This window comes from Pleurodeles waltl, chromosome 4_2 (assembly GCF_031143425.1).
Source record: "Pleurodeles waltl isolate 20211129_DDA chromosome 4_2, aPleWal1.hap1.20221129, whole genome shotgun sequence".
Taxonomy (NCBI): Eukaryota; Metazoa; Chordata; class Amphibia; order Caudata; family Salamandridae; genus Pleurodeles; species Pleurodeles waltl.
In genome coordinates this window covers 761,156,861-761,228,949 of record NC_090443.1, presented here as the reverse complement: position 1 = coordinate 761,228,949, position 72,089 = coordinate 761,156,861, and positions in this window count along the sequence as shown.

Below are 72,089 nucleotides of genomic sequence, written 5' to 3'. Positions count from 1 at the left end.
CACACCCCAAAGCGCAATTACCACATAAATAGAAAGATAGTATTAAACCAAATAGAGAAACAACACAAAAGACTCTTAGTGATACTATGCCAGTGTACATTCAATACCATTATGCAACCATTTCAGTACTAATCAAAAATTACAAGCTGCACATTGTTATTGCAGATGTTCCGGGTCTGAACGCAGAAGAAGGTGGAAATGTGGGAGATAGCGAAACTCAGCCACAGTACGACTGAAACACCAGTGAGTCCTTCATACATGCACCAACAAGACGTATGGCAAGAGTGCTATCTCTCCCTGAGTATAACCTGGGCTCTGATGAAATGCTGGATGAAGTACCCACACCACCCCTAGAGGCTAGAAGTACTGAAAGACAGCAGTCCCTGCCCCAGCATCAGTCCACTTCCCTCAGGAGGCGTTGCGAAGAAGTCAGACAGTGCACAGAGGAAGTGAGGGCCCATCACTGTTTGACGGCCTTGAGACTTCCATGCTGAAAGTGCAGCGCCTGCAATGTAAACACATGAGGTCAATGCACAGGTTGTTTGTGTCAATCACTCATAACATGGGTGCAATGCACAGGCAGTTTGAGTCTCACAATGACAACATGGGATCAATCCACAAGCAGGTGGATGCACTCAGTGAAAACATGGGATCAATGCACAAACAGTTTGAGTCTGTCAATGAAAACATGGGATCAATGCGCAAGCAGTTTGAGTCTCTTAATGAAAACATGTGCAAGCTGCATGAGGGACACCAGAAAACGCAAAGGAGATGACAAACGCCATTAGGGAACTCTGCACTGTAATGCAGCAGGAACATGTCAGCCACCGTAGGTGCCATCACCAATTGATGGGCAGGTTGGATGGATTCTGCAGATCTGTCAATCGGCTCACTACCACAACTGCCTTGATATCACGACATGCTGTGGGCATACAGGTGGAGATGGCACATTGCAGTCGGGACGTTGCACAAGGATTGTGAATTTTGCTCAGCATGGCATTGAGAAATGCATTGAAAAATCATGAGAGAGCACTCTGTGAGACCCCTCCAACTGCTGCTATGACCCCTTGATAGCTCCCTGAGGCTAATAGGTGCAGGGAGCATAATATCTGCACATGGGTGGGTATGCTATTGGTCCTATGTGTGTTGCACTGCAGTATGGGTTGTAGATCAGCTATCAGGTCAAGTATCATGGCTGAGCTTAACCTGTACTTATCATATATCTCCTCCTCTGTCTGGTCAAAAAGGGTAATGCGCGCTCTAAAAATGCATTCCTTGTCTTCTCCTCCCTCTCATCAAACCTGTCAGGATCCTCATCCTCCTCACCATCACATAAAGTGCAGCCATTGTGGAAAAGAGGCTGAGTCATTCTGGGCCTCTTTATATAAGTTGCACCTGTTTACCAACTGATTTCACTTTGTGGTAAATTAGATGTGCAAAAGGCCATTCTGCGAATATTCGCTATTTGTAAATTGTTGATGCAGTGCAAGACAGAATTTGCAAATCTTATTCTGCGAATCGCAAATAGCGACATGAATTTGCGGGTCGCATTCTGTGATTCACAAATCCAGGTCGCAATTTGCTATTCGCAGAATGCGATTCGCAAATTCACGTCGCTATTTGCGATACGCAGAATGCGACCCGCAAATTCATGTCGCAGTTGCAAGGAATTGCTGTTTTAGCGATTCCTTATGTTTGTACTGCGAATGACTTTCATACATCATGAAAGGCGATTTTGCATTTGCAAACGGTGAAATTAACCGATTTGCAATGTTTGCGAATGCAAAAACCTTTGATACATCTGGCCCTAAATATCTACATCTATATATATATATATATATATATATATATATACACCAAACAAGGCGGTCCACTGCGCAGGACACCCTTTCGCTCTTGCATGCCGGTGCTCCCACGAGGTTGGACCACCTAATTCATTTAGTATACCAAAAATCGGGACACATTCCAGAGACAGATTAGAGAATGTGTATTGCTTCATAAACAGTTGCGTAAAAATCAATAGTGTCTCACCCACATGATGAAAGATAACCTCCTTCTATTGCTATACAGAGGTGATTCCTCTAACTTCTTTAGCTGCAGGGGGGAGTGCAGGCCATTAAGACGACAGTAGCCCCTTCAGTTTAACTATTTTTGGATATGTTGCATATAGGTTCCATATGACCTCCTGGCAAGTACTGGAGGTGATATCTGAAATTATAGCTGGAGCAGGCATAAACCCAGGCTCGGTGAGTCACCTGTGGGTGGATATGACCCCTGGGGGCTTGAGGCTGCCTCACATTAAATCTTTCCTGCTCTTCCAATTGGAGGCACACCTGGGCCCTACCTGGGGCACCCGTTGTGGGCCTGTCGGAAACAATGGGCCTGATCACAACTTTGGAAGAGGGTGTTAATCCATCCCAAATGTGATGGATATACCACCCGCCGTAATACAAGTCCATTATATGCTATGGAACTCGTAATGCGGTAGGCAGGATATCCGTCACATTTGGGATGGATTAACACCCTCCTCCAAAGTTGTAATCAGGCCCAATGTCTTCTGAAAGGATGTGCACAGGTTTGTGGGTGCACCCCTGCTATTAAACCAAAAGGTACTGCTTTGGCTCAACACAACTTTGGCATCTACAGCTCTTTGTACCGGTGGTGGGCCATTCTCTTGGAAGTCTTGGCACAAGAAGGGGCTGCAGTGAATAGACCAAACGTATGATGTCAGTCTACTGAAGTAATTCTGAGTATTATGAATGGAGTTTGAGTTTCAATTCATAGATTACTGCCGCCACTGCCATATGACCCTCTGCCTTCAAGCAGCACTCAGACCTCAACTAGTGGAACTTTCCACATCTCTCATTCTCCAAAACTTGCTCACATTGGACCAATATCAATGCATGGTCTCTAGCCTTTATAAGGTGGGCATCTCCTTGACTGTACATGGCAGAACCCTAAGAGAATCCCAACCCCAAATTCTGACTGGTAACGGTCGCCCTTCAAGTTCAAGCAGGCCACACTTCTTCTGCATGACCACTGCTGTTTCATATACTGTTGACATGTTTGATCCTTGCTGTGCCAAAACAGCATCTTCTTGTTCACCCCCACCCCCAGTCGGCTATTCTACACAACATTTCCAACCTTCCTGTCTTGACAAATCATGAATACCGGTGGAATGCAACCTCTCTTGCTATGGTGATGCTTTGCATCCTCTGCCATTTGAGGCAGCCCACTGTCCCTACCTCCAATGAAGGGGTGATTGAACTTCTTACAGTGAATGGCCAAAAATGCATACAGACTTTAAGGGATTCAGATTTACTTTTCTGACCCCAAACTGAACCACATTGGGGAAAGTGCTGGACTTTGGGAGTAGGTGTCAGATTTACTGTTCCAGCTCTAACGTAAGCACATTAGGGAAAGTGTTGGACTTTTGGTGGTTCAATTAAATTTTCCAACTCCTAACTTAAACACATTGGGGAAAGTGTTGGACTGTGTAGAGGGGGATAATATCCTCACTCTTAACTTACCCACATTGAGGGGGTTCAGGTTTACTATTCCAGCTGCTAAATTAACCTCATCAATCAAATTGTCAGATTTTGGGGGAGGGGACAGAGGAACACATTTACTATACACATTAGAGATAATGCTGTAATTTTTCAATTTAAATTTAACTAATACCACAAACTTATAATAGACAATATACTAAAAACCCAACAAAAATAAGCAAAATGATATAGTAAACTAAAACATTAAGCATACCACCAACAAATGTAAAAAATAAGAAACATTTAATCACTATGTATTTTTTTTAAATTGTAATAAAAAATATGAAACAGTGAACCACTTTTTAAAATATTAAATAAATGACATAAATATAAAACATTGAATTTAAAAATGCATATGTTGAAAAAACACCTTAGTTTAAAATTAACAAATTAGCGGAATTTGATTATATTATATATTAGAAATCTATTCAAATAACCAGGAGCCAAAGATTTTATCATGTTTATATGGTAAAAAAGATTTAAATCTGTGAATAATAGAACTTTGAGCATGCTTTATTTAGGTATTACATTACACAGTGACCATCAATTCATTGCATAAGTAAACAGATAGGGCCTGATTTTGAATTTAGTGGACGGAAAACTCAGTCCGCCAAACTAAGGACGGGGTGGCTGCCACCCACACAGTGACTTCCCCGCCAGAGTTGTTATGATCTTCCCACTAGGCCTAGCAGGAAATATGCTACAGCATTGTCTCCAGCTTTTAATAGAGCCGGCGACAATGCTGTAACCTGCAGGGTGCACCAGCACACTTGCAATGTTCACTATCTTCAAAGCAGACAGTGAACATTGCAAAGGTGCTGGCATGGGGGGGGTCCCTGCACTGCCCATGCCAAGTGTCCATGCCAAGTGCCACGGAAGTGCAGACGCCACCCTGGGGCCCCCTGTGCCCATTCTCCACCAATGTTTTCATGGCAGAGCCATGTCATGAAAAGGGTGTCGAAGAACGAGGTCGCAATCCGCAGGGCAGCGCTCCAGGCAGATTAGGACCGCCACCTACCACAAGACCTGGTGGAGCTGGCAGTCCCCTGGTGGTCTGACTGCCAGGGTTGTACTATTGCATTGGCCGTGGTGTAGTGACCCCCAGGTTCGTAATGAGGTCCATAGTATAATAACCAATTTCTCATCCCTGAATCAATACCAGTGAAACCCAACCCACACAACCCTGAAAATAGTTACCTCACAAAGCAAAGGTTTTTCAAAAAAACAAAAATACTGTCCATTTTGTCAATATCGGCTGTTAAGGGGAGGAAAAAAACACCAAAAACATCCCCTGAGCAGAGATTCACAATCTCAGGATTCAACCAATCCCCATACTCATATTGCTCCTTGTTAGAAATGGGGTTTTTGATTGGCAGTCAGGTTACCCTCTGTCCAAGCAAGAACCCTCACTCTAGTCAGGGTAAGTCACACACAATCCAAATTATCCTGTGCCCACCCTCTGGTAGCTTGGCACGAGCAGTCAGGCTTAACTTAGAAGGCAATGTGTAAAGTATTTGTGCAATAAATCATACAATAACACAATATAGCACCACAAAAGTACACCACACAGTGTTTAGAAAAATATATAATATTTATCTGGATATTTGCAGGTCGAATAAAGATGCAATATGAAATTGTAGAGATATCACTGAAAAGTGATATAAAGGCGGTCATTCTGACCCTGGCGGTCAAAGACCGCCAGGGCGGAGGACCGCGGGAGCACCGCCGACAGGCCGGCGGTGCTCCAATGGGGATTCCGACCGCGGCGGTAAAGCCGCGGTCGGACCGGCAACACTGGCGGTCTCCCGCCAGTGTCCCGCCGCCCCATTGAATCCTCCAAGGCGGCGCAGCTTGCTGCGCCGCCGAGGGGATTCCGACCCCCCCTACCGCGGACCGCCGGGAACCGGATGGCGGTAGGGGGGGTCGCGGGGCCCCTGGGGGCCCCTGCAGTGCCCATGCCACTGGCATGGGCACTGCAGGGGCCCCCGTAAGAGGGCCCCTACAAGTATTTCACTGTCTGCTGCGCAGACAGTGAAATACGCGACGGGTGCAACTGCACCCGTCGCACAGCTTTCACTCCGCCGGCTCGATTCCGAGCCGGCTTCATCGTGGAAGCCTCTTTCCCACTGGGCTGGCGGGCGGCCTGAAGGCGGCCGCCCGCCAGCCCAGCGGGAATGTCAGAATTACCGCCGCGGTCTTTCGACCGCGGAACGGTAACCTGACGGCGGGACTTTGGCGGGCGGCCTCCGCCGCCCGCCAAGGTCAGAATGAGGGCCAAAGTGTCTTAAGTCTTTAAAAAGCAAACAAAGTCTCTTTCAAGCACAAAGTACCTGGTTTAAAGTGGAAAATCTCTGCAAAGGGCTGCAGAAGAAGAGATACGTGGAAAAATGGTGTGTCCGTCGATTTCTTCCCTGCACACATGGACTTGCGTCGTTATTTTTCACGCGGGGAAGTCGTGCGTCGTTTTTCCGGCGCGCGGACAACATCCTTATGTGGTTCGCGGGATTACCAGATGTCCAGGGGTGTGTGTGTGGAATCCTAGGTTTGTTTTCCAGCTGCGCGTCGTTCCGGTGGGCTGTGCGTGGAACCTTCTCCCTCATGGCAGGCCTCGCGTTGATTTCCTTTCTGAAGTCGGGCGGCATTGTCCAGGCGAGGCCGTGCGTCGGAGTTCCGGTCGCACCGCATGCGTCACGTCAAGCGGCGTCTTTCCGGATCGGCGTACAGTGAATTTTTCACCGCGGAGCAAGCTGTGCGTCAAATTTTTGGGCGCACAAGGCGTCCAAATGAAAAAGAGAAGTCTTTTTGGTCCTGAGACTTCAGGGAACAGGAGGCAAGCTCTATCCAAGCCCTTGGAGAGCACTTCAGCAGCAAGGCAAGAGTTCAGCAAGGCAGCAGGGCAACAGCAAGGCAGCAGTCCTTTGTAGAAAGCAGACAGGTGAGTCCTTTAGGCTGCCAAGCAGTTCTTCTTGGCAGGATGCAGGTTCTGGTTCAGGTTTCTTCTCCAGCAAGTGTCTGATGAGGTAGGGCAGAGGCCCTGTTTTATACTAAATTGTGCCTTTGAAGTGGGGGTGACTTCAAAGAGTGGCTAAGAAATGCACCAGGTCCCCTTTCAGTTCAATCCTGTCTGCCAGGGTCCCAGTAGGGGGTGTGGCAGTCCTTTGTGTAAGGGCAGGCCCTCCACCCTCCCAGCCCAGTAAGACCCATTCAAAATGCAGATGTATGTAAGTGAGGCTGAGTACCCTGTGTTTGGGGTGTGTCTGAGTGAATGCACAAGGAGCTGTCAACTAAACCTAGCCAGACGTGGATTGTAAGGCACAGAAAGATTTAAGTGCAAAGAAATGCTCACTTTCTAAAAGTGGCATTTCTAGAATGGTAATATTAAATCCGACTTCACCAGTCAGCAGGAATTTGTATTACCATTCTGGCCATACTAAATATGACCTTCCTGCTCCTTTCAGATCAGAGCTGCCACTTCAACAATGTATGACGGCCGCCCCAATGTTAGCCTATGAAGGGAGCAGGCCTCACAGTAGTGTAAAAACGAATTTAGGAGTTTTACACTACCAGGGGTGACTTATATGTAGAAAAAGGGGAGTTTTAGGCTTGGCAAGTACTTTTAAATGCCAAGTCGAAGTGGCAGTGAAACTGCACACACAGGCCTTGCAATGGCAGGCCTGAGACAAGGTTAAGTGGCTACTGAAGTGGGTGGCACATCCATGCTGCAGGCCCACTAGTAGCATTTAATCTACAGGCCCTAGGCACATATAGTGCACTCTACTAGGGTCTTACAAGTAAATCAAATAGCCAATCATGGATAAACCAATCAACAGTACAATTTACACAGAGAGCATAAGCACTTTAGCACTGGTTAGCAATGGTAAAGTGCCCAGAGTTCAAAAGCCAACAACAACAGGTCATAAAAAATAGGAGGAAGGAGGCAAAACGTTTCGGGATGACCCTGTCAAAAAGCCAGATCCAACACTCCTGAATCCATCTTGTAAAAAGAGACCAAGGGGGTCATTCTGACCCTGGCAGCCAGTGACCGCCAGGGTCACCGACCACGGGAGCACCGCCAACAGGCTGGCGGAGCTCCCGAGGGCATTCTGACCGCAGCGGTTCAGCCGCGGTCAGAAAGGGTAAACCGGCGGTCTCCCGCCGGTTTACCGCTGCCCCATTGAATCCTCCATGACGGCGGAGCGCGCTCCACCGCCATGGCGATTCAGATACCCCCTACCACCATCCTGTTCATGGCGGGAAACCCGCCATGAACAGGATGGCGGTAGGGGGTGCCGCGGGGCCCCTGGGGGCCCCTGCAGTGCCCATGCCAATGGCATGGGCACTGCAGGGGCCCCCGTAAGAGGGCCCCGCAAAGTATTTCAGTGTCTGCTTTGCAGACATTGAAATACGCGACAGGTGCAACTGCACCCGTCGCACCCCTGCAACTACGCCGGCTCAATTCTGAGCCGGCGTCCTCGTTGCAGGGGCATTTCTGCTGGGCCGGCGGGCGCTCTTTTGGAGAGCGCCCGCCGTCCCAGCGGAAATGTTTAAATGGCTGCCGCGGTCTTTTGACCGCGGTGCGGTCATTTCACGGCGGTACCTTGGCGGACGGCCTCCGCCGTCCGCCAAGGTTAAAATCACCCCCCAAATCTGTGCCCCTCGATTTTCTGGCACTTTACCCCTTGCAATAATATGTTGTACATGCTAATAAGCAAAGAGAGCCACTGTTGAGTCGTGGGTGGCTCACTGTCCTCCCATGCAGATTCTATTAGAAGTCGTTTTCACAGCTGTTAAAATAAACGTGAAGTACAGTGGTCCCGGATCTCCAATGGGAGAAACATCAAATCCCATAACATCAGGAGTGGATTTAAATATACTATCTTTCCAAAACTCCTGTGCCAGTAGCTCTCAATACCCTTTCTGAGTGAAAGCAGCTTAACGCAATCATAAAAAATGTGCTCCATATTAGCAGGATCACTCCCTCACCTCCACTCTTTTTCCCCATTGGAACAACTTGGCCATTTTATAAAAAGCTGAAAGATTGTTTTATAATGCTGCATTTTAAGACTTGCCATCAAGAGTACCTTCTTACCAGCCTCAATTGTATTGTGAATACCCAAACTTTGGATCCTCAATTTCCCTACCCACGTAGCATCTTGAAATTCAATATCATCAACCACCATATCATTCAGCATTGTATAAATCTGCCTGATCTTAGTTCCAAGACGAAGCAATATATCCAAAAGGGGATTTTTAAAGACAAAAACTGATCGCTCCCCAATTTCATTAGAAAATCTCTGATGTGCAAGAATTTGTGAAAATACCCCGTCCCAATCTAAAATCCTGCTGAAGATGTATAAAGGAGCACAACTGTTCTTGGGAATACAAATTTCCCACTTGAGTGATCCCCATCTGTCCCCAACTCCCACAAATCCGATTGTAAAACACCATTGGAAATAATGGTGAGCGCCATGAAGAGGTGCAGTGACTGTATTTAGTAAATCCAATAATTTTGTAACCCTGCCTCAAATCTTCACTGCTGTGCCAACAACCTTAAATGTAAACATTTTATAGTAACTGGGCTCTATTTGTCTTTAAAAGCACCTGCTGCTTCACTTTCTAAGATTACCTCATAAATACTAGAGGATGATTGATGATCTCAACGGCTGAATCCTTGGCTTGGTTATACATAAAACATGCGTATGCTGCAAAAGTGCAGCCCAATAATATAACCTAAAGTTTGGGAGTGCACAACTGGGGTTTTAGTAGAACTATATACTTCAAAGTCCATCAAGCCCTTGAATACTGCCACATACCATTTTAACACATAGTTTCCAATTTTTTAAACCATTGTGATTTCAACTCCAAATTTATGGTTCTAAATAAATATAACACCTTGGGCAGAAAAAAACATCTTCACAATGTTACACCTGCCATTTAAAATAAGATGCAGCCCATTGATTCTTCTTAGGCTCTGGTTAACCTTGCTAAGCAATGGCTCTAAATTTAGCTCATAGATGGTATCTACCTGTGCTGTAATCCTAATTTCCAAATACATATCAATAGTTTACATGCAAATAACCTGTGTTTTTTCCTTATTAAGATGATATCCTGATAGAGCTCAAAATTCCTCTTCCAATCTTTCCACCTGCAACAGAGCTATCTGGGAATCTGCAGTCAGCAACGCTATATTGTCTGTGATAGATTAATACTTTGGTTTCAAAGACATTGACATTAATTGGCTGGATCCACTGGTCATTTACTGTCTTCCTCATTAAAGGGCCAATGTATAGTGCAACAAAAGTGGGAGAACATGAGCAGCCCTAGCGAGTTCCCTCTGAAATCAATATCCTTGCTGATTCCTGGCCCATAATTTGAAGTTGGGCATAGGGGCAGTAATATATTGCCTTCAGGGCCTTCAGTATCCCCAGTCCAAACCCCTTACACTCAAAATCCCTCCAGAGGTACCCCCAAGCCACTCAATCAACTGCCTTTTCTGCATTGAGAAGAATCATAGCCATGGGGACCCCCATAGCCATAGCGATGTCAAATAGAGTGATAACACGCTTCATGGGATCTGCAGATCTGCAGTACCCCTATCCAGATAAACACATGCTGCCGAGGTAAGACAAGCTGACCTGTAATCCTCCCCATATGAGTAGCCAGAATCTTTGAATATACCTTAGTGTTCAAGTTAATCAAAGTTATTGGTCTGTATGACCCAAGCTGTTCCGGTGGCTTCCCTTTTTCCCCCAAAAAATTATAATGTTGGTTCCCTGGCAAGAACATTCTGGAATCCCTTTCTGTTGTACCCTGCAAAGCAATTTCCCAAGATCATTAGCTAAATGAAGGAAAAAGGTGTTTAGAATTCTAAGGAAATTCGATCCAGGCCTATAGCTTTCTCAGAAGCCAAAGCCTTCAAACCTTTCTCTAACTCCTCCATTGATATGGGCAAGTCTAATACTTAGGATTCCCCATTACCTAAAACTTCATTGCATCTGATTTCAAAACATCATTTAGCAGCCTCTTTGGGGGATCTTCATCACCCAGATATATCCTTGCATAATGTTCCTGGAAGAGGTTTACAATGTCTTCTGAAGTAGTAGCCTCTCTACCATCCTTCCCTGTGATTAATTCAATCATTCTGTCAATCGCATGCTTCTAAATGCTAAGAGCTAAAAATCTGCCAACTGATTCACTGTATTCATAAGCCTCTGATCTAGGGGTTCAAAATTTCTCAGCAAGCATTCTCGAATAGTAGCTGTTACTCATAGCCTTTTTAATAATGATCTTGTACTGGATCTCAGGCCCACCCTGACCTACCTGTATTAACCTCACATGATGAGCCTCTAGATAAGCCAGGTCTGCATTTAGTTATCTGGCCTTAATGTTTTTCTACCTCTGAGATTCAGCTACAAAACTAACTGTCTCTCCACTCACGCCTGCCTTAAATGAATCCCATACCACACATATAGACGCAGCATATCTGTTGATTTCCAAAAACTCTACTATCCATTTTTCATATGATCTACATAATTCTCATTTAATAGGAGTTTTCTATCAAGCGTCCACTTAGTAAGGGACTTTATTCCATCCAATCCTGTGAGTCCCAGAACTAAAGTATTATGATCTGAAAAAATCATCAGCAGTTTTTTAACCCCTGAATGATCCACTAACAGAGAGGAAAAACAGAAAAATTGCCAAAGCGAACATATTTTTGATGTGGGTGCAAGTAAATGTGTAAAACCAGGATCTGGGGCAGTGTTTTTGTCCCAGATAGCTATTAATCCATGTGTGTCATCCAGCTGTTGTGCTCTGAACACCAGCAGCTTCCACCCCCAATGCTTGCTCGTGTGAATACCAGCCACACCAACTGCCATATGAATATTAGCACCCCCACATACTATTAGAGCTGTTGGCCATGCAGCCAGCTCAACCGTCAACTCTTCCCATACTGTAGACTCATCCATATTGGAACCATAAACTGAGCAGACTGAAATTATGGTACCTGTAGCTTGAACTTCAGTGATAGCCCAACGTCCATAATTTTCTACCAGCTTCGGCTTGACTGCAACCAGGCCTTTTCTCACCAATATTCCAACCCCCCTAGGGGATACACTCTGAGTAGTAATGCTACAAGAGAATACCCCTTAATCTGAAACAGCTGCCACTTTGACCAACGTATGTGAATCTCCTGTTCACAAATTATATCTGGCCCCATATTTTCAGTATTTCACCAACCCACAACTTCTTAGTCCTCTCATTCAACCCACAAACACTCACTGAACATATAACTAATTTACCCCCATGCATTGATTATTATCTGAAAAACAAAATCCTCATCCTGGGTAGCTCTGAATAAATAACAATTATCACATTGCTGTCTCATTGAGTTAATCACTATCAAATTCCATCTCAGCATGCACCCTTTTTTACCCTCCTCCCCTCAACCCCCCGCCACGCCTCCATGAGAGGCAAGAAGACCGACCATGACCTGCTAACGATGGTTGAGCTCCTCCTGGCAGCCCCCAAGCATAGGGAGCCATGAACTGTCATTACCTCACACAACTAATTCTAATTCTGATACCCCCTTCACTCAAAATACACCCCAAAAAACCCCAACACAAATAAATCAAAATGGTGAGAGAGAAAAAAAAATCTGTCCCCAGAACGCCTAAAAACCATGATCATTTTAGTGCTCATTAACTAGTCACCCAATATCAATCAGTTTACTAAGCACTTATCCACTCCCTGCTAGGCCTTCAGATTCAAATCCGCTGTGGGCCACTGGCATACTCATTGATAAAGCAACCTTCAAATATTCATTGGCCTTAATCTCAGAGGTGAATACCCATATCTTATAGTTCCAGATAAACTTTCATTTTGCTGGATTAATCAGTAAGGCTTGTGCCCCTTTATCTTGAAACAGCTTGATTAGTTGTCCGAGACGTCACCTTCGCTCCACTGTTACATGGCAAAGTCAGGCCAAACAAAAAATGTGCATTCATCCATGTACACTTTTTATCTGTGCCTTATCATATATTGCCTGGTGGAGCAAGTAGTTCCTAAAATACACCAATATAGTTCTTGTTTTCCCCTGCTCCTGAGTTGCCTCCTTCAGCTGCATCAGGGTTCAGTGGGCTCTCTGGATCCGGCAAGACCAGTCTCAACTGTGGAGTTCTGAAAGCCCCTCTGAAACAAATCCATTAAAAAAGACATTACATCCTCTCCCTCATTTTCTGCGGGTACCCCAAGAACCCGCAGGTTATTCCACCACTGCCAATTCTCCTGATCCTCCAACTTCCATTGGATATCCACTAATCAGGCCTCATGCACCTCAGTGAGCCATTAGCTGCACCCACATCTTTTTCCAGAGCTGCAGTCCTTAACTTCAATTTAACCATTCTGTCAGCATTTGTGGAGCACACCTTTGCTGCTTTGCACACAGTACTCTGATAGTTGCTAGCCGAGCTCTCCAATTGTCTGCGTACATCACTTCCCTGTGGGTAACAATAGTCTAGTAAATCAACTCCAAGGTCGGTGGGGTTGTAGTGGAAGGCTCCCCAAACCACCATTGTGGCCATTGTCATGGTAGTGCAACATCAGCATAATTCCACTTCAAATCTAGTCCACCCCTGCCTACCAGACTTCCCTCTGGTTTATGGGGAATCGTAGGAAAGTCCTCCTTTTGCCCTGGTCACCCCCACACTTTTTGGACAGGTACTGGGTGGTTACTGACTCTTGGCTGTGCCCTGGGTACTTCTTACCCGTCGCAGGGCCAGTGCTCTGTGGAAAGTGGATATGCAAATTAGGCTAATTATAATTGCCTAAGTTAACCTACCTATAAGTCCCTAGTATACGGTAGGGCATGTAGGTTCAGGGACCACAGCATAGGTAGTGTACCCATAGATGCACTGCTGAGGTGCCCAGTGTCATTTTAAAGGCAGGCCTGCCTTGCTGGCTGCTTTTAAATTAAAGTTATATGCAAATTCGACTTTGGAATTAAAAGTAGTTCCAAAGTCTTAAACTACCTTATTTGTACATATAAGTCACACCTAAGGTGTGCCCTATGTGCTCCTCAGGCTGGGTGCAATGTAACTATAAGGAGGGACCTTATAAAAAAGTAGTTTTATAAGCCCTGGTGAGGTCAAAACAGCCACATTTGTTTTTTCCTCATTGTAGTAAATGGCCTTCATAGGCTAGAATGGGGAGGCTTTATTTTAATTTTTAAAGTCCCCTTAAATGACAGATACAAAGAGTTTGGTATCAAATTAATTGTTATAATAAATCACACAACTTCCAGTTGTTGGATTTAATATAACTTGTTCAGGTAAAGAGTTTTAAACTTTACCTGAAAAGTTGCCAATTTCAGCCCTGCATTGTTTTTGCTGCTGTGCCCTGATTGGCCAACATCAAAGCTGAAGTGGCTAAGATGTTGGAGCTCAAGGTAATTGAGCCCTCTGACAGTCCTTGGTCCAGTCCAGTGGTACTGGTGCCCAAACCTAATCCCCAAGGTGGGAAGAAGGAATTGAGATTTTGTGTGGACTACAGAGGTCTAACTGCAGTCACTAGGACTGATGCTCACCCCATACCTAGAGCTGATGAGCTCATTGATAGGTTGGGGGCTGCCAAGTTCCTCAGCACGTTTGATCTGACCTCAGGATACTGGCATATTGCCTTAATCCAGGTGCTAAGGAGAGGTCAGCAAGTTTGGAGAAGTTTGAAGAACTTTTGAAAAAAAGTTCCAAAGAGGGACCTACCCGCTGCGGCAACTCTAGCCGGCTTGCCTCAACCGCGAACCATCCTGATTTGCTGGTTCATCCCGGTAAAGAAAATATCCGAAAAAGAGACTAAGTCAGAAGGTAAAAAGTTGACCGGGACCTCCCAGCCAGTGTATCCGAGGAGGGCTCCAGGGACGTCGGATCAAGATCCAGGTTTACCCCGGTCGAAGGATTTTCACCTCGAAAAAACGACTACGTCCGAAGGTAAAAATCTCCACTGAGGATTCCTGCGACGCGTATCCGGAGAAGGGCTCCAGGAGGTCAGATTGGACTGGCAGGTTCGGCCCGCTGAAGAAAATCTTCAGAAAAGAGACTAAGGGCCTCATTACGACCCTGGCGGTCATAGACCGCCAGGGTGGAGGCCGGAGGTAGCACCGCCAACAGGCTGGCGGTGCTACATCAGGTATTCCGACCGCGGCTGTGATGCCGCGGTCACCCAGCCGGGTCCGGCGGTTTCCCGCCGGATTTCCCCCGGCTGGGGGAATCCTCCATGGCGGCGCTGCATGCAGCGCCGCCATGGGGATTCCAACCCCCTTCCCGCCAGCCTGTAAACCGCCAGGAAGAGGCTGGCAGGAACGGGTGTCGTGGGGCCCCTGGGGGCCCCTGCACTGCCCATGCTATTGGCATGGGCAGTGCAGGGGCCCCTTAACAGGGCCCCATTAAGATTTTCAGTGTCTGCTTGGCAGACACTGAAAATCACGACGGGTGCAACACCCCAGCAAATCTGCTGGCTCCATTTGGAGCCGGCTTCATCTTTGCTGGGGCTTTCCCGCTGGGCCGGCGGGCGATCTTTTGAAGATCGCCCGCCGGCCCAGCGGGAAAGTTAGAATGGTCCCCGTGGTCATTTGACCGCGGGGCGGTGTTTGGGCGGTTTCCGCCCGGCGGGCAGCGCCCGCCGCCCGCCGGGGTCGGAATGACCCCCTAAGTGCGAAGGGAAACTTTTAACCGAGGCCTCCCTTGGCCTGTAGCCGAGCAGGGCTCCATCGCGGTCAGCCCTAAACTTTGACTTTGCCCCGGTCGAGGTGCAACCAGATGACCCAATTGGCGCTTTTTGTTTATAGGCACTAAAAAACAATAATCCTTTAAAAATTCATATCTCCGATTCCCCTTATCCGATTGTATTTGTTTTTGTGTTATTTTAAAGATAAAAATATAATCTATTTTTATAAATTGGTTTGGGATTTTTAAGCTGTTTCCTGTGTTTTATTTAATTACTGTTTTGTGATATTTGAATGCTTTACACTCTGTCTCCTAAGTTAAGCCTTGTCGCTCGTTGCCAAGCTACCAAGGGTTGAGCTTGGTTTAATATATTGAGACCTAACTGGACCTAAGTGGAAGTTAGTGTCCTATTGCTAAGTAGGTACCTACCTGCCCTTACCAATAACCCATTTTCCAACAATTTTGGTGCGCAGTGGTGGGATCCTGTACTTGTGTTCACTATCACATTACAGTTTTGAGTAAAACAAATTAAAAATCCTTTAAATTGTCCTAGTGCAAACATTGTTTTCAATTTTTAATTTGGATTAATTTCAATTATTGAATTTTTGTGATTTTTCTAAATTCTTGTTTCCAATTTTTGCAAAAAGTTTTTGTTGACACAAAACTAGGGAACCCTGGAGCTTGATCTGGCTAGCCTGCCCACACTGACAGTAGTCCAGCTTAGGGGGTTGTGGACTGAAAGAGGGTTGCCTGCAACCACTGACCTCAGGAAGCATGTCCTGATCAAATCCCTGACAGCATGGGCTGAGGCCCAAGAGGTAGACTCAGAGGAAGCTCCAGAGGAGGACGAAGTAGTGGAGGAAGCTAGCTCCAACCACTCAGGGGAGGGATTGCATCTCAGCCTAAGTGTGGGGGGAGGAAGACCAGTCCTCCCTACACACAGTCACTAGGGTCATACCCAAAGCTAGTTGGGGGAAGGGAGTCTCTTCAGGAGGAGAGAACCTGTCACTCAGGGAAAGAGAGCTGGAGGCCCAGCTAGCATTTATAGCTTTGGAAGCCAGGAAGCTGGCCCTAGAAGAGAAAAAGTGGGCAAGGGAAGAGAAAAGAGATTGTGGCAGCGACAGAGAAGCTGAGGTGTCCATGGGTCGGGGTTTTTGCCCCAGATTACCCAAGGGGGTGGTTCCTGCCTATGTAGAGGGGTATGACATAGATAAGAGGCGGGGTGCCTTTGAGAGGGCCCTCCAGATGAGGAGAGTCAAGCCTCAGTACTGGGGTTCACTTCTTTGGGAGTCGGTCTCCAACTCTGGGAGGGATAGGCTCCTAACCTTGAGGGGGGAGGAGGCAGATTCATACCCCAGTGTGAAGAGGTACTTCACTAAAAAGTTTGGTCTGACCCCAGAGCAGTATTGGCTCAAGTTTAGGGACACCCAAAAGACAAGCACCCAGTCCTGGTTGGACTTTGTGGACATCTCTGTAAAAGCACTAGAGGGCTGGATACAGGGCAACAAGTTAAGTACCTTTGAGGGACTGTACAATTTGATGATGAGGGAGCACCTTCTAACCATTGGGTCCAAGAGAAGCTCCACCAGTATCTAGTTGAATCTAAGTTGACCAACCCCAGAGAGCTGGGGGAGGCAGCAGATGACTGGTTAAGAACTAGGGTTAACCAGAAACCCCCAGGGGGTGATCAGAAAAAGGGAGGACATGGTACAAAAAGCCCAAGGAGTCCTCACAAGAGTCCCCAAAAACTTCTCAGGGTGGGGGAGCCCCGAGCCATTCCACTTCTAAGGGGAAAGGGTATCAGGGAAAGAATTATGATCCTGTTAAAGCAGGAAAGTTTCAGGAACTTGCTAAGGCCGGCAAGTGTTTTGAGTGTCATCAACCTGGACACAAAAGAGGAGATGCTATCTGCTCCAAGAAGCTCCCCACTGGTGGGCAATCCCAGGGGATTGCTAGTGTAGGGTTGGGGTGTAAGTTGGCCCAGGGCTGGGATCAGGGTACACAGAGGTCACCTTAGTATCCGTGGGTGGGGTGGACATTGCTACTATGGCCACCTTACCTCCCAGCATGGAGAGGTATAGGCAGAGACCTAAAGTCAATGGGACTGAGGTGGAAGCTCTGAGAGATACAGGAGCCAGTGTGACAATGGTCACAGAGAAGCTGGTTTCTCCAGAACAGGTCTTACCAGGTATCTTCCACCAAGTAACATATGCAGATAGCAAAACCCAACTCCATCCTATGGCCATGGTGAGCCTGGAATGGGGAGGTGTGACTGGCTCTAAGAAGGTAGCTGTAGCTCCTGCCCTCCCAGTAAAGTGTCTGCTGGGAAATGATCCTGAAGCATTTGAATGGTCAGAGGTGGAGAGAAGGGTCCATGCACAGATGCTGGACCTCCCTGAATGGGTGTGTGCTGTGACCAGGTCACAGGCAGCACAACAGGGAAGTGCTGGACACTTGGACCCTGGAACAATGGGCCAAGCCTCCAAGAAGAAGAGAAAGGGCACTGGGTCTGGCTTGCCAACCCCTACAAGGACAGAGGATCAGGAGGAATCCAAACCTGAGGGGGAGGATCTGACCTCTGAGGGACGGTCACTTCCCCTGCAAGCTCTGCCTGACTTGGCAGAACTGCAAGGGGCAGGTGGGCCCACCAGAGAAGAGTTGTCCCAGGGACAAAGAGAGTGTCCCACTCTTGAGAACCTAAGGCAGACTGCTGCCAGGCAAGAACAAGGGGATACCAGTGGGACCCACAAGGTTTCCTGGGAGGATGGAGTTCTCTACACCGAGGCAAGGGACCCCAAACCAGGGGCAACCAGGAGAGTAGTGGTCCTCCAGAAGTATAGAGAATTCCTCCTTACTTTAAGCCATGATATTCCCTTAGCTGGACATTTGGGACAGACCAAGACCTGGAACAGGCTGGTCAACCATTTTTATTGGCCCCAAATGTCAAATAAATGAAGGAGTTTTGCAGCTCCTGTGTCACCTGCCAAGCCAGTGGTAAGGCAGGGGACAAGCCAAAGGCTCCCTTGATACCACTCCCAGTGGTTGGGACTCCATTTGAGAGGGTGGGGATTGACATTGTTGGTCCCCTAGACCCACCAACTGCCTCAGGTAACAGGTTCATTTTGGTGGTTGTGGACCATGCCACCAGGCAATACCCCTCCGGACTGTCACTGCTCCCACAGTGGTTAGGGCCCTACTTGGTGTGTTCACCAGAGTGGGGTTCCCAAAGGAGGTGGTCTCAGATAGGGGCACACATTTTAAGTCTGCCTATCTGAAAGCTTTGTGGGTTGAGTGTGGTGTTACTTATAAGTTCACCACCCCCTATCATCCACAGACCAATGGTCTGGTGGAAAGATTTAACAAGACCCTGAAGGGCATGATCATGGGTTTGTCTGACAAACTCAGGAGGAGATGGGATGTTCTCCTCCCATGCCTGCTGTTTGCCTACAGGGAGGTGCCACAGAAGGGGGTTGGATTCAGCCCCTTTGAGTTACTGTTTGGGCACCCTGTAAGAGGCCTTTTGTGCTTGCTGAGAAAGTCTTGGGAGAAGCCTCTCAAGGAGTCCAAGGAGAATGTGCTAGATTATGTGCTGGGCCTGCGGTCACGCATGGCTGAGTACATGAAGAAGGCAAGCAGAAACCTGGAGGCCAGCCAAGAGCTCATGAATCTCAGGCATGATCAAAAGGTTACCATGCCTGAGTATCACCCAGGACAGCTGGTGTGGGTTTTGGAGCCCATGGCTCCTAGGGCACTTCAGGCCAAATGGACTGGGCCCTATCCAATTGTGGAGAAAAAGGGTGAGGTCACCTACTTGGTGGACCTTGGCACCCCCAGGAATCCTCATTGGATCCTGCATGTTAACAGGTTGAAACCCCACCAGGACAGGGCAGACATGACCATGCTGATGGTCACTGATGAAGGGAAGGAGGAGGAGAGTGAACCTCTGCCAGACCTCCTGTCCTCAAATGAGAAAGATGGGTCAGTGGAGAGAGTGGTACTCTCTCCCAAGTTGACAGACCAGCAACAGAAAGACTGCAGACAAGTTTTGGAGCAGTTTGCTAGTCTGTTCTCACTGGCCCCTGGACTCACCAATTGGTGTGTCCATGACATTGACACTGGTGATAGCTTACCTGTCAAGAACAAGCTGTACAGGCTGTCTGACCAGGTCAAGGCCAACATCAAAGCTGAAGTGGCTAAGATGTTGGAGCTCAAGGTAATTGAGCCCTCTGACAGTCCTTGGTCCAGTCCAGTGGTACTGGTGCCCAAACATAATCCCCAAGGTGGTAAAAAGGAATTGAGAATTTGTGTGGACTACAGAGGTCTAAATGTAGTCACTAGGACTGATGCTCACCCCATACCTAGAGCTGATGAGCTCATTGATAGGTTGTGGGCTGCCAGGTTCCTGAGCACGTTTGATCTGACCTCAGGATACTGGCAGATTGCCTTAAATCCTGGTGCTTAGGAGAGGTCAGCATTTTCCACACCAGAGGGCCACTTTCAGTTCAAGGTGATGCCCTTTGGCCTGAAAAATGCTCCTACCACCTTCCAACAGTTGGTGAATAGAGTCCTGTCTGGGTTGTAATCTTTTAGTGCAGCTTATCTGGATGATATAGCTGTAGTTAGTTCCACCTGGGAGGACCACCTGGTCCACCTGAAGGAAGTGCTTCAGGTCCTGCTTCAAGCAGGCCTGACTATCAAGGCAAGCAAGTGGCAGATAGGGCAAAGCTCAGTTGTGTACCTGGGCCACCTTGTTGGTGGAGGCCATGTACAACCTCTCCAGCCCAAGATCCAGACTATCCTGGATTGGGAGGCTCCTAAAACCCAGACTCAGGTCAGGGCCTTTATTGGCCTGACTGAGTACTACAGAAGGTTTGTTCAGAATTATGGGACCATAGTGGCCCCTCTGACTGAGATTACCTCAAAGAAACAGCCCAAGAAGGTCATTTGGACCCCATAGTGTCAGAAATCTTTTGACACCCTAAAACAGGCTATGTGTTCAGCACCAGTGTTACTGGCCCCTGACTATAGCAAGGAGTTTATAGTGCAAACAGATGCTTCTGAGGAAGGGATTGGGGCAGTGTTAGCACAAGTTAATGAAGAGGGCCAAGATCAACCAGTTGCCTTCATCAGCAGTGACTACTCCCCAGAGAGAAAAGATGGAGTGCCATTGAGAGGGAGGCCTTTGCTGTGGTCTGGTCCCTGAAGAAGTTGAGGCCATACCTGTTTGACACTCACTTCCGTGTACAAACTGACCACAGACCTCTCAGATGGTTGATGCAAATGAGGGGGAGAACCCAAAACTGTTAAGGTGGTCCATTTCCCTACAGGGGATGGACTTCACAGTGGAGAACAGACCTGGGACTGCCCATGCCAATGCAGATGGCCTTTCCAGATTTTTCCACTTAGCTGATGAGGACTACCAGGGTGTAGGTTAGTACCCATCACCTTTCATCTGTGGGGGCAGTGTAGGAAAGTCCTCCTTTTTGTCCTGGTCACCTCCAAACTTTGGACAGGTACTGGTGGTTACTGACTCTTGGCTGTGTCCTGGGTACTGCTTACCCGTCCCAGGGCCAGTGCTCTGTGTAAAGTGGACATGCAAATTAGGCTAAATATAATTGGCTAAGTTAACCTACCTATAAGTCCCTAGTATACAGTAGGGCATGTAGGTTCAGGGACCACAGCATAGGTAGTGCACCCATAGATGCACTGCTGAGGTGCCCAGTGTCATTTTAAAGGCAGGCCTGCCTTTCTGGCTGCTTTTAAATTAAAGTTATATGCAAATTCGACTTTGGAATTAAAAGTAGTTCCAAAGTCTTAAACTACCTTAATTGTACATATAAGTCACCCCTAAGGTGTGCCCTATGTGCTCCTCGGGCTGGGTGCCATTTAACTATAAGCAGGGACCATATAAAAGTAGTTTTATAAGCCCTGGTGAGGTAAAAACAGCCAAATTTGTTTTTCCCTCATTGTAGTAAATGGCCTTCATAGACTAGAATGGGGATATTTTATTTATTTTTTTTAAGTCCCCTTTAATGACAGATACAAAGAGTTTGGTATCAAATTAATTGTTATAATAAATCACACAACTTCCAGTTGCTGGATTTAATATAACTTGTTAAGGTAAAGAGTTTTAAACTTTACCTGAAAAGTTGCCAATTTCAGCCCTGCATTGTTTTTGCTGCTGTGCCCTGATTGGCCAGCCTCTGGCAGCTTGATGAGGTGTGAAGTGGCCTGGCTTCACACAAAGAGATGTGCCTGTGGGAGGGAATTTCCCCTCAGCAGATGGTGAGGCAGGAAGGGGGAGGGCTGCCAAACTGGTCTTCAAAGGTAGAGAAGGACATTTGAAGCAACCCAGCTACACCCCCACATCCTGCCACCCCAGACAACTAGGTGCCCCCTTGATTAGATTAGGAGAGGGCAGGAGAGGGGTGTGTTTATGATTTTTAGCCACACCAGTGGGTGGGCTCAGCCAGATGTAACCTCCAAAAATCAGATTCAGCCATGATGGAATTTTGAAGAATGTTGCCTCCTGGGATTGATTTTTGCCACACTTCCCAGGAAGTGGTCATCACAGGGGGAAGGACCCTGCACCTGATTGGAGAATCAGGACCCCCCTGTTTTTCATCCAGGAGCAAGGATAAATCTGGCAGACCGGCACCCACACCTCAGATCGCCATCAGATTCCAACAAGGAAGAACCAAAGGAGAAGAAGGACTGCCCTGCTTTAACCCTGGCCTGCACCTGGAACCTGCACTCAGAAGGACTGCACCAGCTGCACACTTGGGCTTCACCACAAGAAGGACTTTGCCTGGCTTCAACTGCTTCAAGGAGGGACTCCCTGTTTGCTACAGGTGAAAAATTGCTAACCAGAGTCCCCTGCACCAACTCCTGAAGAAATCAACCAGCTGACCACTGCACAGTGGCCAAAAAGGAGTATGCGCCAGGTGCATTCTGGGAGTTGTAGTCCACACCCCCAAGGATCATGTCGGAGCTTCTGGACCCTTGCAGTGAGCTGTGGACCCCAAAATAACCTTAAAAGAACATCTGGGAGAAGCCCCAGAAGTTTGGAGAAGTTTGAAGAAATTTTGAAAAAAAGCTCCATAGAGGGACCGGCCCGCCGCGGCAACTCTAGCTGGCTTGCCTCAACCGCGACCCGGCCTGATTTGCTGGTTCGTCCCGGTAAAGAAAATCTTCGAAGGTAAAAAGTTGACCGGGACTTCCCAGCCAGCGTATCCGAGGAGGGCTCCAGGGACGTCGGATCAAGATCCAGTTTTACCCCGGTCGAAGGATTTTCACCTCGAAAAAACGACTACATCTGAAGGTAGAAATCTCCACCGAGGATTCCCGCGACGTGCGTCCGGAGAAGGGCTCCAGGAGGTCGGATTGGACTGGCAGGTTTGTCCCACTGAAGAAAATCTTCAGAAAAGAGACTAAGTGCGAAGGTAAACTTTTAACCAAGGCCTCCCGCGGCCTGTAGCCGAGCAGGGCTCCATCGCGGTCGGCCTTAAACTTTTACTTTGCCCCGGTCGAGGTGCAACCAGATGACCCGATTGGAGCTTTTTGTTTCTAGGCACTAAAAAACAATAATTCTTTAAAAATTAATATCTCCGGTTTCCCTTATCTGATTGTATTCGTTTTTGTGTTATTTTAAAGATAAAAATATGTTCTATTTTTATGAATTGGTTTTGGATTTTTAAGCTGTTTCCTGTGTTTTATTTAATTACTGTTTTGTGATATTTGAATGCTTTACACTCTGTCTCCTAAGTTAAGCCTTGTCGCTCGTTGCCAAGCTACGAAGGGTTGAGCTTGGTTTAATTTATTGAGACCTAACTGGACCTAAGTGGAGGTTAGTGGCCTATTGCTAAGTGTAGGTACCTATCTGCCCTTACCAATAACCCATTGTCCCTACTAAACAGCTAGACAACCAACCACTCTGTTCCATCAGACAATAAAAATAAACACTTAACAGTTTATGGGTCCTGCCTACGTATTTCAGAGGAAGCTGTATCACTTTGAATCTGGTGCTGCTCCTGTGAGTCCTTTCTGGCCAAGAGTAGTGGTGCCTAATTCAGCGCAAAGTGGTATCACCATCTTAGCCCCCCCATCCCTACCAGGTCTGACCAGCAAGCCATTTCTAACTGGGGTACTGTGCTTCACCCCTCTGCTGAGCCCCTGCACTGCCCAATCAGCTATCTCAGGAGTAGTGTGTTGCACTGTACCTTTAAACCTGATGCAGCCATCTCCATTGCTCAAGACGGTCTTGGGGCCCTGGCAGTGCCATCAAGAAATCCAGTGGTCTCCTTGCACAGCCCAACCTCCTTCAGGACACTTGCAGGTCATATCACTGTCCCAGGCTCAGCAGGTAAATCACTCTCCTCCACCAGCGTCGCAAAAAACCCACAATTAGTGAGGGTGACAAAGGGAGAGGGCAGCATAGACTTCCTTGTTGCCCCCTGCATTTTCTTCCCCATCACTGCTGCTCTTAATCCTGTCTGTCCACACTGTCCACTCAGTCTTAACACAGCTGCTTCAATTTGTCAGACCCTCCCGCATCCACCACAGCAGTCTGGGCAGCAATGGGTGACTTTTCTTCTTCCACCGCACCATTCATCCCGCAGCTCAATCTGCCTTCCTTGGGACCATGCACCAAATGCCAGCAGCAAGGGGCATGTTCCACAGTTGACTCGGAGGGACTGGTAAGGGAGAGCTGGTAAGGGAGAGCTCCGATTAGGTGCATCGAACAGCCACCCTCTTGCCTCTACTCATACACCTGGACGAAAACAGCAATTTTAAACATAACAAACCTAATAAAACTAAACATTTAAAAAACTGCCTAACCTATTCCGCTATTGTAGAAGCCTAATTATTCAGCACCCATTCAGGATACAAACAACCGTTAGCCAGCTCTTCTAGATAAACATAATATCAATTTATTAGGGATAGAATAGAAAGACATGTACATGGAGGATGCTCTGTACTAGTGTACACTCGAGCAGCCTAATACAAGGAAGTAATACATGATCTTTTATAGTATTAAACCACAAACATAATTCAACGTCTTATTGGTTCTTTGGCTTTGACGTATGATTGACGCATGACTACTTCTCCATTATGGCTGAGGTCGTTTTTCCTATCATACCATATATAGTAACAAAAAGCATAGAAAAGGATTTTACACAAGGTGGCCTACGTTCCTAATATCACATGGTCCATCTTGTGACAGAACTTGAGAACATCACGTACTCAGACTGGTACTTTCCAGAAGGGAGATTGCTTCAGCTAGCATGCAATGACGAGGATCTTTCATGATGTCTGTTCAGAGGGCAAGCCTTGCAACATAATGCGTTCCTAGCAGTAGCGAATTACATTTGTAGGCCTCTTTACTTAATGATAGGCCTGTGCAGAGATTGTCATTGTGTATCACAGGGGCCACTAGGCATAGCATACCTAGGAACTGTAAAATGCGATTCCACATTCTGCCCTCTGATACTCAATGACAAATCTAAGGGTCATGGTGTATTGCTCTCATTTATACCTCTTGCTTGTCCCTGTTGTCATCCTTATATCTTTTTCTTTGATAATGTGTGTGTTTCTGGTGACAGTTTCTTTTTTTTTTTTTTTTTTTTTTTTCCAAGAGTAGGGCCAGGAAGGATGGACAAACTGGTATGAGCACACATATCGTTATCAGTGCCACGATCCCTATCGCTAGTACCTCTACCAACCAGGTACCCCAACCCCTGAACCATGCTGCTACTCGATCCAGCATTCCTCTGACGTCTGTCCCATCTGCCACTTTCCCAGCTCCTTCTTCTTCCTTTTTTATATCCTCTATTTCCTTTCTTATATTCCCCACGTTGGTGTCCTCTTCCTGCGCACCCCGCCAAGTGTTCTCTTTTCCCCCTTCTGTAATTCTGTTCTATGTGCCATTTTTGGTAGCACAAATGCTAAGTAGCAGGTACCTTGCCAACCTGCTGGCAATTTAAAAAATGCAGATGTCCCACATATAATAAATATTCCTTTGGGAGGTGTCAGGCCTATGGACAAGCCTGTTGTGTCATTTCTTTTGTAGTCCAGGCTCAATGTTGTATTGCAAATACTATGTCCCACATCAATTCTGTGTTTGCTAGTGGCTGCGTTACCTCTTGAGCATTTTAAACACCATGGTGCCTTTATTTCTGTATCTATGGCCAGGCATGGTATTCGTTGTTCTGAGCCATGATCCCTTTCAGTGTAACCCTTCCCTCTTTCTGTTGTAAATGCATTCAATAAATTCTCTTCTTCTTTCTTCGAGTTCTAATCTCCTACACTTCTTTCTTCTCCTTCTATCTTTTTCCTTCAATTTATTTTACACTCTTTCTACCAATTTTCCTTGCATATCACCTACATAACGTTCGTCTTCCAAACCATAGTCATCCCTTTTTCTCCTCATTTCTCCTATCTTTATATTTTCTCTTATTCTCTCCTTTTCCCTTTTCCTTGTTCTAATTTCTTTTAAATTTCCCCCTAACATATTATCTAATATGTTACATGCCACGAATTCTGTGAGGGGCATCTAAGTGTAATTTCTTTTCTCCTGGCTAGTGGTCGGTAGGTGGGTACATATATAACAATCAGACACATTTGCTAGTTCTTTGTACATTGATACCATTTGCACAAATGTATTGTCCTTATAATCTTCTCCATCTTCTTTCCATTTTGTATATTTCACCCATTTTGTTTTATCCTCCACCCTCTCATGTTATTTTTAGATATTGTTGTTCTCACCACCTGTTGTTCTTTCACCTTGGCCATTTTGGGGGATGTAGTGTTCCTGGTCGAGCCATGGAATGTGTATGTCGTCTTTATATACTATCAGTATTGTTGTTATTACTATAGCTGCTACTGGGGTGAGTAATGCTGTGACCACCACAGGCCACTTCTTCTGCTCCTTTTTCTTATGTTGTAATCTTAAATCCATGTCGCCTTATAGGGTGTGGTCAGATGTGGCTAGCACTTGAAACCAGTTCTATTGGTATGTAACCTTTGGTACCTCCTTATTCCTGTAGGAGTGCCACACGAGTAGTCTATTCCTTCTGTATATTTTCGGGGCGACGTTGAATGCTATTTGACACTTGTAGTTATGCAGAGTATAAAGGGATGAATCCCAGTGTCCAGTTCTAAGGGAGTTGAATGCGATAGTCCCGAGGGATGGCCCTTTTGTCCTATTTTTGCTATATTCCTAATTGGAAGAGGCACCTCCCAATGGGGCTACAAACCGCACTGATCCTAGTGACCAGCCGCTTCCGTAGGACTGGGATCTGTACCTCTTGGCGCAAATTTTTCTAGCGGACTTTTAGTATTCTGTTCATTTATATCCTGATGTCTTTAATACTTAAGTGGCCTTGCTTGACTCTCCGACTCCTGTGGAGAGTAGCACGAGCAGTTCTGAAAGAATATCCTGGTGTCTTGAGGACCCGCTTGCACCCTCCGACTCCTGTGGGGTTGCAGCACGAGCAGTCCAAGAACAATGCTCTGGTGTACTGGGGAACCCGCTTACACTCTCCGACTCCTGTGGGAGTGTAGCACGAGCAGTTCCGTCAGTGTTGACTGGTGGCGCTTGTCGAACGAAGGTTGTACCGCTGTGGTGAAGGTGGCATTACTCTCATCGGCAACTTTGTTGGCGGCTGGTCGTCCTTTGGTCCAGCGGCCTTCTTGGTGTGTGAGGTATGGACCCAGGATGTGATGCCCTCACACTTGACTGCTGTGGCTGTTGTCAACAGGACTTGGTATGGTCCCTTCCACCGTAGTTGAAGGCAGTGACGTCTGGTGTGGCCTTTACCCACACCCAGTCTCCAGGATGCAGTTGTGTTCCGGTGGTGTACCTTCTTGGTGTAATAGCTGTGGATCCAGGAGGTCATTCCCTCCTACTTTTCAGGAGACCCAAGCCCAATCTCCCTGTTGGAGATCATGTCCAGGTAGTGCTGTCCAGCCAGGAAGGGCCTGCAGCACCTAATGCTGAAGGTAAGGCAAACTGCTGTCAAAATGTCTTATCAGATAATAACTTCTCAGCACCAGACATGTTCATAGGCCAGTCAAACAGTATCTCAGTCGGTGCTCACTTTGACAACTTTGTCAAGGGTGCCTTTCTTGATCAAGGAAGCAAGCGGTAGTGCATCAATCTAGAACCGCTCAGCAGATGCACAAAATCTTATAAAGGGACATATCTGACTTGTTTATGGGGTAACTAGCACACTCTTAAACTCAAATAAACACTAAAAAATAAATAACAATTACACTCAGTAACAGTGGAATATTCACACAAACTATTTCACCAAACAAATGGTGATCCAAAGGTCAGGCGAAAACACATGTTACACTGGTATACAGCCAGTATAATTTTTTAACATAGCATTGTATCCTATTATTCTATTTCAACACCCAGAATATCTGCATCAATGCTGGAAGGGTTGGGACTTTGCAGGCATCACCGCCATCAGAAGTCACTTCCCCTTTCTCGTACAAGTGTGATGTTCTGAAATGCTGATGTTCCTATAAGATATTATATTTATTTTATTTATTTATATTTGGCACCCTCATCATCAGAGGTATATTACTCATAGCTGTATTGCAGTACTACATAGCACATCCTAAGGTAGTAATAACTCTATCCTAATATAGGTATTTTCAATACCCAAAACCAGTTTGGATAATATTTAGTTTCAATCTACCAACACATGAAGGCAATCCATTTCACTGCGCTCATTTAAGATGTACCACGGAAGACTCCCATTAATTATGAAAACATAAAACGTAACATAGACAGACGGATACAGAAACCACATCTTCTCGTCCATGTTCTGAAACCTATGGAAAAACATTGATAGAAAAATACTCCTACGTAGATACATACATCCTGCGTCCAGGGTGTATATAAAAAAAAATCCTATTCCATTCAGCTGTACATTTATTTTACATTTCTACTTGGAACGTCATGGTAACATATCGCAACAATCCGTGGCTTTGCCCTTGGAGTCATGCCCAGAGTCTGTGGTTTTCAGAAATGGGGAATGTAATCTTAACTGCTACAATTTAATATAGGGACGGGACCTGGCAGATAAATGCACAAACTAAAATACCATAAAAATAAAAGACATTTGTGACAAATGTGCTGCATTTTTACCCATTCATTGCCCTTTTGACACCCTGGTTGCACTCACATGACTTCAACATACTACATGTACTGCAGATGTTTAAACATCCACTTGTGTTATTTTCTTTTAGCCTCTCATTAAGTTAAATCGATCAGTCACTAACACGTCATGTGTAATCATTATTACTGCACTAATGTGTTTATTTTAAATATCAATACACCTTAGTAGAAGTTTGTTATCACATAATTAACTCACTCTACACCCCAACAATAACCCACATTTTTATATATCTCTTATTTACTTATATTATTTACAATTCATCACATTTAACACTTCTTTTAATTTCTATATCTCTTCTTTCATTTAACATCACTAAATTATTAGTATGTACTCTATAGAGCTATGAAGAAATACACAACCAGGGGTATGGAACTACAAATAAAAGCAACATTTTGTTATTCCTTGCTTTCAAAATACCTTCACAAACAATGTAACTAGGAAAGAAACATTCTGCTAAACTACCATGATGTTTTAGGTGTCATTTCTTTGAAGCATCATTTAGTAAAATGTGCGGATGCATGGTGGTATTTCCAACATTTATATTCATAACAGGAAAAATCAATGTAACCTTTTCATCAAAGTTACACATTGCCATAGTAGTTCCTGGCATGAACAAAACTACTTTGTGCCAAAACTACTTTGTGCCAATATTCTTCGTATGGAAGAGCAGAATGGTGTCACTACCACTGAAGCCAGCCAATAAACAGAGAGACAGAATTCAAATAACAAAAGATCTGTGATAACCAGTTTATGGCAGAATTCTCAAAGAAAATCACAAAGTACACCCATGGTATCTGTTCCTGCATTAGTGCAAATTTACAGCTTTTATACATGAGCTAGCATTTAATGAGGCAGACCAGGAAATCGAACTCCTAGACAATATTTGTAAACACCATTTTAGCAGGAGGAAAATATGCATGTCTTTTTACAGGACAAGTAGACTGATGACACAAACTGTCCCATGGACAATTTAGACATTTTATAAAATTCCACACTCCTGACAACATATTGTTAACTGCTGCAAATGAATCCTCTTTTCCCTCCAGGCTAAATTTGTTCACTGTAAGAATTTTGGCAACCTTTGCATGGGTCAAATATTTTTAAATGTAATCCCTACATAGGAAAGTTCTAATTTGTTGTACACCTGTGGTTCCTAACCTTTTTACTCCTGGGGACCACCAGTGAAACGTTACTGGAAGCCAGGTACCCCCAAGCAATTTGCACAATTTAAATTTCAAACATGAAATCATTCTTTTTATATTGAAAAAATATGCAAAAATCTAAACATTTTATTGGAAATGTTGGTGCTGCATCTTGGCGACCAACTTTTCAATTTTTAACCATAAGTGCCTCTCTTCTCTCCCTATCCTTTTTGTCACATTTAATTAATTTTTATTATAGCATCTCTCATACCAGTGTAGGTGTTGGAGCACTTTACAGCACTTTAAAATGAAAGACTGGGAAAAAAACAGCTTTCTAATTTGTGCTATGCAGTTGGCATGCAGCTCCTTAATTGCAGTTCATAGCTCAATGTGCTAGATTACTATTATGAACTGTACAGTAACTAAAGAATCTCTGTGACAAAAGCAGTAACCCACTGTGCCATCCACTGCCACTGTCCAAAACTCTCATTCCTCCCCAGCAGGTACATTAATCACTGGAGTTATCTTGACGCTTTTATTTTTGCTGTACAATGCTCTTTGCAGTACTTTTAAAGCAAATAACAAGTAATAAAGTCTGAATTTTGTGTCTTATTACGTGTCATAACTTAACAATTAAACTTAACTTTTCTACAGTGTGTAAGCATGTTACAGCCATCCCTTGTCTACTTGCAAACCTTTCCCATACTCAGTGTAGTGTCAAATTATAGTGTAGTAATTGGAGTAGTGGCCACATATTTCAGGCCAGTGTATCGCCTTCTTACAATCCTCCCACCAATCTCATGGTACAATAATGCTAAACAATGTATCCAGATCCTTCCAAAGCAGCCCTTCCCATGGCTATTATTCTGTTTAACTCTGTACATTTTTATGTACGTCGAGAGACTGTCTCTTGTGATCTCCAGCTGTGTGTTTGTATTGCTGAGCACCTCCTTCCACATCTTGATGTTATGGATTGTGTGATGTGCATACGTGGACAGATCCCATAGTAAATTGTGTGATCCCTCTCGCCCCTTGCCAATACATTTTTCCATTTCATTTGATATCTGTTCGTACTTCTGTTCATTTTTTTCTAATTGCATTAGCCACTTCCTCTTTACCCTGGCTATGGAATAACTGTCTAATTCTTTCACAAGGTCTCTTACGTTTTGCTTTTATTTTTCACTTCCTCATCCATCAAACGCCATTCCAGGGTGCGGCTTTCACGTTCCGTCTCTGCCTGCTGTTGTAGAGGCAGCTCAGAGTGTTTGGTCCCTGCTGTGGTGCCCTCACGCTGTAGTGTATTTCCCAAATGTCTTCAAACAAAATCGATATTTTGTTCCTGTGACTGTGCACTTGTCACAGGAAGAGAGCTTGACAAGCCCCTATTATCTCTCTTTTTTTTTTTTTTTTTTCGTCCTCCAATCTTCCCTGCCCTTGTCAGCCACCCCACCATGTGGAGGAAACCATTCTTCAGTTCACTTTATTTATTTCTCTTTTTTTTTTTTATCCTCCACATACAGGACAGCCCCACATTCAATGCACATCCCATATGCAACTAGCATGTAGGCAGCATTGTAAAGCACCACACATGTCCGCAAAGCTACAGAAACACTACTGTCATTTTCCTTGCAAAGTCAAAGTCTAAGTACAGTAGTGCCTATAGGCCTTCTTTCGCCTCTATTTGGTACGCTGGACTGTCCTTGGGGCTATGTTGATGTGTCTCTACTTTGCCTTTACTAAGAGGGTTCCTCGTGACTGTCTTACCCTAGCCTTTTGTTACATAACACGAAGACAATTACAATCGTTCCAGAAAACAGTAGGATGTCGGTGTATTTTTTTTTTTTACACCGCTCATACCCCGTGACACAGAAGGGATAACAATGGGTATATTCACACACGCAGCCTCTCTTTGCCAGCCGCAATTATTGATTAGTAAAAGCAGGAAGCAAGCCGGTCTGCATCCATGCCACAATTTCAGCCAGCCATGTCCACCTTAGCTCACACAAAATTTGAAATCAGACAGTACCCAAGGTGCTAGTGATGGCGTCCACACTGGCGTCCTTTGGGGTTAATCAAGAGATGACAGAATAGTCAGGAGGGACAGGGTGCAGCTGTATGATATTGGAAGCTTGACCAGATCCGTGGCCAGTGACACACAGATAATGCAATAGCGGTGAACAAGTCAAGCAACCACATGTGACGGCAGAACCATAGACAAGGGTCACAGTACAATTAGCCCTGTGGGGTGATCCTACTCCCACCCCTTGTATCAATATGTAGCGAGTGCAGGGGGTGTTTGTACTGTGTGATGTTTGCAGATTAAATCAGTCAATTGTCATAAAAATCTGTATTATGTCTCCCAGGAGTCCACCCACCTAGTCTTAAATTTTCTAAAAATTCTTATCCTAAATCGCAAATGCATGAAGTCAAAATAAATCACAGTACACCACCTTGTTGTCAACCCTTCCTTCATCAATCAAAAACCACTTTAGCACACACACTTATTTATATCTCAAAAACCACTTTCAAACACACACACCTATTTATACCTCAAAAAATGACTTTCACAAACACACACGTAATCAAACGAGCATCTATAGTTTACACCATTTCACATGAGTAGCCGATAGTTCAATATGCCATAAGCATTGTTCAAAGAGCTGCAATATCACAGGAAACAGATAACATAACAATTGTTTAACACGACAAACAGAGCCTGCCTGCTCCACTGGAATGAACAACTATCATCCAGTTACTCGAATGAACCACTATCACTCCTATAAACACAAGGATGCTGACATCACATGCCAGTTCCTCTTAAATGTACACATAGAACCTGGAACGGACCTCTACCATTCCAATTCACATCTGGGCAACGCCCTGTTAACCAGGGGTTGGCTTGGCACCCACAACACCCTCTCTGGCCAGAGTTATCCGCACCAGCCCCTCCGGCTGGGGACTGCAAACAGCGACTCGCGCTGTGTTCTGAAGCAACACCACTAGTTGCCTCTATTCCTCGGACTTCTTTTTTTAACAGTAACAAGCTGAGCTGGTACTGTGCTTCACCCCTCTGCTGAGCCCCTGCACTGCCCAATCAGCTATCTCAGGAGTAGTGTGTTGCACTGTACCTTTAAACCTGATGCAGCCATCTCCATTGCTCAAGACGGTCTTGGGGCCCTGGCAGTGCCATCAAGAAATCCAGTGGTCTCCTTGCACAGCCCAACCTCCTTCAGGACACTTGCAGGTCATATCACTGTCCCAGGCTCAGCAGGTAAATCACTCTCCTCCACCAGCGTCGCAAAAAACCCACAATTAGTGAGGGTGACAAAGGGAGAGGGCAGCATAGACTTCCTTGTTGCCCCCTGCATTTTCTTCCCCATCACTGCTGCTCTTAATCCTGTCTGTCCACACTATCCACTCAGTCTTAACACAGCTGCTTCAATTTGTCAGACCCTCCCGCATCCACCACAGCAGTCTGGGCAGCAATGGGTGACTTTTCTTCTTCCACCGCACCATTCATCCCGCAGCTCGATCTGCCTTCCTTGGGACCATGCACCAAATGCCAGCAGCAAGGGGCATGTTCCACAGTTGACTCGGAGGGACTGGTAAGGGAGAGCTGGTAAGGGAGAGCTCCGATTAGGTGCATCGATCAGCCACCTTCTTGCCTCTACTCATACACCTGGACGAAAACAGCAATTTTAAACATAACAAACCTAATAAAACTAAACATTTAAAAAACTGCCTAACCTATTCCGCTATAAACCCAGCAAACTTTTCCTAAAATTATTCTACACTTTTTAAAAACAAATGCAGTGTATTAAAGTAAAACATACACTTATAAATGTTATGAATTACAACAGTTGAACACAAAGTGATATTAAAAAAAAGCAATATCTTACCAAGATATTTTGAACTCCAATATTTTAGGCATTGCAATATTTAATATTCAATATTTATATCAACCCTGATGAGGAACAAGTATCCCTTATTCACCATTTTCTCCCCAGAGCCACCCAGATGGCACTCATCTTTATAATGGACAATCTTGTGGCCATGCCAGATGACCACACGTTCAGGGGTGGGTTACCAGTGTCCAGTGCTGCTCCCAGACAGGATTGGTTTTACCAACAGCAGACTAATGTGCAGTAGGATATGCATTCAATGGGGGATACTCTCTGTCAGACTTCTGCCTCCCTTATGGGACTCCCTCAAATGATTGACAGGCAGACCAATGCCTTGAACCACATTGTGAAATGGTAACAAGTCATGGCAAAGATGCATTAAGAACACCTTAGTATTTTTAGGAAAGAGAGTGAAAAAACATGCCATTGTCAACAGAGGCGCTTCAACATAGGAGGGATATACCAGCAGCCAACCTCAGACTTCTGCCACATACACCTGCAGCACCTACACCCTCACCACTTGCACCACCTCAAACTCCAGCACTACACTGTCGTAGTACAAATGACCACTGAAATAACTTTTACTTCCTGAAAAAATAGGCATTCTATCACAAACACTATCTCGGACACATTTTTTGATAAAACTCTGTGCTCTTCTTTTATAATACATCCATGACTACATTTTATCCTGGTGAAGGTTTGTTGTTGCATTTGCTACATCGGAATGTATGTTATGTATGTTCTTTTATCTGTTTGCTTTCAAAGTGTAATACATCTAAAAAAGACAATAACTTCTGCTAACTACCTAACCATTTGCTTTTTTATCAACATACTACGCATTATTCTCAAAAATGGATAAACAGGAAGAAAGACATTTGGTATTTCATTTTTTATGCAAATCTTCAAAAATAAATGTTGAGCAAAGATTGCTTCATTTTGGAGGAAACAATGGGAAGGAACAAGATGAAATGAAATGGAATCTGAAGGCTGAGGGCAAATATTAACTTGGAGAGTAAAGAATAAAGAGTAAAAAAATCAGGAACTATAAAGAGAATTGGTTTATACACAAAGGGGTAAAAGCCAGTTCAATGGTCCATAAAAGTATAAAAACTAGACTCCCTTGTCCCAAACTATATTGAAGCAATTCCCCTAGGTTGGGGGGGGGAGTAATATCCATATTGTGTTAATTTCTTGGGGGCAGAGGTCTATGCATGGACACAAAAAGACTCTGGGTGGAGAGTGGAGAGGCACCTGAGGTGTGGGGGTAATGGACACCACCATCCAGGGAGAGGCAGATCTTGATCAACAGCAACATGTGATGACCATAGGACTGGCCCCACAACCATCTGAGCCAGCAGCCAGGCCCCTACTTAACTTCAGAGGCCTCCCTTCCTTCAGGGCTTAGAGCTGCACCTCCTGTACAGGCATCAACATGTCCTTCTAGTGCCCACCCAGAAGAACACTGACAGTCAAGTGACACTTCAGCCCTCCCCTCAGCCCTCTTGTTCATACAAATCTCATTACCCCAGAATATGTGTCCTTGGCTGCTCTCAAGAATTTCCTGAGGCTAATCAGAAATGTTCAGGAAGCAATCCCTCACAATCTGCCAGACTGAGTTGGGGAGTTTCAAATACTCAGAGAGACAACCACAGAACAGATCTGAACTTTCTGTGGCCTCACGACCTCCTTGATAGTAGGTCTTATATTACACCTGCCTCCCCAGAAAGATCAAAGACATCAAATGACAAACATCCTTCTTCCTCTTTTTACCACTCAACAACTGCACCCCTTCTCCCGAGCTTACCTGCTGAAGCTAGAAAGTGGTCATAAATAAATGACAAACAGACTGACATACACCAATTATGTTCATCATGGAGCCTTCTAATCTTTGAAGCAGAGGTAACTAAGGTACATAAAGGGATAGTTTTCAATGTTGTGGTTATTGACCCTCTGTTTAGCAAAACACTGGCTAGATAAAATTATCTGTCTCTGGGTGAGCACACTACCTCTGCTGGCAGTGACTTCCTCCTTCTCACTGGTAATGGAAAGTCTTTGTGCCAGTCTCCCTATTGAGGTTCTTCTTTCATGCTCCTGGTTCTGCTAGTGATCGCATAGTGTTGGGATTTCCCAAATTCGGCTACAAATTACATTTTCAAAATTCCAACATTGCTTTTCTTAGTGTCCTGTTTCTAGGAAACAAATTGTCAAATTAAGGCACAAGCCTTGCCCCACATTCCCTAGAGAAATGTGTTCTCTTGCGACCACCAAACACCATGAATAAACTACAATCACTGTTAGCCTTCATCAGATTTTGGTAGAACATACATACCAGACTCTACACAGCAAATTAAACCATTATATACATTATTTTATCCAGATTCTTCCTGTACACATTGGACATCTAAACACACACACAAGCTCAGATCATTACAGATTGAAATGCTAGCATCTAGGCAATTACACACAGGTGTCAACACAATAAACTCATGTTCCTACCTCCCAATTTAGGGCTGGGCAGACCTTAAGCATGGTGACGATACAAACTACTCTGGTTCCATTGCTGGCATACTCCTCAAATGGCCCAAAGGAGCATGTATTGTCAGAGGTTAGCTATCTAGTTCTCTGCCCAATTTAGAGTGGAGTGTTGAAATTATTTTTTCCTGTCCATTACCACCAGATAAGGGGTGGACGAAACTCGCTGAGCTTCACTCTGAGGAATTCAGTGAAGTTGCATAAAAACTCCACAACTCTTCAGGGAGTTCAGTGAGTGTGTAGAAATTGGGATGTTGCTCTGTTTGCTTCAAATTTCAGAGCTGGGATCTCATTCTGCACTGAATAATTAAAAATGACATAACGCAACATGCCACAGGGTGCTGCTGCAGGTGATGATTTTGCTGATACTTGGGTAGATTTTCTACTCGAGCAACAGTTTTCTCACTATGAAAGGTTGCGACCACCTGCGACCAACCACGACTGTTCGCAGTGAGAACATCTCACTGAGCGTCCTCCTAGGGCCTGAACATCACTCTCCGGGGTAATTCTTCCAAGGATTATAAACTTAAACTTGCACTTGCAGTTCCATAAGAGGAATATAAACATTCCTCATGTTATAAAAATGTTGCTTTGTTTCTCTATACTCACATATGTTATTAATGCATTGGTATAAGTGGGAGTGTAACTGTTAATTGCCCGGAGGAGCTTTAAAATTCTAAAGTGCCTTTATTATGCTTCAGCTTATAAACTTTTTACATTGAGAAATATTTTAGATCAAAGACTGTACTTACAAAAGACTGAATGAAGTTAGTTATCTAAAATGAAATGTGTTTTACAATTAATTCTCTTATACATGTTCTATTTATAGAGATGCTCTAGAAGGTTACAGAGTTTCATCTACCAAAACACAGAGATTTGCAGAAGATATATCCTATTTGCTATTAGGAACAGTGAACTGGAGTCAGAATGCTAACATTCTAAAGACATTTTTTGTTTGCTAGATATCAATGCTTCTGCCATACACTGCGCCTTATTTATCCTCCGGTGCACAAATGGTGCACGGGAGGGAGGCGGGCCCAAATAGTAAGCAAGCTTAGCACCATTATTTAACGCCTGGGTCAGGGAAGGCATTATGGCTATGTGGGGCTATTTCTATGGTGTACCACTATGGAATAAGTCCACAGGTACCCTCCCCAGGCCCCAGGGACACCCTCACCCATACCAGAGGGGCACCAGGTAATGGGGGACCCCATCCCAGTTAAGTAAAGGTAAGTATTCTTGATTTGTTATTAAAGTGCCATAGGGGGCCCTGAAATGGGCACCCATACATGGCACTGGGTGCAATGGCCAGGCCCATGGTATGGTAGGTTTAGGGTCAAGAAATGATACTAGGCTGGTTAGAGTCCTCTTTTTTTACTCTAACCAGCCTAAGGTTATTTTTTTGGTGCAAAACCCCCTTCTCCCATACTGCCACCTTCACCCGGCAAACGTCATTTTCCATGCCTTTAGCCTACCCTTTGCACTGGAATGCACCATTCCATTAAAAAAGAAGCCCGGCCGGTGTCTTGGTACGGCGCTAGCCGGGTGTAAACTTTTTATGGGCCTCAGTGTCTCTATTTCTCTCACTTGTTCAATTCCCGTTTCCTCATGTCTACTGTTACCCAGCATAAAGCCCTTGAGTTGTACGATTAGCAGTGGTTTCAGGTAAGTATGAAGATTCACACTGATCTTATTGAACCCAAATTGACAGTTTAGTACAAACTTGACAGATTTCCTAGCCCGCATTCTCATTCCAACCTGTGTGATGGATCCTGAAATCACCCTGCCTCAAATCCTGCTTGTAGTACCTAAAGGCCACATGTACAAAGGTAATCATTTACAATCACCAAATAGTGACCTTTTGTAATACGTTATTTGGAAACTGCAAACCACAATGTACAAATGTGTCTTTGGCGCATTTTGTAGTTCCCAATGGGCTGCAAATAGACCTACCTCATGAATGTTAATGAGGTAGGTTTCAGTTTGCAATCCATTGGCGATCTAAAAAATCACAGAGATGGTGGCCTGCTGGGGTAAGCAGATCACCATGTCTGTGATTACTTTTAATTAAAGCAATCTTATTTGTATGAAATGCGGCCCATTTTTCTTAAAGGAAAACAGGAGGTGTTTAAAAAAAAGTGGGAATTTTTGTTTTCATTTCTTAAGAGCAGGCAGTGGTCTGTGGGTCTTTCAAACATTTGTGAATTAGTTACCACCTACTTGAAGTAGGTGATAAAATGCAAATGTTTTGTGACCACATTTCAATTGCAAAACTTTTACACATACCACTGTGATCTGATATTAGGAAGCGACGCCCTAAACACACCCCTTCCTAATACTGAATTGCAAACCCAATTTGCAATTCGGTGACAGGTTACTGAATCACAAAAAGGGCTTTGTACATCTAAAAAAGCCAATTCTGTGAATCGGCCACTTGTGACCACAAAAAGTCTTTCTACAAGTGGCCCTAAATTACAGCAGGAAATTGATGTAATGAGTTCCGCAAAAAGACTACAATCTGAGTAAGCACGAAATTTGGGGCCAAAATGTTTAAATATTTAGAATAACAATTTCCAAATAGTGTTTTTGTTTCGAATCACAGTTTGGTAATTGCTATTCTTAATGTATACAACTTTTATTTTTAAATTAGCAATTTTTAATGGGTCTCAAAATGACCTGCCTCATGAACTATAATAAGGGAGGTCACAATTTGCATCCTATTATCACTGGCAGCTATCACAGGGATGGTGGCCTGCTAACATCACCAGACCAATATGTCTGTGATAGCTTTTAAATAAAACAATCTTTAAAAAAAAAGTGCAACCCATTTTCCTCAATGGAAAACGGGCTGCATTTAAAGAAAAATAAATAAAAAGCAAAAGTTTCATATTTTGAGAGTAGGCAGTGATCCATAGAACTACTGCTCACTCTTAAAAAAAAATATTGTGGTCAACATTCAAAGGGGGAAGGGTCCCTTGGAGACCTCATTCCGTTTGTGAATGGCTTACCATTGCAAACGGAATGCAGTTGCCTAACATTAATACACACTACTATGATTTGGTATTTGGAAAGGATGACCTAAACACACCCCTTCCAAATTACTGAATGAGTATTGAGTCAGAAACCCAAATTGTGATTCAGTAGCTTGTTACTGCATCACAATACGAGGTGTGCACATCAGAAAATACATTTTTGCAATCACAAATGACCCGATTCTGCGAATCAAGTCGTTTGCAACTGCAAAAGTGTTCATACATCAGGCCTTGGCTTCTCTAGCAAAGTCTGAAAGCAAAGATGTAACTCAGATTCCACTATCCTTGGAATCGATTCTAAAACAACTATTTTTTTCGCTTTACTGCTCCCAGTATTAAAATCTATGCCATATGTTCATTCATACCCTCAATTTCAAGGTGTAATACATTATGAACCTCCAGAGAGATACTAGTGATACTACTTAACTGTACATTAGAATGATTTAATCTCCTATGTGAACCCATCAAATGTCTTGACTATCAAATCAAAGTAACTTTGTTCTTATCTTATTTGAGTGGGAATCCTGCCAATTTGAGTACTGCATTAGTAAAACCTAATATCCCATTGCTGTATAGTCTTCTGCAAGCAAATGTGTACGTTGATAGGAAATGATGTGTTCTCTCTTTGGATGACTGAAGAAATTCAATAAATGTTGATACGCGTAAGAACAATGAAAAGATTATAACTTATGTATGCCATTGAGCAGCACCACTGAAACCCAAGGCAAATGTAACCTTCTCTGCGAAAGAAAAAAAGCAACACGCAAAACACACACACCTTAAGTTATGCTGATAGCACTACACTTGGATTAGCTTTTTGGTATTGTCGGCAAATATTGGTAGCCCTTTCACACTGTATGTGAAGTCAAGGGGTTACAATTGTATTTCTTTGCAACCTATATCATTGCTGGCTCTTGATCTATGGCAGTTTGGGCATTTTCAGTTGGCCTCTGTACTCGCAAATTTGATTGCACCAAAAGCCACAACAAAAACAGTTTGGAGTGATCCATAACCTTTCATCTGAACTATTATCAAAAAACCTGTACCAGTATTATGTTGCATTAAAACCCTGGAAGTTAAGGAGTGAAGTGGATCAATGAATAGGAGGAAGGAGACCCTCGAAACCTGAAATACACAGAAGAAAACTAGAAAACAAATGTTATACAATTTGTATTTGTTAAGCGAATCATCTCAATTATTTCTGCTGCACTAGCCCTGGGGTGATTGATTTGCTGGAAATGAGAAAGAGGTTTGGTGGAGAAAGGGCTGAGTCTTCTGTACTCTCAACATAGATAGACCCCTCTCTCTAAGGTTCATCGGCAGTGTGTGTAAACATGTTGCCACCCTCAGAGATAAAACACATCCTCATTGTAGCAGTATTCACAGTATCACTTTGGAAACAGAATGCAACAGATGTTCCAGGGCATAAGGCAGCACACTGCAATGATGAAATGGGTTGTGGACTGTTGAATATTGATCTCCAGAATATCTTGGTACAAGAATATATGTAAAGTTAGTTATAGGAAATTGAAACTCACTAAACTGTCAATATTTTATCCTCAATATTGTGTCCCATCGATTCTAGTATTGATATTCACGATGCACACTGAATAAAGTTTGAGTTTTATTAGAATCCCATGTGATAGATGTATAATTACTACTATTATTAAAACTATGGGGGGTGGTAAACTCTGATCTGCTGGTGGAGTTTGCGGAGTTTTGCCCACTCCAGCACTACCTGCGGACTTCTGTTAAAAGTCTGTCAACTGCCACATGGTGGAGTTTTTCTTGCACACAGCTTGCCAATGTTAAGTTTGGAGAGCTTGAGTGAAAAAAGTGAGCACTAGGATGAGTTGCAGAGCGAGTTCTCAAAGTGGTTAGTCGCGGAAGGTACCTGCCGCTCACTTTCAGAAAGCTATAGCTCAAGTAGAAAATCTACTTGAGCGACAGGAAGAAGCAGCACCCTCTGGCACACTCAATGGTGCCGTTTGAGCTGATTTTACAGCACGGGACAACCTTCTGGCACTAAAAATCAGCCCAACGTACTGAAATTCAACCGCTCGAGGAACTCCACGGACTCTTGCAGAGATTTTAGGTAACTCTAAGGAATTACACAGAGTGAAACTCTTTCAGTGCTGCCCATGCCTGATAAAAACTTGCATACTGAGTAGACTTGATGTGTGCTATTGATGTTTCTGTTTCTTCTTGGTGTTAATCCTTTCTAAGTGATGTCAACATGGCCTTCCCTAAGTACGTCCACTACTGTGTATATGGGCCAATGGAAGATTCATTCATACACTTATTGTGCATGCTGTCTGCTGTATTTCCCTTAATTACGCGTGCACTATATTGCTATGCAAATCGGTCATAGAAAAGTGAAATCATCTTCATGGCATGTAAATTCGACTTTGAGTGGCTAGAGTAGGCAGCTGTTCATATAAGTATTACACCATTTTGGCAGGGATTAGCTTCGGTAGCCATTTGGTGCAAGAAATCATTGGGCCCGATTCACAAAGGTAAACTTAGAATTTATGTCTAAGTTTATAATCAAAATTTGAGTTTAGCTTTGTGACTCGAGCACACTGTCTTTAAGAATAGAAAAATGTAGAAGGAAGAGCCCAGCTTGAGGAAAGGCATGTAATAATTGTTCAGTTCTGAGGGAGATGATTAGAGTAGAAGCGAAATCATTTAACTTACAGCGTTTTCATATTCTAATATGCTTATGTATGTGAGATAGCAGGAAAACTGCTAAGTCATTTTTTAAGGCATGTTTTTTTCAGACTCCTATAGTTTTCTCCAAGTACCGGTCCATTACCCACTGTAATGATGCAACAGACGCTGGACCGCATCCCAACGGTCATCACATGCAAATTCCAACCCATCTGTCAACTGACAGCAGAGGGCACATGTAAAAAGCTGCGTGTGCAGTGGTGATGCTCATGTTACCAGCTACTGTGTCCTTCAAGCACTGCCTATGAATCATGGCGTTCAGGTGAGTCTTAAAGTCCTTCCTTAAATACTCGTTACATTAGTGTCCTTGTTAAATTCTCATAGTCCAGCTCAAGAAGAGAATGTTTCTAAACAAGTCAGTGTTGGCGTTTTTGTAAGCATCAGTTTAAAGGTGCAGTGCGGTGAGAACAAAACCACAGTCACGCTCGTCAACATTATAATTCTTGAGGCTTACGTTTTTCAACATAGAAGTCCATGTTCGCGCAGTAATATGAATTTTGCTTAGCCTTAAAGAGCGGGAACAAGTATTACCTCGTTGATGTGGTAGTGTGCCCAATGAAAACAAGCTTTGCCAACACCAATAGGTTTGGCTTGTATCTATAAGAGAGGCTTGCTCTGGCATAGTGCCACAAATTTTGATGCAGGACACCAGATTTATAAAATGATGAATTTGCCAAAATTCCTCATTTCTGAAGGCTTGCATCAGCAAAAACGTGCCTAAACCAGCTGTGCCAGGCAGAAATGAAAATATGCAAGGAATGTATGCCACCACAAAATCTAACACAAGTCTAATGCAGTGATATTTATGAGTTTGCCAATGTCTGACGCATCATTGGAAAGCAGCGCGCCAATCTTGAAATGCACCAAAAATCCTGTGCATTGGCAACCCATGCGTAGGAAATGAGTAATTGACTGCAGTATGAAAACCTGAACATCATAAAACAATTTGGCAAACTCAACTACATCATGGTAGTTCTAATTCTGCAAATCGAAGTTGTGAGGAGTTCACCACTACCACCACCACATAGGCAGCAAAGAAAGAGGGTGTGCGTATCCTGGCAGCGCATATCCCTCATTGACCTAAGGGATGATGAGGTCATCAAGTTCTACAGACTCATGAGCTTGCAAACTGGCTGGAATGTCCCCTCTAAAACGATGTGGGCAGTGTGATGTTTTACAATAACATATCTAATACTCTACGAACTGCCCTGTGCTGACAACATGTGTTTTTCTATGCCGGGTAAATAATGTTCCCCTTGAACCAGCAATACAGAGTAAACACCATGTAGAGCTCTGGGTTGAACACAGGATGAAAAAGTTGTGAAAATAAATTAATAACAGATTCTGCAAGGAAGGACAACTGACAAAAGGAAAATAATATCTCTGCTCAAATGAAGCTTTGCTAAAATGATAAGAGGAATCAAAGTGAAATGTAAATAGGTAAAAAGGTACAGGCCTCTGGCCCAGGGTTAAAATATGAGCCCATGTAACATGCTAATATAACCTCACAACACCCTCCCCATTGTCAGTTAAAAGTTCAAGCAGCCTATAATGAAACCCAATACTAAAACTCACCTATCCTACATTAGTTACTTAAAGGAAGCTGTAATATTGTGAATGAGGTGAAATGACCATGTTGACAAGCAAGATAGAACAAACTATTAGCCAAATTAAAAAGGTCAATTTAAAATATTGCAAAACTCGAACATCAATTGAGGCCAAACGTCAGCAAATCAATAATAATCATGGTCTTTTAGAAAATCGCCAATGTCAATTAATTGTTATTGAATTCAGGAAAGACCCCACTTTGGCTGAAGGTAAGGTAACCAGTTCATTGACAAGGAAAGCAAAGGAGCACTCATTTTCTGTTGCCTCAGCCATAGCTCTGACCAAGGCAGCAGCATCCCGTGCAGTGTCAGGTGTTGTAGCACTAAGAGCCACTTGATCCACTAATGATTGCTCATAGCAAGCTTTCTGGAGCAATCACAATCTCAATGTTCATGTCTATTAATAATTCTCCGGTTGCACTTCTCAGGAGCCGGCTTCGTACTCAGGCCGGCCACATGTGATTTCATACGGTCGTTCTAACCGCATTATTATTTTTTCTGCGGACGGGACCTGCTGGACCGCTGTGTTACCGGTTCCATTTGCATTGCTGCAATTGTTACTACCATGACTGACTGGGCACCATTTTGCCCTGAAGAAGCCCTCTAAACGGGCGAAACGCGTTGGCTGTTCACTCATAGTATCATGCAATTTGCCTACGGAATTGCAAGAACACAAGGCTGTTTTATTCTTTGTCCTAATACGCCTCATCTACGGAACTGTGTGAAATTAACACTTCGGACTTGCAAAGAATTATTAAAGAAGTATTGGTCATCTATACTGCCAGAGCATTGGACTCCTCCATTACTTTATACAAAGTATTTGTTTACATTGCGGAGCACCGACTTTTGAGTGTCTATTAATAATCCCTCATAGAGATAACCAACAAAGCAGCATCCAAGAAGGAATATGCTGCATGATAAGACACACTTTCTGTGAATGTTCAAATGGGCAGCACAAACATTGAAATATGGGCTGCACGAAATTCAGAACCGGTCTGAATGACTAAGACCAGTTGGACTCCAGTGCTTCCATGAGTGGTGCTCTGAAACACTACATCATCCACTCACATTCAGTTGGGCTGGTGGAAGCGCCATCAGTCCTCTTCACTGAGATGGGGCAGCCATTACGAAGAAAGAATAGCAAAACCAAAATGTTGTCAAGTAATGCTAAAGCAACAGGGAATGTCCCAAAGACAAATGGTGTATGGCTGAAGGTATTATGCCAAAGATAGAGGAAAAGGTGCTCACAAAACAGAACCAACAGCTTTAATGAAGTGTACAATCCCAACGGTGTTAGATACGTTAATAATGTGACCTATAAGTACACTGAAATATCTCAGAAAGTTCATATTTGAAAGGTACGGTATCTCTGCAGATGACCTCGCCGCTTGGAGAGCATAGGTCTTGCAGACAGATGTAAGTGCCATGTGTTTTTGAAAGAAAACAGCTTTTAATCTGCTCAGCTTTCAAAATTTGCATATAAAGTAGCAATATGAGGCCAAAATTATGCTACTTTTATCTCCAGAATGAGGGGAAAAAACACATTTCCGCAACATGTAACAATTTGGGAGACCAAATCTACAAAGGCAATTCTGGATCTCATTTCACAACAGCTGATTTCTTTCAGCATCACGTAACTCCCATTCGTGAGCACCTGGAATGCCAGATGAATCAAAGAGACAAGAACACCCTTCAGATAGGCTAAATTCACAGATGAAGCATTACATGATCCATGCAAGTGCAGCTGTTTACAAATCATCGAATGACTTACAGAAGTCTCACATTTGATTCGGCTAAGAAGACCTCCTTGATGCGATTGAAACATTTGTACGTAAAGGGTAGCTCCCACACCTCATGGATGTAGCTATCTCCTAGTTTTTAAAATCTGGCAACAGGAATGTGCCTCAAGCACGGGGTGGATTGAAGGGTTGAATGAGCAGATGAATAACTCCGTGTATTAAATAAACTGTAGATGGTATTTCTGCCAAAGTCAGTGAAAGACAACTTTTTTTACGTTTTGATGTCTAACAAAATGTATGTTGCTTCTTTCTTTGCCATTATTTGTTGCTGTTGTGTCATTAAATGCAGCAAACAATTCAATGGAGCTGACGTGTTGCCAGGGCATGACAATACTTTTCATAACTTGTACCGTCCAGCCTAGCGGCATTATGGACCTAACCTGACTCTGTCCATGTCAATCACAAATGAAACAATGTTGTTGAGTGTGTATATGTGGTTGGACAAAGGGTTCATTCCATTATCTACAATGGCTAGAGCTTTCTGCACATTGTTCTGCCCCTGGATGGCATTCACAATGGTTGTCTGCCCTACAGAGATGTTTCTAAGTTGGTCAATAGTCTCCTCTGTGAGGGCAGCAGGGCTGACTGGGGCAGGGGATGAGGTGCCTAGGGCGAAGGAGATGCACACCCTCTTGGGTGAGCGGGCAAGGCCAATTCGGTGGGGAGCAACTGGGAGGGCAGTGATGGTATGGGGTGGTGGAAGATGTCAATGAATGGGTGGGCCCAGTAGGGTCCGCCACCACCAGCGAGCTGCCATCGGAGGAGGTATCAGAGTCACTACCTCCAGTGGTAGTTGCCTCCCCGTGGTACTCCCCTCGCCCTCCAACCCACTGGTCCCCTTGGTGTCGGTCGACTCTGCCTCCTTGGAACCGTGGGCTGCTGCATCCCCACTCACCGGTGCTTCAGCTCCCTCACCAGATGATGCTAATGTACACAAAGAGCACAAGACCATAGGGGTGGGGAACCAAAACAAGAAAGAAGTATGGCAAATCCTGAATATATGTACATTTTGACTCACACAAACTCCCACCCAAGTCAGGCACGTACCCTCAGCAGAAACAAAATACATTATGAATGTGTCCCTGACTAGTGGGAATGACCCCAGAATACACCAAATAACCCTCATAAAACATGACCCTGATACACTGTGTGGGGTATACCCATGAGAGACCATGCCCAGACAATGCGCTTACAAGTCTATAAGGCCACAATGAATACCAGATGACAGAAAGGGGACCCCTCATAGGCATATAGATCCTGCCAAAACAATCTCTTACACCATGCCAAGGACTTGGAGGGGGCAGGACTGCAGGGACACACCTGTCTAAGTGCCTGGCACTACAAAGCAAACATTCCCACAGCACCCCCATTCAACCATCAAAGTGGCATTTCAACAGTGTTGCCACTCACCCCCTTGTGGCTGCTGTGATGCCTTTAAGTGCCAATCCAAATCCAGAGAGGCCGCCGCAAGTATGCAGGCCACTAGGGGGGTCAGGATCCGACAGGCACCCCTTCCTCATTGGGAAGCCTTTCCCAGCTGGGTGTTCCCGGCCCAGTGCCTCAGGTCCTCCCACCGCTTCCTGCAGTGGGTGTAGACACCCAGGGTCCGTACTTCCTTGGCAATGGCTTGCCACAGACCTTTCTTTTGATGGGTGCTGACCTGCATGGGACACACAGAGCAAAGAAACAGACATTAGTATGGGTGCACCGTAGACAAATGCCATGCTGTTCCATATGGAACGGCCATTGTTGACATGCATTTGAACAGATTACAGGCAGAACGTGCCAGACACACTACGGCTGGGCATTCACACAACAATCACACATGCATACAGGCATCTGCCACACTCACACACATCTACAGGTGCCAGATGGCAACTCACCTGCTCATCTGGTCGCCCATACAACTTCGCATACAGGGGTAGGACCCAGTCCACCAGCTTCTCCAGCTCCTCTGTGGTGAAGGCCGAGGCACGTTCCCCTGTCACACACGCCATCTCAGGGACCAGAGTCAGGACACAGCAGCACACGCAGTAGAGTACTACCCTTCACGTGAATCAGGAGTCAAGGGTCTCCCAAAATGGCGTAGGTACCGCGGCAGTGTGCTCCGTCACTGCCAGCGGGGATCATGATTGGCCCAGGTTCCCCATTGACAACCATGTCATCCAATGATCAGGTGCACGGCAGTGAACACCACCTTCTGCCATGACAACTAATCCCGGCAGAATGAAATCACTTCCACTCTGTCATACCTTGATGGCAGGAGGCTGCCATTTTGCTCCCACCACGTCTCCAAAGCCTGGTCAGGGGCCTCATCCAGGGCCCCATTCTCTCTCCCCTTCGTCACTTGCTGACATGATTCTATGATCCCCAATGTACCCATCTTTTGAAGTGTGTCCACACTGTGATGCCATTATGACAGAGCAACCTCAGCGCACATTTCCCTGACGGTGTCCCTCATTCTTTCCGTTATGTGCATGACCTACTTGACACATTTTGAAAATTATAGTGACATCATGTGATGCAATTGTATGTTGACACTCCCCCATAGATACAGACCCATGTGGCGAGGGAGGGCCCCATCTGTATAGAGACCCCTCGTAGATCTGGACACTATGGAGGAACGTCACATCATTATCGCCTACCGACTCAATAGCTACAATCCATGACCTTTGTGCATTAATGGATCCTATTCTGAAGCCGGCTGATCAGAATCAGCATGCCGTCCCTACAACTGTGCAAGTGATATCTGTGCTCCATTTCTTGGCCACTGGCTCATTTCAGGTGACAGTGGGCATGGCTGCAGTGGTCTCACAGCCATTGATCAGCCACATCCTGTCCAAATTCCTGTATGAATTTGTTTACCACTTGCAAAATTATGTCCAGTTTCACCAAAGGGCTGAACTCCCCGCCATCAAATCTGGATTCTATGCCTTTGCTAATATCCCTCATGTGATAGGTGCCATTGATGGAACCCACATAGCTCTCATACCCCCAAGAGTGAATGAACAGGTGTATAGGAATCGTAAGAACTATCACTCTGTGAATGTATAATTGGTGTGTACTGCTGATCAGTACATATCACATATCAATGCAAGTTTCCCAGGATCATCCATGATTCATTTGTCCTGAGAAACAGCAGTGTGCCACACATGTTGGGACAACTACAAGGGGACAGAGGTTGGCTCATAGGTGAGTGTGTATGACACTGGATCAGTGACATAGCTGACAGGCAGGCTGTATGCAATTACAGGCAGTTTTTTCAAGTCCTCTTTCTCCCACTTTTGCAGGTGATTCCGGCTACCCCAACTTGCAATGGCTCCTGAAACCTTTGAGGAATCCCAGTACAGATGCATAGAGGAATTATAATGAGGCACATGGATGTACTAGAGGGTAATAGAGGGTACTATAGGACTCCTGAAGGCAAGATTTCATTGTCTCCATCTCTCTGGGGGATGCCTGTGCTATGTCCCTGACAAGGTGTGTAAGGTAGTGGTGGCCTGCTGCATGCTGCACAACTTTGCTGTGAGGAAAGCTATCCCACTTCTGAAAGAGGAGGGTACTGTTCAACCAGCCCTGCAACCTCAGAGAGTGATGGTGAGGAAGAAGAGGTGGAAGATCTCAACTCCAGGACCCAGCTAATCTGGCCATACTTCCAGTGACTCCAAGGTACTGTTCAATGATGCTGCTGCCTTAACTGCATAGTTAAAGTCTGTCTCATGTAATAAATACTGTGGTGTCTTTTGTCATTGACAATGCTAAATGATGACTGAAGTGGCATGTGCCAGGGAACCCAATGGAACCCAATATTAGGTACAGTGTGACATACTTCAGACACTACAGTGTGTTGGATCCCCTCCTGCAATAAAAGAGTGATTATGATAGTAACTGATTAATGCATACACAATCACAATTGATATCTCATATTGATGAGGGACATACAATTTGAGTGCATAGGTGTATTTATTCAATGGCAATATAAACATAAGTGTTGGGACAGTGAAAGGGAGTGGGCACCTAGTGAAAAAACATAATACACTGGGACATATGCTTAGCTGTTAGTTGCACTGGGTTTTGGTCCATGTGGCCATTGGAAGATGGTGTGATGGCAGTGGCATGTCAACAAGGTAGCTCAGTGGCACACAAGGGAGACAGTTCAGGGCAGAGTCATTTCTTGGTGCTGGGCTTGGTCTCGGCTGGTGTTTCAGTGGCATATCTGGGTCTAAGGGCACGTTTGCGAAGGTGCAGCTGGGCTGCAGGGGAAGGGGTGCTGGGTTCCTGTGTGTCCCCTGGCAGTGCCACCGGTCCAGTGGATGCTGCAAATGTAGAAGGCAGGGAATTGTCCTGGGTAGTGGTGGGGGCTCGCAGGTGAGTGGAGGACTCTGGTTGGCTGTGGTACTGGTGCTGCAACACCCCTGCAATGGAGGCCATGGTGGCATTGAGCTATTTCAATTGCTCCATGGCCTCCTGTTGGTGTGCTATCTGCAGCCTCTGATTCTGATCCAGGGTGGCCAGGATCTGGCCCATCCTGTCCTGGGTATGGTGGTATGCTCCCAGGACCTCAGATATCACATCCTGGGCTGCTGCATCGATTCGTTGGCCACCCCCCTAGGCCACTGATGCCCTCCCACTGGCCCTGGCCCCCTGTGCCTGTGTCCCCTGCACAGATCTGGCAGTCCCACTTGCAGTTGGCCCTTCATCATCCTGCCTGTTGGTGGGTGGAGACTCTGGCCTCTGTACATGTGGGCAGCCAGTCCGTGGCTGGGAGACTCTGGTGTGGGGTCATTTGGCCAGAGCTGATGATGGTGGCTGAGTGGTAGGGGTGTCAGTGTTATCCTGGGTGGGGCTTCTGGAGGGTGACAGTCCAGGACTGTTTGATGGGCCTGTGATTTCCTCTGTGTCCAGACATCACTCTGCACTCTCCTGAGTGGGGCAGCCGTCTTCAGGTGGAGGGCTGGCACTCCTTGACATCTCCATCCGGGTGGCCTGTGCGTGGGGGAATAGACATGTGGGTGTCAGGTACTTTTTCGGCAATTGCTGCACTGGTCTGCACTATTTGATGGTTATATTCTCCTGTAGTGGCATGCAAGGTCGCTTCGTGTACATTTTGTTGCATTTTATGTGGGGGGTGGAAGTGCATTGTGGGTGCTGTAATGACACTGGGATTTCATGCAGTGGTAGGTGACTGTGCACAGGGGGCTGGATGGAGATTTGTTAGTGGGATTCTGGGCATGCAGGGAACTTGGATGTGGGTGTTGTGGATTGGGTAGCGGATAGGGTCCTGGTGGTAGTTAGGGGATGTGGTGGTACATGCATTACAGGTGTGGTAAATATGAAGATATTGTAGTTGATTTTCTCAAGTCCAGTCCTCCAGTGAGTCCGGTGAGGCCCTCCAGGTGCAGGACAGCCAGGACCTTCTCTCCAGGGGGAGGAGGTGGCAGACCACCACCAGTCTTCTGTACGGCAATGTTGTGCATGGATGCCATAGACCCAACATTCCCCCGCAGGTCATACCATCTCTTCTGGATGTTGTCCTTTGTGCGTGGATAGCATCCCACTGCGTTGACCTTGTTGACTATCCGCTGCCACTGCTCCATCTTCCTGGCCTCAGGTGTCTGCTGCACCTGTGCCACGAATATTTGTGTCTCGACCCTGAGTACTGTGTCCAGCATGGTCCTTAGCTCCCTGTCTGTGAAGCGGGGGTTCCATGGTGTGTGTTGTGGGTGGTGTGTTGTAGTTGTATTGCTGAGGGTGCTGTTGTGTGGTTGTGTGTGTGACTTGTGTGATGTTGAGTTCAGTGTATGTGTGTTGTGTTGTCAATTTCTGTTGTGCGATTGGCGATGCAAAGGATTGTGGGGTGTGTATGTAAGTGTTTTATAGTGTTGAGATTTGTGTCAGGTGTCTGGGTTTCAAACTTGCCAAAGTGTGCATTTATTGTTGGTGAGTCCCATTGCTGGCTGTGGCTGGCTGTACCGCCAATGGTCGTTCGGTATTTACTATTTGCCAAGGTGATTTGTGCATCATTATTTGGTTGGTGAAGGATTTGTCTGCATGGCGGTGACGGTGGCTTTGTGCCATCGTTGGTCCTGGCGGTGGGTGGAGGTTGCAGGATTTTTTGAGGTTTGTCTTTTTGCCATCATTATTCGGTGGTGTGCAGTCCACCGCCACTGGTGGTCTTCCGTTTACCTTTGGCACGACAGTCGGCGGTGATTACTGGCAAGTTCATAATGAGGGCCTAGATCCCTAACTTCTGGAATCCAGCCAGTAGATGTTTTTGGTGAATCCCTCGTTCCCAAGATCGTGGCACCTACAGATGAGTTGTCATCATGGAACTGTTGTAGTTCCTGCAAGACAGTGACACATTAATTTATGTCAAAAGCTGTGTCTACCGCCACTTAAACAGGGTCATCAAGATAGACAGCGCTCTCTGGACTCCATACAGGTAGTTAAGCCAACTATGACCTGAACCTAATACTCTAGCTGCTAAGGATTGCTTTTAGTCTCAGTTCTTCTGCTCCACAACAGCATTTCCTTCTGGATGATATGGAGATGAGAGATGTAGTTAGACCCACATTGTCACCATGGTGTCCCTGAATGCCCTGGAGGCAAAGGCAGGGCCCTGGTATGAATGGAAAGCCGCAACTGCATATGTCCCATTAAAGAAATGGAAAACTTTAATAACAGTGTCAGCTGATCATTGTGGCCATAACCATTGAAATCTGGAGCAAGGATCAACAGAGACTGAGGTGTATTTGTATGCATCATCAGGTGTTAGGGGACCAACATGGTCCATGTACACACATTATAACGGTTTGTTGGAAATTAGAAGTGTGTCTGCGGTGGGTGTTTTACTGTGTATTCTTTTTATTGTTGACAGATGTCACAAAAAAGGACATATAGTTTGGACTGCTTGTATAGACCTGGCCACCAATAGCATTTTTGTGATAATGTATTTATAGCCTTCATACCTGCATGGGTAAACGCAATCCCTTAATGAGCTGCTTTTATTAGGTTTAATCTCTGGTCTTGGTTGAGGAGCAAATGACCACCAACTCCTGGTATTGCTACAAGTCAACTATGACTCTATTTACATTGATAAAATTATCTATGTAGCGTTAAGCAATGTGTCCTGTTAGCACATTCCCCTGTGATGTTTCTCTCTTCAAACAACTTGTATGCAGATTCAGTTGCGGCTACTTCCAGGAAGAGAGGGGAGGGGCAGCATGTGGAGCGGGTGGTGGGATAGGGAGAGTTATAAAATTAAATAAATAAACTTACCTGGCCCAGTGCTATGGGCCGCTCCTGCCAGCTGCCTCATCTTGTGTGCTTCCCTCCCCAACCAATCATGATCCTTCTCATGCTGTTACACAGCATGAAAGAAGTGCAGTGATTGGCCTGAATGGGCAGAAATTCCGCTCCGGGAAGGAGTGGGGCACTGCGATTGGCCTCCACCCGGCTGTAAAATACAACCGGATGGAGAGTTTCTAAGTGTGCATGTCAGTTTGGCCGGCCTCCACCGGCAGGCCAAACTGTCATGCACATTTAGCAGTGCACACACCACTCCTCCTTTGCTTGATGTGGAAAAGGCTGGCCCAGCCCGCCCCACCCTATGAAGGCAGATAAATAATGGGATAATAGAGTACATTTATTTTTCTGAATTTTGTGAGTGGGGCGACACTCCTCCGCCATACCAGAGGGGCCGTCCCTGTATAGATTCCTACACTGACAGGTGCAAATCTCTTCCTTTTCCTTATTTATTTCTTTTAGACAAACAGCTCTCTACAAATATTAAGACTAAGGCTCTCATTATAATTCCGGCAGTCTTTTACAAAGACCGCCATGGCTGCGGGTGCCAGAAGACTGCCAGTGCTGGCAGTCTTCTGACCGCCATATTATGAGTAGTGAAGGATTTTCACCACAATTTGAGCAGAAATCCTCCAGCAGTCATGCTGGCGGTTGGCAGCGCAGAAGCGCTACCACCGTCATCACTGCCATGCAAAAAGGACTCTGCCCGCCGTTTTACAAGCAGTAATACGGTGAGGTGTTATCCTGATGATGGTTAAGTAGATCGTCCGACAGGGGAAGGGGTGGGAGGGTGGGTGGTGTTGTGTGTGAGTCGGTGTTGTCTGCGTGTGAGAATGTGTGTATGCATGTTTGTATTCATGTGTGTATGGGTGTTTGAATGCACGTTTGAATGCGTGTATGATTGTTGAAGTGAGGGCATGTTGGAATGTTTGTGTAAATGTGTGTCTGTTGGTGTTAGTGAATGAGTGTATATGCATGTTGGTGAATCTGTGTATGTAAGTGTTGGTGAATGAGTGTGTGTGGGGTGCGAGTCAGAGTGTGCATGTTTGTGGGGAGGGTAGGGGGATGGGGCTGCTGTCATGGAAGGGGGTGTGGGTGGAGGGAGTGCTGACATGGAAAAGGGGGTGGAGTTGTATTGCAGTTGCGTGGGGGTTTGGGGAGTCGTCTGCCGGCAACAGGAATGGACATTTCTGTCACCGGGAGCCTTTCCACCAGAGTTATCGTGAAGTTGCTACTGCCGCAGAAACCCTGGTGGAAAGCCGACTCATTACACTGCCGGCTGTCTTTAGTGGACAGCCGGCTAGGAGGTGCTGTCCTCCGTCCTGGCTGTCCTTCTTCCCTGGCTGTGCCAGCAGAGATGTGGCAGTTTGGCAGAGGCCAAACCACCACACTCATAATATGGTGGGCTTCACTGCCAGCCCATCGGCAGTGAGACCGCCACATAGTCCCTGGCAGTCTTTGGACCGCCAGGGTCCTAATGAGGGCCTATGTCTTACTATGTCTGTATGGCATGAAGGCTCATCTAAAGAAAACTCAACCACATTTACCTTCAATATATTCTTTTAGTGCACAACTTGGGATACATCACCTTTGAATCAGTCTTTTCCTTCACAAGGGTCACAAGTGGTGCTAAGTTCGGGTTTGATAACATATCCATTAAAATAAATTGTTGATGTTTGCACTTTCAGCCTTGATAAAAATCCCCAGCCTAACTGGCAAAGGAACAGGGTGAATCATGTGTTGGCTGTACCAACCTGATATTAATTATATACAGGCAACTCTGCAAATACCATGGACTGAATAAAAGAAACTTGACAATCTCAACACTTGTTATATTATTTTCTGTACCTGGGACATAAAAAATAAAAAAACATTTGGGGATTAAGCACCATGTAAATTCTCAGAAACCTGACACCCAACATAAATACAGTTTTACGTTTGGGTGAGAGTGGGCACAACCCCTCAGGAATCTCACTAGTGTTTCCAATAAGAAAAAGGAAAAAGTAACATGAAGGCCTAGTGGGAAGGGGGAGAGGGAGCTGAGCCCGTGGCTTGTCACATTATTCACACGTTTTGCAGATTATGTTTTCATATGCTGCAATCTTTTTTTACCAACCATTTTTTAAGGAATGTACTATAAGGCAAACAAACTCTAATTGGGCATAAAAGGGTACTTTTGTAGATGTAAATAGTTTTACTGCATTATAAATGTATGCTTACAATTTCTTTGTAGTAAACACTACATAAGGGATAGATAGTGGAAGGTTCAATGCTTTATTTTCCTTGAGTGTGTGAACACTCTCAAACTCTTTTGGTTATGGCCCTTTACTCCCTGTCCTCAAACCCTTTTTGCAGTGGAGAAAAAGAAGAAAGAGTGCATTTGCACAGCATCTTTATTTCCAGAATGAAGCGTTGTGACTTCTGTACTCCACTTTGGGGGAACAACTGATGTTGCATGATAATCGAAGTATAATATATGAAAAGCTGCAACTTTTGCAGATTTCAATGCATACCATTAGATATGTTTGCAAACCACCCTCAAAAATCACACATTGATGCTGTGCATAGGCGCAACCCTAACAGTATACATGTACAACCTTTCTTTTTGATTTAGGCCAGCGTACAGTATGGATTGCCATCTGTTACATTTAAATACATAACAAGACCATAGCAATAAAAACCTCACCTCAGGACTGAGTCAGTGAGTTGTATTTCTTTGAACAAAAGTTTGTTCTGGGACTCTCATATTGGAAGTGTGGTGAAACAAATTGTGAATCACTCTGTCAAAGTATGGATTAAAGTTTTGAAGCTGATAGAAATAACTAGATCATAACATACACATGCATACATTTGGAGGCCAGTACTGACTTCCATGAGTTTATCAGAGAGATTGTTAATGGACTGAAAGACAAATAGCATTGAGGGTTAGGGTGATGTTCTTCACAATGTATCCAACGCTCCTTCATTGTCACCTGCTTGTAGGAGGTTGGGTGGAGGATCTGGCCTCTTGCCAGGGTGTCCGGGCAGCTCCTCTGTGCCGAGCTGTGTACGGCAGAGGCTAAATGTGCTGTAAGTGGGATTTTAAGGGACTGGTTACGATAAAAGGACAGGACCTTCTGTCATTTGCATTTTAGTTGTGGCTGCAGTATTATTACTAGTGTACAACTGCCTTATATAAAAAAGGAAATATAAAAGCTTAACATTCTTACAGATTGACTTTAAAGTATTTTGAAGATATTTGTGAAGTTGATGTTGTATAGGATGGAGACCTGGTTGACGTTTAGTAAACAGAGAGAAATCAGCTCCCTTGCTGAAATTAATGAAGGAGGCACAGTGTTTTCAAGGTTTCTGAAAAAATGGTGTTTTGTTCAGAAGTGCCAGTATGTACTTATTTGCAGTTATATCAGTGACCTTAAAATGATGTAACAGAATGTATCCAGAAAAAAACTTTTAAAAGTATTTCCATCCATCCAACAGTCTCTATGTAGATGTTTTACAATAGTGGAAATAACTCAAGCTAACCTCCATATTCTCCTAATTTAGGTAGGTTAATCTCTCTGAGCAAAAACGTCTTACGGGGATAAATTCACCAAATGAAAAGGGGAATCTGGAAGAGCAATGGACAGAGGTTCACACCTGGAAAAAACACAATAGCCAATATGTTCAGTTTTGCTGCTAACTGAGCCATAATAGCATGGCTCCACTCACATACCCGCACTATAATAGTAAAAATGCACAATTACACTAACGCACAAGATGTAGAAAGACAAAAATATTAATTTTGCTAACTAACAGCTCTCCATTTCTGGATCATGGTGAGCATGAAGTCTATCTGTAGTGCTTTATTGTGAGAGGCCAGAATCCATTTTACTACTTTTTCTTTGTGAGTATATGTATGTGTATGGTGGATGCAAGAGCCTGTCTCACAAGGATGTAAACTGAAAGAACATTACAGAGTTCCTTGGAAACAGACCAAATTTCTGTGAAGGGGAGAGGGATTGGTAAGCAATTGATTTGTAGAGGAATCCAAATAGGCGGTGCACCACCACATACGCAAAAAACATTTGTAGACAGTGAAAAAAGTCCAGTACTCCAGTCGTCAAGAGGTGAAATCCTTCTTGTTTAATTCATTGAAAGTCCAATGCTTAGTAATCTCACAGTTCCGTAAATACAGCCAACGGTATAATGAATAAACAGCCAACGATGCACAGAAAAAACAGCCAACGCGTTTCGCCCAATCGAAGGGCTTCTTCAGGGCTGTAAAGTAACAAGACATGAAAAACAAAAGTGCGGAAGTTGTAATCAAACATAAGGGTAACCAAAAAAGCTACGTTAGAAGTAAAAAAGGAAAGTGAAGCGAACTGTAGTTATATAAATATGCGTACCAACATGATGAAAAGAACCAGCACCGTGTAAAACAAACTTGAAAAGACATAAAGATTCACACTCATTGGAGGTAATATGATGTCAAGATAGCCGGTGCCATGCAAAATCTGAAAGTGAATGCGCAAAACCACCACCAAACCAAAGCAGAACCGAATAAACTTGTAGCAAAAAAGAATATAGCAAAAAGTAAATCAATGGCACAAAAGAACGAACAGAACCACCGATGCAGGAAACCATATAGGCAAGAACACAACGTTTGTATAGATTAAAGATGAAAAACTTAAGAAACAGATCGTGTAAAGACAAAAAAAATATGTATAAAAGTGCGTACCAAACTGGAGTCCAATCAGTTCCAATAGTCAAAAATGTAATAACGAATTCATAGCCTTGCGAAAAGAAATGAAGGAGAAGACGTGAGTCAAGTCCAAAAGTGTGATAAGGGCGAGCCATACATCAAAAAGGAAAGGAAAAGTTATATTACAATATAATAAAGGCCAGAGACGGCTTATCGGTTACCATGACCAGAGAAAAGGGGAAAATAACAAAAAAGTGACTAGACATAAACTTATTTGGTGTCCCATAGGTAGTGTCATTTATACAAAGACAAAATTAAAGCACCAAAAGCATATGATAATGAACAAAACAGAAAAGCGACTAGACATAAACTTATTTGGTGTCCCATAGGTGGCATCATTTATACAAAGAGAAGATGAAAACACCAAAAGCATATGATAATGAACAAAACGGGCCGTAAAGACCGAGCAGAAAACAGAATATTAGGTAATGAGGGCGTTTAAAACTAAAGGAACGCCATGTCCGGGTTCAAGTAAAAAATATAGGATAACGAGGAAAATAGGGGGGAAAAACTATCTTGCCAATTAAATAGGCAATCCGGGAACCGCAACCGTGATCCAAAATTAACCCGGTCCGATCGACCGTTAAAGTGGAAACGGGGCCTGCAGAATTGTCATGCAGGTCCCGGAGACCAGAAATATCAAACGGAAACCTTCCGTGGAGGGTGATTTTAAAGAGGTTGCTCAGAACCCGGAAGTCCGGGCAGTATGAACATAAACTAAAAATAAAAGACGGACAATGTTAGCGGCCATCTTGGTGCTATTATTGTCCTCGAAAAAAAGCGAGAACAAAGGTGGAACGCAGCTCCAGTACAAACGAAAAAGCACCTGTAAGAGGAAAAGGAAAAAAAAGGAGAAAAGGAAGGAACAATGCAGTAATGTCAAGTGCCAAAAGAAAAATGATAAAAAACAGGACTGACTGGATTCCATGTTAGTGCAGAGACTGAAACGTCGAACAGAAAGCAAAAAGGGAGATTAAAATTAAAAATGGAAGAATAAATAAGTCAGAGAAATGGTTTACATAAGAGTCCACAATAAATAGCAAACAGAAATATACAGATATAAACAGTACAAGAGTAAAGCTCATAACCAATCCAAATCTTTGAAATGGTCCCATTATTATCCAGTCAAGACCATAAAAGGCCACAATATTGAAACAAAGAAGTTTAAATGCAATATATGGAAAAGGAAATAAACCAATCTGAATATCAATGATGATCATGGAATTATGCGATCTGTCTATACAGAAAAACATAATTACACAAAGTAGAACTGGCCTAAGTTTACATACTAAAGTTGAGTATTTCAACAGTCCGAAGATGTAGAGCAATATATAACATAACATACAACAATACAAAATATAGTAGCAGCTGGATCCAAAAGTAATGTCCCAAACCTAATGATACATACATAGTCTTAGTGTGAGCTACATATTGTTCCAAAAAACAGTTGTCACACTATATGAAGTAATGAAATTTGTGGTCAGAGTTGTGGCCCAATTCAACCGCTCGTAGGCGGCAGATCCAGGCTGCCTCCCTTTGGCGTAGTATCAATTCCCTATTGCCACACCTAGGATGAATAGGAACATGATCAATTCCATGAAACCAAATCTGTGGATTGTTTGGGTGAACAGATGACACATGTGTTGATAGTGGATAGTCAGAGTCAAAGTTTTTGATAGCGCGTAGGTGTTCCTGTATCCTAAGTTTGAGGGAGCGTTTCGTACTTCCCACATAGATTAAATTGCACATACATCCCAGGACATAAACAAACATATTTAGGGGGTCATTCTGACCCTGGCGGTCAGTGTTAAAGCGGCGGCCAACCCGCCAACAGGCTGGCGGTCCAAAAAATGGAATTCTGACCCTGGCGGGAACCGCCAACACAGCCCACCACTTTAACACTCTGACCGCCACGGCGGGACAGACAAACAGCTCAGCGGTCACCGCCAACAGCCAGGCGGCAGACAATGTACCGCCCACCCTATCACAACTCACCAATCCGCCACCTTTTCCGGGACGGGAGCCCCGCCGATAAAAACACAGTGGAAACAGACTATGAACGGGAAAACGCTCACCTATACACACTCCACGAGGAAGGAGGACAGCATGGAGCCCGAATTACACATCCTACCGGCTATTGTCTACCTGCTCATCTACCACGAGTACGAACGCCGGCGCAGACGACAACGGTGAGTACTGCACCTACGACACAGGGGAGGGGGAGGAGGAAAGCGTACGGGCACACACATATGCGACCCCCCCCCAACTATCTACACACCAATGCAGAGCACCAAGTCACAGTGACACCACCCAAACCCCCCGGAATAATGCAAAGACATAATTAAAGTGAGAAACAACATTTATGTATATAAGAGGTACTTTGACGTCATGGTAAAATAGCAATTTGAATAATAAAAAATGAAGTAAGAAAATTACGAAACCGAGAAACATAGGCAATAAGTCCTGCACAGTCACCTAAATTTCCACTGTCCGTGGGCCAAAGTGTATCAACACATGGGCAAAGCCCACACAGGAGACCTGAGTCCGTTGGAGAGAACACTGCTGGGGCATCAGATGACAAAACTACAGGCACCTCAGGGGGAAGGGGGGGCACCTCAGCCACATGAGTCCACGACGCCAGATCCACGAAGGGTCCACCATGCCCACTGTGCCATCCTGGGGAGTGCAAAGCCACAGTCTCTCAAGTCTTTACAGTGGGAGGGTTGCCCACCGTGCCATCCTGGGGAGTGCAAAGCCACAGTCTCTCAAGTCTTTACAGTGGGAGGGTTGCCCACCGTGCCATCCTGGGGAGTGCAAAGCCACAGTCTCTCAAGTCTTTACAGTGGGAGGGTTGCCCACCGTGCCATCCTGGGGAGTGCAAAGCCACAGTCTCACAAGTCTCTACAGTGGGTGGATTGCCTACTGTTACATCCTGGGGAGTGCAAAGCCATAGTCCATCTGGTGGATTACAGAGATCACTGGTCATGGAGGAGGCATGGTGGGCAGAGTGCGTCGTGAAGGCCTGCCCGACACAGAACCGGGACTGCCAATGGGCCAGCGGTGCTTGACAGGAAGGGCCCAGCGGAGCGGTGCTTGGGACGGCGGGGCCCAACGGAGCGGTGCTTGAGACGAAGGGCCCAGCGGAGCGGTGCTTGGGACGGCGGGGCCCAGCGGAGCGGTGCTTGACAGGAAGGGCCCAGCGGAGCAGTGCTTGAGATGAAGGGCCCAGCGGAGCGGTGCTTGGGATGGCGAGGCCCAGCGGAGCGGTGCTTGGGACGGCGGGGCCCAGCGGAGCGGTGCTTGAGATGAAGGGCCCAGCAGAGCGGTGCTTGGGACGGCAGGGCCCAGCGGAGCGGTGCTTGACAGGAAGGGCCCAGTGGAGCGGTGCTTGAGATGAAGGGCCCAGTGGAGCGGTGCTTGAGATTTCTGCACGGCGGGGCCCTCTTCAGCGGTGTCTTCCTGCACGGCGGGGCCCTCTTCAGCGGTGTCTTTCTGCACGGCGGGGCCCTCTTCAGCGGTGTCTTTCTGCACGGCGGGGCCCTCTTCAGCAGTGTCTTCCTGCACGGCAGGGCCCTCTTCAGCGGTGTCTTTCTGCACGGCGGGGCCCTCATCAGCGGTGTCTTTCTGCACGGCGGGGCCCTCTTCAGCGGTGTCTTTCTGCACGGCGGGGCCCTCTTCAGCGGTGCTTCTCACGGCGGGGCCCTGTTCAGCGGTGCTTCTCACGGCGGGGCCCTGTTCAGCGGCGCTCCTCACCGCGGGCCCTCTTCAGCGGTGCTTGTCCAGTCATCCAAGGGAGCCAGACCTGGCCAGGACTCCCTGCTTAGTCGCCCTCCGACCGTGCAGTTGCTGGACCCTTCTGTGACGGAGTCCTGGGCCCGTGGGTGTCCTCCCTCACACCCGGGATGGGGCTTGTGGGGCCCTCCTGGTCCGCGCCCCTGCTGGCTGACTTCTCCGCCCTGCTGCCCTTGCCCTTCTTCGATGAGGCTCTCTGGCCCTTGCCTCCCCTGGATGTTGTGGCAGGTGAGGGCCCCGGACTTTGCTCCTTGGGGGCAGCCGTGTCAGTCTTCTCGCAGCAGCCCCTGATTTTACGGGTCCTCTTCCCAGGGGGGGGGCTGGCTGTTCCCTTGCTGCTGGCCGATGTATCTGTGCTGGGAAAGGGTGGACTCCAAAACCCCTGCACAATGTTGACACTCGAAGCAGGGCTGGTGGTGGCTGAGGTGCTCTTGGGACTCTTAGCAGATGGAGGGGGTGGGTCAGGTGGGGCAAAGAGGTTAAGTTTGGAGAGGTAAAGTTTTTTAGGACCAATTTAAAGGGTAGGTGTAGTGGGTATGGGAGTGGAGGAAGAGGATGTGGTTGTAGGAGAGTCAGGTGTGCTGTCTTTGGGTGCAGGTGCTTGTGACGTAGGCTGTAGTGAGGTGGTTGGCTGTTGGGTGGGTGGCTGCCTGCGTTTGTGTGTCTTGGAAGAGGGGGTGACAGACACAGTGGGAGAGGACACAGGGGACGTGTAAATGGCAGTGGGGGTGGTGACTGCACGTGTGCGGACTGTACTGGAGGGTGTGCTGGTGATGGAAGTACTGGCTGATGGCGGTGTGCATGCAGGTGTGAGTGGAGACGTCACAGGGAGGGAGGAGGGAGACGAGGAGGAGAGGGACACAGGGGTGGTAGTGACTGTTGGCATGTCTGCATCTGGGTGTTGCTTGGGTGAATGCTTGTGTGATCTGTGGTGCTTATGTCTGGATGAGCTGCCCTTGGGTGTTGAGGTGTGTGCAGGCTGGTCTGATGGTGTGGATGGGATAGGCTGAGGAACAGGAGACAGAGACAGGGTGGAGGCAGTTAGAAGAGGGAGGCTGGAAACAGGGACAATGGCTGCCGTGAGTGCTGAGGCCAGAGCATCGAACGATCGTTGATGGGCAGCCTGACCCGAATGAATGCCCTCCAGGTATGCATTGGTCCGATGCACCTCCCTCTCAACCCCCTGGATGGCATTCAAAAGGGTAGACTGCCCAACAATGATGGTCTGTAGGAGGTCAATGACCTCCGCACTGAGGGCAGCAGGGGTAACAAGGGCAGGGCCTGAGGTGCCTGGGGCGAAGGAGATGCCCGCCTTCTTGGGCGAGCGGGCACGGAGCGAAGGCTGAGGGGCTGCTGGGAGGGCAGAGCTGGTGCGCTGGGTGGCGGCTGTACCTGTAGAGGCGGGGGGCCCGGATGTTGCCACCACCGCTAGGGAGCTCCCTTCCGAGGACGTGTCGGTGTCGCTTGTGTCACCACGGGTCCCCGTTGTGGTGCTCCCCTCGCCCTCCGTATCACTGGTGACCTCGTGTCTGTACCATGGCCCACTGGGCCTTGTGAGTTGCAGCTCCCTCGTGCTCCGATGCGAATTCTCCTCCGCCTGATGATGCTAATGCACACAAGAACAGGGAGACCACAAAAAGGGGGGGAAGACAGAAGAAAGACATGTTGAGTGCATGCATTACCGCTACTGTTGGCGGACACAACAGACACAGAAAACCCCTGCACTACACCGCGCTCTTGGGCTCCACTGTTCAATTCCTGGGAAATGGCCTACAAGGCTATGGACGACATATGCACACATAGATGACACAGGGGCATGACTAGGTGTACTTGGCACTCTACCGAGGTGGGCTGGGGTGCCACATGGCCTGCATTACTGAGGGGCCTTGCCTACGGAACTCGTCCTGGCCTAGGGAAACCCACTGCCCACCTCCCCCACCCAGACACCTCCACTGCGCGCAAAGTCAGCAGAATGAGAGTGTACTCACCCCCTTGTGGCTGCTGTGATGCCCTCAAACGCCCATCCAACTCCGGGTAGGCCACCGCCAGGCTCCTGAGCAGCAGGGGGGTCATGGTGCGACGGGCACCCCTCCCACATTGGGAGGCCATCACCAGCTGAGCCTCCGCCGTCTTCTTGCTCCAGCGGCGAATATCCTCCAATCTTTTCCGGCAGTGGGTGCTCCGTCTGTGGAAGACCCCCAGGGTCGGGACGTCGTTGGCACGCCAAATATCTTTTTTCTGGTGGGCGCTGACCTACATGAAATGTACAGGGGAAAAAAGTTATTACCAACTGCACCGTCAAAGTGATTGGCCCCCATCCCTTCCCTGGCCATGTGGCACATTGCATTCACCGTCTTTCATGCACGCAGCACTCTCCCTCCTTCCTTCTTACATCCAGCCCTCTCCACACAGGCATAGCCCATACAACATGCTCCCTGTGTACTTACCTGTTTGTCTGGAGGACCGTAGAGTAGCGTGTACTGGGGGGGGACCCTATCCACAAGCTTCTCCAACTCCTCCGATGTGAAGGCAGGGGCCCTTTCCCCAGACACTCGAGCCATTGTCTCTTCCAGACCGAGGTCACAGCAGCACTTGCAGTGTAGTTCCTCTCCTGTCAAAGATCAGGTATCGAGTGATTGAACAGATAGAAAATGTCGGTCACGGCCGCGGCGGTGCGTACCGTCACCGCCGGCGTACACAGTCATTGGCTCCTGGGACCCATAGGGTCCAATGTTAACCAATGCAGAATTGCGCTGCGGTCTTCGACCGCCTACCGTGACGGTGTACAACGCCAGCGCAGTTACCTCACATCCCATTGTCCCACTTTAGAGGTCAGGCAGCCGCCATTTCAGGGGCCCACATGGCTTCATTTCCAACTGCATCACACATACCTAGGCCTAGACTCAACACACATAAAGGCCCCATTTTGTGTATGTTTGGTGTTCTGGGTAAACTGTGGGTACGTACCTCTGAGTTGTTTGACTCTGTGCTCGCTGGTGTCCTTCATAGGCACCGTCTGCTGGGACATGTGAGGAGATGGCGGCATCCTCCGGTGTACCGACCGTTGGTGGACCTGTCGACAATGGAGGAGCGACATTTGATTATGAAATACAGGCTTGACCGTGCCACAATCCAGTAACTGTGTACCCAGTTGGAGCCAGACCTGATGTCAGCAATCCGCCATCCCACAGCAATCCCCCCTCAAGTGCAGGTGCTTTCAGTGCTCCATTTCCTTGCAAGTGGATTTTTTCAAACAACAGTGGCCATAGCATCAGGGATGTCCCAGCCTATGTTTTCCAACGTATTGTCCAGAGTGTTGTCTGCCCTTCTGAAACACATGCAGAGCTACTTCGTTTCCCTCAGGTGGAGGATTTGCCTACAGTGAAAGGTGATTTCTATGCCCTGGGACACATCCCCAACATCATAGGTGCCATTGATGGGACCCATGTGGCTTTGGTCCCCCTCCCCACAGGAGTGAACAGGTGTACAGAAACCGGAAGAGTTATCATTCTGTGAATGTACAGATGGTATGTTTGGCAGACCAGTACATCTCCCATGTGAATGCCATGTTCCCTGGCTGAGTTCATGACGCCTACATCCTGCGGAATAGCAACATCCCTTATGTGATGGGTCAACTCCAGAGGCACCGTGTGTGGCTATTAGGTGAGCACCTAAAGGCAAGTCAGTAGGAATGGTTGTCTGGGTCTGGGGATATCCCTCCAGGTTAGTGCGTGTCTAAAAGTTGTCCCTCGATATTTGCAGGTGACTCTGGTTACCCCAACCTGTCATGGCTACTGACCCCAGTGAGGAATCCCAGGACAAGGGCAGAGGAATGCTACAATGAGGCCCATGGGCGAACTAGGAGGGTGATCGAGCAGACCTTCGGCCTCCTGAAGGTCAGGTTCAGGTGCCTCCATATGACAGGTGGATCCCTATTCTACTCACCAAAGAAGGTGTGCCAGATCATCGTGGCCTGTTGTATGCTTCATAACTTGGCTTTGCGACGACAGGTGCCTTTTCTGCAGGAGGATGGTCCAGATGGCGGTGTTGTTGCAGCTGTGGAGCCTGTGGACAGTGAAGAGGAGGAAGCAGAGGAAGAAGACATGAACAACAGGGACTCAGTGATCCAGCAATATTTTGAGTGAGACACAGGGAAGAGTACAGACCTGCCTACTACATGTACTTTAACACTGCTACCTCTCTACTGTGTGTTGTTTTCACCCAGTGTATGGTCACTGAGTTGTCACTTTCCCTTACGATTTCACAGATGTGGGTCCCACTGTGTGGCATCTGCTTAGATTCCTCATGGACTAGAGCTGTGTGACATAGGTATGTTGACATTACAGTTGAAAGAGCATTTTGTAACTGTAATTGCTAATACACTATTTCGAAATCACAGACAGACTCCAGATTGTTTTGTGCTTTAAGTGTGTTTATTTAAGTGCTCAATATTGGAGGGGGTAGTGAAATGGTGAGGGGTGATGGCGGAGGAATGTCCATGGCAGAGTCCAGTCTATTAGTCTCACAGGTGCATTGCCCATATGGGCATAGGAAGTGGAGCTGGGGCAGTTTAAGTATGGACAGGGTGACAAAGTGGGACAGTAGGATGACAATCAGGGTGTTCTCATTTCTTGGCGGGGGTCTTGGCATTGGGCTCTGTCTTTGTCCTGGATCTCAGTGACCGTTTGCGGGGTGGTTCTCCCTCTGCAGGGGGTGAGGTGCTGGTGTGGTGGTCCTGTGGCAGGGCATCTGTCCACTAGCGCCGGCGGAGGTGGTGGGCAGTTCATCGTCCATGTTAGTGTCAGGGGCCCCTTGTAGTGCCACAGCGTCCCTCCTGGTGTTGAGTACTTCCTTCAGCACCCCTACGATGGTGCCCAGGGTGGAGCTGATGGTTCTGAGTTCCTCCCTGAAACCCACATACTGTTCCTCCTGCAGGCGCTGGGTCTCCTGAAACTTGGACAGTACCCTTGCCATCATCTCCTGGGAGTGGTGGTATACTCCCATGATGGAGGAGAGGGCCTCGTGGAGAGTGGGTTCCCTTGGCCTGTCCTCCCTGTGTCGCACAGCAGCCGTCCCAGTTCCCCTGTGTTCCTGGGCCTCCGTCCCCTGGACCGTGTGCCCACTACCACTGCCCCCAGGTCCCTGTTGTTGTTGGGGTGGTGGGTTATCCTGGGTTCCCTGTAGTGGTGGACACACTGCTGATTGACGTGTCCTGGGGATGGAGGTATGGGCCCGCTGGGTGGGTGCTGTGCTGGTATTTCCAGAGGGGGGAAGGTCTGTGGTGGCCTGTGACTGGGTGAGGGGAACCGACTGTCCAGAGGTCCCAGATGGGCCGGGCTGGTCATCTAGATCCAGTTGGACAGAGCTGCTGTCATCACTGTGGGCCTCTTCTGTTGGTGGTGTGGACATGTGTGGACCCTCCTGTCCGGTGACGTTGGGTCGGGGTCCTGCAGGGGTATAAAAGGATGGTTATTACATCTGTGTGTGTCATGGTGTGCAATGGGTGGGTGACCGTGTACCCCAGTGCTTGCATTCCTGTCTGGGACCTTGTGTGAGGATGGTTTGGGGGGTGTATGGGTATGTGCAGTGGGCATGCTTTAGTGATGGGTGTCCATGCTTTGTTTTTGCATGCAGGGCTTGGTGTTGTGGTTTGTGATGTTGGGAACATATGTGAGGAGTTGGGGTGCTGGGGGTGAGGGTGGGGGTATGTGATGGCATGCTGGTAGGGTGGGGGATGTAGTAATTAAGATTTGTCTTACCAGAGTCCATTCCTCCACCTACTCCTACGAGGCCCTCAGGATGCAGAATCGCCAAGACCTGGACCTCCCATGTTGTTAGTTGTTGGTGAGGAGGTGGGGGTCTGACGCCAGTCCTCTGAACCGCCAGGTGGTGTCTTGAGACCACAGAACGCACCTTCCCCCGTAGATCGTTCCACCTCTTCCTGATGTCCTCCCGATTTCTTCGGTGCTGTCCCACTGCGTTGACCCTGTCCACTATTCTTTGCTATAGCTCCATCTTCCTTGCAATTGAGGTGTGCTGCACCTGTGCTCCGAATAGCTGTGGCTCTACCCGGACAATTTCCTCCACCATGACCCTGAGCTCCTCCTCCGAGAACCTGGGGTGTCTTTGCCGTGCCATGGGGTGGTGTAGGTGATGTGTGGGGTGGAGTGTGTGGTGATAAGTGTGCTGATATGTAGTGGTGTGTTGAGTGAGGTGCGTGGAAGTTCTGTGGGTGATGGTGTTGTGTGCCTGTGGATGCTGTTGTTCTTGCTGGTGCTCTCTCTCTGGCCTTCTTTCAGAATTTTTTGTCATGGGGGTTTGTGGGTGATGTGGGTGTGTGTTTTATATTGTAATGGGTGTGTGGGAGTGGTGTGTGTATGTGTATCAGGTGTGTGTATTTGGAATTGTCCAATGTGGCTGTGTTTTGTAAGAGTGTGTGTATTTTGAGCGCGGCGGTGTGTACCGCCAATGAAATACCACGGTTAAAAGACCGCCGCAAGGATTTGTGTGTCGTGATAGTGTGGGCGTATTTCTGTTGGCGTGACGGTGGTGGTTTTGTTTTCACCAGTTTATCACTGACCTTTGGTGTGGGTGTCTGAATTTTGGCGGATTCCGACATGTGGGTCATAATAGCTGTGGCGGAATTCCCTGTCCGCGGCGGTGTGTTGGCGGTCTTCTGCACAGCGGTATGCGGCTTTTACTGCCAATGTTGTAATGACCGCCAGAGTATCTTTCCTAGGAGTCCTAGTTACATTTCTGTCCCTAGCCCCACCATTTGGCACATGTATCATCTGTTCACCCAAACAATCCACAGATTTGGTTTCATGGAATTGATCATGTTCCTATTCATCCTAGGGGTGGCAATAGGGAATTGATACTACGCCAAAGGGAGGCAGCCTGGATCTGCCGCCTACGAGCGGTTGAATTGGGCCACAACTCTGACCACGAATTTCATTACTTCATATAGTGCGACAACAGGTTTTTGGAACAATATGTAGCTCACACTAAGACTATGGGGGTCATTCCGACCCCGCCGGGCGGAAACCGCCAAAAGACCGCACCGCGGTCAAATGACTGCGGCGGTCATTCTAACTTTCCCGCTGGGCCGGCGGGCGATCTCCAAAAGATCGCCCGCCGGCCCAGCGGAAAAGCCCCTGCAAAGAGGAAGCCGGCTCCGAATGGAGCCGGCGGATTTGCAGGCGTGCGACGGGTGCAGTGGCACCCGTCGCGATTTTCAGTGTCTGCAAAGCAGACACTGAAAATCTTTGTGGGGCCCTGTTAGGGGGCCCCTGCACTGCCCATGCCAGTGGCATGGGCAGTGCAGGGGCCCCCAGGGGCCCCACGACACCTGTTCCCGCCAGCCTGGTTCTGGTTGTGTAAACCGCCAGAAACAGGCTGGCGGGAAGGGGGTCGGAATCCCCATGGCGGCGCTGCATGCAGCGCCGCCATGGAGGATTCCCTGGGCCAGGGGTAAACCGGCGGTTCCCGCCGGTTCCCCTTTTCTGACCGCGGCTTTACCGCCGCGGTCAGAATGGCCCAGGAAGCACCGCCAGCCTGTTGGCGGTGCTTCCGTGGTCGTTGGCACCAGGGTCAGAATGACCCCCTATGTACGTATCATTAGGTTTGGGACATTACTTTTGGATCCAGCTGCTACTATATTTTGTATTGTTGTATGTTATGTTATTTCTTGCTCTACATCTTGGGACTGTTGAAATACTCAACTTTAGTTAAACTTAGACCAGTTCTACTTTGTGTAATTATGTTTTTCTGTATAGACAGATCGCATAACTCCATGATCATCATTGATATTCTGATTGGTTTATTTCCTTTTCTGTATATTGCATTTAAACTTCTTTGTTTCAATATTGTGGCCTTTTATGGTCTAGACTGGATAACAATGGGACCATTTCAAAGATTTGGATTGGTTATGAGCTTTACTCTTGTACTGTTTATATCTGTATATTTCTGTTTGCTATTTATTGTGGACTCCTATGTACACCATTTCTCTGACTTATTTATTCTTCCACTTTTTATTTGTAATCACCCTTTTTGCTTTCTGTTAAACGTTTCAGTCTCTGCACTAACATGGAATCCAGTCAGTCCTGTTTTTTATAATTTTTCTTTTGGCTCCTGACATTACTGCATCGTTCCTTCCTTTTCTCCTTTTTTTTTCCTTTTCCTCTTACAGGCGCTTTTTCGTTTGTACTGGAGCTCCGTTCCACCTTTGTTCTCGCTTTTTCGAGGACAATAATAGCACCAAGATGGCCGCTAACATTGTCCGTCATTTATTTTTAGTTTATGTTCACAGTGCCCGGACTTCCGGGTTCTGAGCAACCTCTTTAAAATCACCCTCCACGGAAAGTTTCCGTTTGATATTTCTGGTCTCCGGGACCTGCATGACAATTCTGCAGGCCCTGTTTCCACTTTAACGGTCGATCAGACCGGGTTATTTTTGGATCACGGATGTGGTTCCCGGATTGTCTATTTAATTGGTAAAATAGCTTTTCCCCCCTATTTTCCTCGTTATCCTATATTTTTTACTTGAACCCGGACATGGCGTTCCTTTCGTTTTAAACGCCCTCATTACCTAATATTCTGTTTTCTGGTTGGTCCTTATGGCCCGTTTTGTTCATTATCATATGCTTTTGGTGTTTTCATCTTACCTTTGTATAAATGATACCACCTATGGGACACCAAATAAGTTTATGTCTAGTCGCTTTTCTGTTTTGTTCATTATCATATGCTTTTGGTGCTTTAATTTTCTCTTTGTATAAATGATACCACCTATGGGACACCAAATAAGTTTATGTCTAGCCGCTTTTTTGTTATTTTCCCCTTTTCTCTGGTCATGGTAACCGATAAGCCGTCTCTGGCCTTTATTATATTGTAATATAACTTTTCCTTTCCTTTTTGATGTATGGCTCGCCCTTATCACACTCTGTCCAGCCTCAAAAAGGACAAGTCAATTCTAATAGGTGAGGCTGACAAGGGAGGTAATATAGTCATTATGAATCATGTTGACTATATGGAAAAAATCAATAGGCAACTGTCTGACACTACTTGTTATCAACACCTTACACATAATCCCATTGGTGAGCTGATGGAATACATCAATATAGCACTTTGGGGATGGTATGAACTGGGTTTACTGTCCATCGATGAACTCAAATATCTCACTGTAAAAAATCCTAAGTACCCCTGCATATATATTCTTCCAAAGGTTCACAAAGGCGGTGATTTCCCCCCCCGGCAGACCTATCATATCAGGCATTGACTCACCCACAGAGAAAATGTCTGAATATGTGGATTTCTATTTACAGAAGTTTGTTTGTAATTTACCATCTTTCATACAAGATAGTAAGGATATCCTTAACAAATTTGAAAATTTCACTTGGTCAGAGGATCTCACATTTGTCACCATGGATGTGATGAGTCTATATACGTGCATCCGCAAACAATTTGGAATACAAGCAGTCACATCATTTCTAAATACCAGAACTGCTGACTGTTTTGCACACAATCAAATGCCCTTAGAAATGATTGACATCATTTTGTCTAAAAAAGATTTTTTACACAATAATGATTGGTTCCAGCAAACGCAGGGAACGGTTCCAAATTTGCCCCATCATTCGCTTGTTTATTCATGGGCTGGTATGAGAAAATACATGCTTGGGGCAAAGGTGCCTCCCCTTGGACTGATTACATCGTCTTTTGGGGAAGGTACATTGACGACATCATCATTATATGGAATGGGCCCATTGATCAACTTATTATGTATCATGCCTTCCTGAACAACAACCCTTTTAATGTGCAACTCAGCTTACATTATAGCAAAAGTACCATTGACTTTCTGGATATTCAATTTTTTATTGAACACAACAATATACAAAGTGTCTTGTATAGGAAATCCACAGCATGTAATAGCCTCCTTCATGCTACCAGTACCCACCCAGTTTCGGTAATTCACAATATTCCTTTTGGCGAAATGGTACGGGTTCGACGCAACTGTAGCACCTATGAACTATGTTTTAAAAATATTCACCTTACCAGACAAAGATTTATCAACAGGGGCTACAGTGATAAAATCCTGTCATGTGCAGGTCATCGTATTATGAATACTCCTAGGAAAGATTCTCTGTCTGTAAAATCACATAAAGACAATATGACTTCTAATGAATCCTTATCTTTCGTGACTCGCTATACTACACACAGTCAGGACATTTTTAAAATACTAAAACGGCACTGGCCCCTCTTGACTGAGTTCCCGGGTCTCAAAGGACATATATCTAACAAACCAAGGATCACTTACTGCAGAGGGCTGACTTTAAGAGACCATCTATGCCCTAGTTACATTTCTGTCCCTAGCCCCACCACTTGGCTTCCAACTAAACCAATAGGTTTTTACACTTGTCATGATTGTAATATTTGCATTTTTGGTCTTGACAAAACCAAAGATTTTGGTTACAATAGTACGAGGATATTCACCATCAAACACTTTATTAATTGCAACACTAAATATGTTGTTTATGTCCTGGGATGTATGTGCAATTTAATCTATGTGGGAAGTACGAAACGCTCCCTCAAACTTAGGATACAGAAACACCTACGTGCTATCAAAAACTTTTACTCTGACTTTCCACTATCAACACATGTATCATCTCTTCACCCAAACAATCCACGGATTTGGTTTCATGGAATTGATCATGTTCCTATTCATCCTAGGGGTGGCAATAGGGAATTGATACTATGCCAAATGGAGGCAGCCTGGATCTGCCGCCTACGAGCGGTTCAATTGGGCCACAACTCTGACCACGAATTTCATTACTTCATATAGTGCGACAACAGTTTTTTGGAACAATATGTAGCTCACACTAAGACTATGTACGTATCATTAGGTTTGGGACATTACTTTTGAAACCAGCTGCTACTATATTTTGTATTGTTGTATGTTATGTTATATCTTGCTCTACATCTTCGGACTGTTGAAATACTCAACTTTAGTATGTAAACTTAGACCAGTTCTACTTTGTGTAATTATGTTTTTCTGTATGG